Here is a 70,748-nt window from a genome sequence, read left to right as displayed (position 1 = left end):
CATCTTTATTAGTGTTTTATGTCTGCGTGGGGGGCAGGGGGGGTAAGGTAAGAACTTTAAGACAGAACCATTTTTAAGAGAAAGAAAGCCTTCTGTGTAAACCAAAAACACTCAGGTGATGTGACCAGCACTGATGAGAAGCTAAGTCCTTGAGCATATCCTCACCGGTGATGTGGTTCTCATGCTATTCATCAACCCCCCCCACCCCCTGTGTCCAGCGCCCTCTGCACGCTGTGGCTCAGGAGGAATTACCTGAAGTTTATGTCTCTTGACCAAACTTGGCCCAGGAGAAAAAGATCAAAAGCAATTGCGTGACGGCAGTTTCCTGGTGGAAAAAATGGAAGGGCTGTGTTAGGCCATTCAGAATGCTTGAATGGAGCACTATAAACCCAGTTGCTTATAAACAACAGGGATTTATTTCTTGCAGGCTGGAAGCTGGGTTTTCCAAGATCAAGGGGCTGGCAGATGTGGTGTCTGGTAAGCAGCTAGCTCCCGATTCCCAGAGTGGAGCCTTTTCACCATGACCTCACACGAGCCTCTCTTCCCATTCATGAGGGCTCCAGATTCACCGTCTAACCCCCTATGAAAGGCCCTGCTGCTTAACACCGTCATGCTGGGAGTGGGGTATACGTCGTTCAGACCTTAGCAACTTGCTCTCACGATGGCAAAATCAACACATTTCATTTTCCACACATAAGGAATAGCTAAGGAAATTAGAGGGTAACATATTTCCTTGAAGACTTGAACCTTGTGTCGCTCCCAAGTTACCTACCTAGTTTGTGTACTGCAAAGCTCTGAAGATGTGACAGGGCTTCTAAGTACAGTGAGCGGCCAGTCTGTAGAGATGTGTGTAGTTATAGCAACAAAGACCATGCTTCCCTGATTAGATGGCTTGTGGTTGTGTGTGGGTTGGGGGAGGGGCTTTTTCCTAGTAGCTTGTGTTAGATCTTCGGTAAGAACATTTCTGTTTGAGATAACTGTAAAAAGTTGTGGATTATCAAATTGCCCCGAAATTTCGTGATGTACAGGACTCTCCCCAGTTCAGCTGGGCCACCTACCGATGACAGTCACAGCTGAGCTGACTGACTGTTGATGGTTGTTTTAGAACAAGGCAGGTAAGGACAGGGGGTGGGGAGGTGGGGGATGGGAGGAAGTAGGGGAGGGGGTAGGGTGAAGTGTGATTCCCTCCCCTGAGAATCCTGCTAGCCATTTGTGGCCTCAGGATCTCTGAGTTATAGGTAGGGAAGGATTAGAGGAGGGGACGCTAGCTCCACAGCCATGGGAGAGACATCAGCCATGCTGGGTGCAGACCTTCCAATGTGGCTATTCAGGCTACCCTGCTGCCAGTGGCTCCTCCCCACTACTCCGTACGTGAAGCTAACAAAGTCTGCTTCCCCAGAGTGAGCATGGCTTAGATGGTGCCAAGGAAGGTAGACACTGTTTATATCTCCCCGAGGGAAGACATTTTTAGCAATACCACGGCTAACACGGTGCAGGATGTCCCCGAGGCTAGGGTTTTTCTGCGATTCAAACTGCTTTCTGGTCGCCTAGATATCCATTCTGAATTCTACAGTGTGCTAGGGGAAAACAACGTGCCTCCCACAGATCGCCGAGCAGCGATCATAAAGCAGTGTGTGATAAGCACTCAGCTGATATCTGAGATCATGGAGAGCCGGGGAACGCCAGCACCCTGCCCAGGACCGCCTGTGAGAAAAGACTGAAAGGCCCACTCTCTTTCTGGTGATTTTTGGAATTACTAGGACCAGAAAAGCGATTTTTTTTTAGTTAAGAACACTGAAAAAGGCTATTTGAGGTTGCCTCATGCGGAAGGACTTGAGGTGGGCTCATGTGGAAGGACAGGAGGGAGGCTCCTTGCAGCCAGGAACAAGACAAGGAAGCTTGTTCAGCTTCTCCCTGGCCTCCTCTGCTTGACCCTTGGAGGTGATTGTCCAGCCTGTCTCCTGTTAGCCTGCAGTTCAGTCTCCCAGCCCATGAGGGCGCTCTAACTCACCAGCGCACCTATGCTTGCTTAGCAAAGTCAAACAGCCTCCCCTTTGTGGCGGAAAATCAAACGAGTCTTGGTTTGGCTGAGGACATCTTCTGATCCATTTACCACCCCCAAGACCTCTCCTGTCCGGTCTTCATTTGCCAAGTTACAGAGAGAAGAGTCTCCGGTCTCCGATTCTGCCTTATTCCGCTCGGTCACGTGAAGGGGGCGCATGGGGTGGAGATGAAGGCAGGGGAGCCAGAGGCCACGTGGAGCAGGACATAACTCACTTTATCTCGGCAACGCAGGCGTTTGTGTTGAGAAGGGCATTCTTCCTCCCTAGGAAAGAACATCTGGAACATTCCTCCAAACGAGGTTCAAAACAATGACTTCAGATGAAGCAGACTCACTGGAGTAAACACAGCACAGAGGATCCCGTGAAGCTTGTGTGCGTGGACTCTGCCAGAGAGCAGACTCTGGGGCTGAAATTTCAGGTCAGCCCAGAGTTACACCCCCACTCTCTTGCAAAAGGCTCTGATCCCATGGGAGACTCCTGGGAAGGGCCCTAGGGAAGGTCTCAGTTGCTACCCAAGAGCAGAGAGGACCCCATGACAGACAGGGCACCTTCCGCCCTGTGGCCCTATTCCCTCCTCTCAGAAAGCCTGCATACTCGGCGGTCTGCCTTGCCCTGGACCAGACAAGGAAGTAAATCACGTTTGTTGATTAAAAATCAGCCTTTCTGGAATATAAATACTCCTTTCAAGTAGCCATTACTCTATCCGCAGAGCACGCAGAGTCTGCTCTGCGTCACTTTCCCATTCAAATGCAATTCTAACAGAATCCCAGCTACCCGGCAACATCTGCTCCAGATTTCTCTATGATTTATGTGACCATGTGGCCAACTGCATGTATGAATGCAGATTCTGAGAGGGTCCTTGTTCCTGGCACAAGGGAAAGTTAGGCATCCAGCTAAGCCATCCGGTTTGTTTCATGTCTTAGGACATCACACAGTCAACCAGATGTCCATATATCCAAGTTTGTTATTTCAGTCAGCGGCACATAATTGCTTCAGATGTATATGCTCCCAGGAATTAATTCTGAATAGAGTTTTCTGCGTAAGTCATCCCATGACAACTATGAGCAAGGGAGAAGCATCAGGTTCTATTAATTCCACTTGGCAGCTGGGAACTCTTGGTTATAACAAATCCAAGCAACTAGTACTCGCACATGTATGGACAAATACATCATGCATACACATACATATAAGTAATATACACATTCATACACATACACACATACATAAACATACAAGCACATATATGCAACTCACATATACTTATATACACATACATGCAAACATACATATTCACATGTACATACTAGTGCATGCACACACACAGATACACACACTCACATAAACTTGCTAACACATATATGCAATTCATACATACTTATACACACATATATGCACACAAACACAAACACACATCTTCACATGTATGCATGCAAATACTAATGCATGTACATACACAAATATACACACGCACATACATAAACATGCTAACACATATATGCAGCTCACAAATACTTACACATACATGCATGCACATACAAAGACTCATATATACTTATACACACACAGCACACATGCATACATGTATTTATTCTTCTTGGTGGATATGTTAATCTCAAACATAAAATTCGTGTCAATAAAATAAGAAAAGTGGCTCCCTGCTCTCTCGGGCTGTATCCCCATACCCACCCCTCATTCATTAGGATCTCAGTAGAGGTGTCACCTAGGAAAGGGACAGATAAGTGCCTGTTGTCACTCTCAATCATACTGAATCAGACCGGTTGCTCTCTCTGCCCTCCACACACACTACTGCACATATGAACACACACATACCAGGGCTTGAAAAGGGAGTCTGCCCTTCTGTCTTCAGCTGAGTGAGGACAATGTTCCTTCCCTTCAGAGGACACAGCATCCATGGCACCATCCTGGAAACAAAGTAGCCCTGTCCTGTAGCTGCCTCGAGCTGAGCTCCCAGCCATAGGGATTCTGTCATGTATCAAATCGCTCACACTCTAGTATGTCCTTAGAGAGGAACGTAAGTCTAAGACAAGACATTTTAATATTAGTTCTGTGCTGTCTAAAAAATTATTTTTTTTAAAGCAATGGGAGTTCTTGGAAGAATTTCAACCAGGGAACTAAAGAGAATGGAGTTGGAATTAAGACCCATACAGGAGCCAGGTGTGGTGGCTAGAGCTGCGATCCCTGTGCTCCAGGTTGGTGGCCAGAGCTGCGATCCCCATGCTCTGGAGGCAGAAGCAGGAGGACCTCAAGTTCTGAGAAAGGAAACGGAAGAAGGAACTAGGAGGGAAAGAGAAGAAATGGAAGAATGGAAAATAAAGAAGGAAAAGGGGGAGGAAACTTTTAGATTTGCGCTGGGGTTGTGAATGGAGAGTTCAGACCCAGGCTCAGCTAGCCTCTCACCGGCCCTTTGAATCAGGAAGAACTGCATTTTTTTGAGCCTCAGGTTTGTCAATAAAATGAAGATACCGATGTTCTCCTCTAGGCTCGTCGTGGGGGTTTCAATATAAATGGCTCCAATCATAAATGTGTAATGAGTGTCTGGCCCCCTTCTCTGTGTGTGAATGGGTTTCGTGGATGTGGTTGCGCAGGCTTGGAAGCAGGAAGGCCGAGGGGTTCAGCATCTTCCTGGAGAGAGATGGGTGAGCCTTGATTTAAAGAGAGAACGCTGTAGGTTACCGAGTGAGGCAGTGGGCAGGGCTGGGGACTGTCAGTGGACAGAACTGACATTAGGGTTGGGAAATTCAGGAAAGAGAGGGCATCTGGCATTGGTTCAGTGCAGAGGTCAGACACAGCAGCTACCTGAAGGTACAGCTGTCCCTGTAGCGCTCTCCCAATGGCCGTCCTTTGCTGACACCCTCTCCCTCTCTAAGTCCGATATTGGTGCAGCATACCCCAGCAGCCAACTGATTCCCGCCTGCCTCTTGCCAGTCACAGATAAGCTGGAGCCCCAGGCTTTTCAAACACTGTGTCCCTTTCTAACTCTCTACTTGGATTTTGCCTGTGCCCATTCAGGGGTGCAGGCTTTTCAAGCCTTGGCCACTGCACTAGAGAGGATCAGTCCTCTGGCAGCTAAAGGGGGCATTCGAGACCTGTACCTGGAATATGAAGTATGTGTTCAGTAAGCGGCTCAGAGCTGGTGTCCCCTGCCAAAGAAGGCTGACACAGGACTCAGAGCAGGGCAGCGGTAGGGGTGCTTGGTGAAGCAACACCTCTATTTCTGAACAATGTCTGTCATTGACACACAATAGCTTGTTTTCCCGGGGACCTCGGCCACCCAGCTGCCCGGACATAGCAGGGAAAACCAAAGGCAGTCGTTGCAGACCCTGCTAGGGCTGTGCACTGATTTTGTAATCATGTAGAGCAAACGACCTTAACCTTAGCGGGTGAACGACCCAGCGTGCTTTCCCCATAATAACCTCAGCGTTAGGAGTTGTGCGCAGAGACCAGCTTCTCGGGAAGGGTCTAGCCAGGCTAAAATCATGGCATCTGCTGTGACTGACCTCGCTGGAGCTCAGGCTCCTTCAGGATCTCTTGGATTCTTGTCAGAGTCCAGCTAGTGCTGGTGTGTGATTAAGACCTCAATCCCCCCCCCCAATCCCCATCCAGCCCTGCAGTACTCGCCATAGCAAGTTCATAGCACAGAGCCAGCAGGAGAGGGATTGGCCTGCTCTTGTTACGTCTGCAACGTTTTCCTGCTCTGTAAGGGAACTGAGGTGTGATATGGCACCTCCTATCTTTACATGACCTACGTTACGTAGTATCCCAGAGAAGGGCACCGCATAGATACAGACGCTCGGTCTCTCCTGGAATTCTGCCAACATGGTTTTCCCTTTGATTCCATTTCTGCACTTGAAAGAGAGAGGCTTGAGGCTGGAGAGATGGCTCAGTGGTTAGGAGCACTCACTGGCTGATCTCTCAGAGGTCAACTCCCAACAAGCACATGGTGGCTCTCAACCAGCCGTAACTACAGTCCCACAGGATCCCATGTTCTCTTCTGGTGTGCAGACACAAGTGCAGACGGAAATCCATACACATGAAATAATAAGTCTTTTTTAAAAAGGAAAGGAAAGAGAGAGGCTTGGGGCCAGCTGCTCTCGGCTTCCACTCTGCACTTTGGTTGTCTGTCCAGCTTCACTTTATGGTAATGGACTTGAGGTGTAAACATCCTGTCAATCAAACTACACCCCGACAATCGAGGAATCTCCGAGAAGAGTGCATGCTGAGGAGAGGAACAGCCAGGGGACAGCAGGCGGCTCTGCGTGAGGGGACAGTGTCTGGAGACTCCTTGGAACCATTGTACACATTCCGTTCTCCTGAGCAGCATGTGACTGCACTGCAGTGTACCCACAAGTCTGCTGTGGCCGAGGAAATGGGAATGAGTGCAAAGCCAGTGAGTGTGTGTGTGTGCATACATGTGTGTATTCATGTGTGTATTCATGTGTGTGTATGTATGTGTGTTTGCATGAGTATGTGTGTGTGTGCATACATGTGTGTTCCACGAGTGTGTGTATGTGTGCATGTGTGTCTATGAGTGTGTATGCCTGCATATGTGGGAGTATGTGTGATTATGTATGCATATGTGTCCATGCTTGTGTGTGTGTCCATGTGTGTGTCCATGCTTGTGTGTGTGTCCATGTGTGTGTCCATGCTTGCGTGTGTGTCCATGTGTGTATCCATGTGTGTCTACATACATATGTGGGAGTATGTGTGTGTGCATATGTATGTGTGTCCATGTTATGTGCATATGTGTGTGTCCATGTGTGTTTACATGCATGTGTGTGAATGTGTGAGATTATGTGTGTGTCTGCATGTATGTGAGTGTATCTGAATGTGTGTGCATGTGTGTCTACATGCATGCGTGCATGTGTGTGAGTGTGTGAGAGTATGTGTGTGTCTGCATGTGTGTATGTGAGAGTATCTGAGTGTGTGTCTACATGCATGTGTGCATGTGTGTGTCCGTGTGTGTGTGTGTGTGTGTGAGCTCACTTCCTTGTCTCTGCCATTACAGCTAGCTTGGTGTGGGATGCTGGCTGCTCCATCACCCTGGACCACAAAGGGTAAGACAGAAGCCAAGCAAAGCTCTATCCAAGCTACCATAGACTGGGACACGAGTCAGAAGTCTGTGTTGTTTAGAATCCCTGCGATTGGGAGCTGCTACTGTAGCTTGGCACAGATGATACAAAGAGGGCCCTCGTCACTGAACCACACTGCTACCTTCTCTCTTCCCCGGGGGATGCTCATCCTCACCGGGACTCTGGTCCAGTATCTTCTGTGAGGAAGATAGCGAGACCCAGGCTTCATGAGAGGTGAGGGTGCTGTTGCATAGCAACTCATTTATTATCCTTCAGGCACGGTTGCCTACTGGCTGCCTGTGAGAAGACGCTCTTCCCCACCCTTGGACTTCAGCCCTCCTCACAAATAAACTATTTTTGTTGAAGAACAAAAACTGTAATTAGCACATCCAGAGGAAGCTGCCAGCCAGGCAGGCTCATCTTCGCTGACTTGGACAGGCCTCGATGTCCATGTTTGAAAGCCTCGTCCCTACACACCTGCAGCGTCCCCTCCTGTCTTCCGCATCCACGCTGTCGGTTATGAGTAGCTTCGTGAATCTCGTTTTCCAAAATTCCCGTGGCGTGAGGTCTTTCCCTTTCTGATCCACATCTCAAAGGCCAGTCAGCCTTTCCCCTTCCAGACAACTCCGAAACTCTCTGTCTCTTTTCAATGTTGTCTCAATTTGCAGCTGCGCTTTGGCCTCCCTCCCCTTATAGGGGGCCCCTTCTCTGGGTTTGCTTTTTCCCCTTTGTCTCATTTTAGGGTTCTGGGGAGGTACTCCTCCCCTGAGGTCAAATACAGGCCTCTGTTTGAACTAGAACACTACTGACCGCTGGTGCACAGGGCCTGGTGGAGGACGACGAGACGGGGGCATGTGTGTACACGCGCACACGCGCACACACGCCGGTGCCTTTGGCCTGTCACACAGTCACCATACACAACGGTGCACACTGATCTGGAGACAAACACATGTCACAATCTAGAGAGGTAGCGGCTGCAGGTGAGATCCAGAGGTGGCACCCAGGGAGCGACTGCCCTCAGACAGAGCCCAATTGGGGTTATGGAAAATATACACACGAGCATGCCATGATGCCAAACGATGTTAATCTGAAGAAAGGTAAGACGCTCTAATAGGAGCTGGCCTCTAAGGAGTATTGCATATGTGCCGAGCAGTGAGCCCGCTCTGGTGAATTAGCCCCTGCCGCCTTTGCGGCCTACCAGGGGACACTAGTCTCCTACCCAGCTACGTGATAAGGAAGCGGGGGCTCAGAGGGCTTGGGTAGTTGACCTGAGGTAACACAGCAATTAAGAGAGAGCCTGGACAGGCCCCAGGCAGCTCCAATGCTTCTCCATATACCCAATACAGGACTCCATGCCCAATTCTGGCCAAATGGCTGTCCCTAGCTTGTGCCAGTGCTTGAAATGATCCCCTGTGAGAGACCCAGATTCCTTCCACCCCACCTATCTGAGACCTGCTTCCTGTTGGGATTGACTACAGGGTTTCCTCTCACAATGCAAACTGAAAAACCCCATTTGAACTCTATTGCTGCTGGCCCCAAGAGCAAGAGTGGGGGGTGGGGAGTGAGGAGGGGCAGCCCACAGATCCAGGCAGGGGCTTGCTGGAACCAGGGTGGGGGAGGGGAGCTAGAGTTTATAGTTTAGGCTGCAGGCATCCTGCCTGCCTGGATGGTCTTGCCTTCCTGAGTAGGGGGGTGGGTGGGAACTGAATTATTATTGCATCAACTCCCTTGGCGCTCTGGAGACTGTAGCTTCCCTCACTCCTTCCTCTGTGGCTCTTCTCTGTCTGTAAAATGGAAAGCAGATCCCGGGTTGACCCTGGAGGCTGTGAGCGGGCTGACACTGGAGGTGTGCGGAGCAAGAGCGCGAGAGTGGTCCAGGCCGCCATCTGTTTCTCATTGACTTCAATGGGGTGTGTTCCTCAGACAATGGAGTAGTGTGCTGGCTGCTCAGGCACAGCCCTGCCCCGTGACCCTGCAGCCTGTTGCCAGCAGGCTGGGAGAGGCCCTCCTCCACGGCGCAGCTGGCCAGGGACTGGGGAGCTGCTTCCTAGAGCGTTGGGGTGGCTTCCCCTCACCATCAGCTCTTCTTCCTAGAAAGATGGGCTTCAGCTGTTTCCCCAAGACTCCTGGTAACCTCCCTAAGTGTAATTTATGGTCAGTGAGGAAAACCAGGGGTGATCGGACATGCCCCCCCCACTACTCCCACCCCCCCACTACCCCTCCCCCCCTCACCTCAGCGTTTTAGTGTGAGTTCTGCCAGTCTTTTATAGCCTTCCTTTAAAAACATAACAGCAAGCCAATGCACAATTCTGAGTCAGGGAGACGACTAAGTGCAGCATGCCGATGACCTCAGGCTGAGTTGTTCAGTATGACAAGGTAAATGCTCGTGTTTATAGCTTTTTCATACATTAAGACGTCTCTGTTGGGAGGGCCAGAGGGACCAGGACGGGGGCAGCTGGGTGACTCCAGTTCCACAGCCAGCTCCTGTTCCGTCCACTGTACACACTGAGTGGCACGCCATGTGCTCCTGCCCTGGTTTGACAGAATACTTGCCAGTCTGGTCCCCAGTCCATAGCCACGCTCTAAGAGCTGCCTGGGCCCTGTTCACAGTCCTACTTGAACCTATTTAGCAAACCACATGATTCCTGATCGTTCTCGATTTTGCCATGAGAATCCTGAGTTTCGTTCCGTGCAGACATCCTGGACTCCGCCTCCCATGATGTCCTAGTTCTGAGTGGTGGGCATGCGCACTTGAGAGAGTAACAATCTGCCTTCTAGAATGACTGCCCTCCCTGCACCGCTGGGCACTGGAACCCTGTGTCCGCCTTTGAGCGTTTCAAGAGAGAATTTATTCATACGCTCATTGTCAATTTTCCTTATCCCTCTTTAAGTTTACTCTTCCCGTTCTACCTAGCTGACAATTACGAAACCCCTTCAAAACTGGTTTCCAATGAGGACCTTGCTAAGCATGCCCCTGTTTTGCAACAGTGTATCTCAGTTCGCCCTTTGCCCTTTTGTCTTGTGTCTGGTGCTTTTGTATTTTGTGAGCTAAAGGTTTAGATTCAGTCAGTAGGAAGCAGGCACAGTGGTGTGAACCTGGACTACTCTGGAGGCGGAAATGGAAAGAGCTAGAATTTGAACCCAGGAAAGACGTGTGGATCTTATCTCAGGCCAGAATCAGGCATCTGACCGTCATCTTTTTCATTAGACTTTCTTCTCTCACTCTCTCTCTCTCTCATTTTCGTTACTTACTTACCATCTCTACCTCAATATTAAGCAAACATTAGTACAGCTCGGTAGACATTTTACGCTCAAAGTCAAAATCATTATCTAAGTATAACTAGAATATTATTTATGTTTTGTTTCAGTCTAGGTTTTCAAACTTAAAAGAAAACCCCAACTACTACTCATGCACTTAATGGAATTCACAGATGCAAACACTGAAGTGCCTAATTCTCCTCACGCTATCGGAAAGTAACCATCTCACACCTTTAAACACTTTCAGCAGAGGTAGAACCCGGCCTGGTATCTGGTGTTCGAAGTTAAGGTATGAGCTCTAAGCTATAACAGAACTTAGAATCATGGCCATACCTCATCCTCCCAGCCTCTGCCCCAGAATCCCTGATGCCTTCTCTATTCTGCCCCACAGGAAGGAACAGAACTAGATTCTGCCTTGTGGGACCTTTAGAGATGACATGATTCTATCTGTGTTTATACTGAAGAAATTCCACAAAGCAGTAAGGAGTGTGCACCGGTGAGCGGCCCTCAAGCTGCTGGGAATACAGGGGTTGCAGGACTGTCCAGCTGTGCATTTCCGGGGCGCTTTCTTCCCTCCCTCTGATCTTGTCCAGAAAAACATACACACATTTACACACACATACACATACAAACATGTACATATACATGCACACGCATGCACACACACACCATACACATACATACTCACATGCACTTGTATACACACACATACATACACTCATGTACACATACACATTAAACTCAACCAGTAAACCGGCAACCAGAAGTCAGAAAAACGGTTCCTCTTGGATTGTATAGGCCACAGCGTCTAGGGTCGCAGAGCAAAGAAGCCAACAGCAAGGAGATCAGGGGTGAACAGGAAGTAGCAGAAAGAAGAAAAACGAAGAACATGGCTGGTCTACCACCTAGAGGGAGTGCCTGTGTGCAATTCCTCGAGGACCTTTTGGGCTGACGCTTGCTTGCGGCTGGATCGCACACCACAGTTGCTTTTTAAAGCCCAGTTAACCACAGTGTACTTGGAAGTCCCAAACAAAAGCCGTTCTAAAGGGCTGAGGATTCGGCTCCACGAGAAAGTGAATTGCCAAGCAGCATGAGGCCCTGGGTTTCCTCCCAGCCCCCAACAGGCACAGACAGAGAACCATTTACAGACTAGCACAGTAGCAGGTAATGAGTGCACAAGAATGCTTCGGTGACTGTCTCAGTCCTCCCTCAGAGGAACCCAAATCACTCAGAGGCAGTGAGGTTTGGGGGGTGTTTTGGGCTTAAGCGGAAATTTGTTACTTGAGTTTCTTGAGAACGTCGAATGATCTTGGTTTTTACATTATACTCCTGGATCTTCTTAGGTAGTTAAAATTAGGGTTACAGTTGTCGTTTAATTTTCCTGAGACGAACTCTCGATGTGTATGTAGCCTTGGCTGGCCTGGAACCCACTGTGTACGTCAGATTGGCCTCCAACTCAAAGAGATTCACCTAATTCTGCCTTCCAAGTGCGAGTAAAAGGTGTGGACAACCATACCCCTCCCCCGATTACTTTCTCAAATTGCCATATCCTGGACCCAAAGATCAGGAAAAGCAAACGAGTGCCGATGTAGTGCTATGGTGCATTTCCTCCCAGCCTAGGCATCATGTATTGAGTCTAGGCATCACTCATCTACTCCTCTCCTTCTTGCCAGGAAGGCCGAGATTAGCTCAGAGTCCTGCTGAGTGCCATACTGTGGAATTCAGTAACGTGTACACACGGAGAGCCATCACCAGTGTTTCCATCTGTCAGTCGCTGGGAAGGGATCCACATTTCACCATAGTTTAGACAGCACTGGTCATAGCTGGTGATCACCCTCACCTGTGGAGAGAAAGATCCTCTACAAGAGATGCACTGCTTGGTTTTGCTGAAGTATTCCAGCCACAGAACCGCAGAGGGAAAAACGGCAAGCATTTGGTTGTGGAATTTTCTGACACACTCTAACTGGATGTCTGGATTGGGATCCAAGACCTTCCTCCTTTATCATATTCTTCAGGCTTGCTACATCAGTAACCGGAGGAAGCCCGCTTTGAGTCCTTTACAAGTCTGGGGGCCGTAGCCTGATCCACATTCGAGCCCTCTCTGCAGAACCCAACGACATGCATGCCAGAAGCGAAGGATCGTGCCGTAATCTTAGCCGATGGAAGGCTAAGGCAAGAGAGTTGCCATGCCTTTGGGACCCTGCCGATGTTCTCTATAAAGCGCCAAAGGTTAAGTCCAAAGCCAACCAGGTGGGTGTCGTCATTTTACGATGAGTTTTCCTCCACAGTGCTATTGGTAAATTGGTCTTACAGTGTTTTTGGATGTGTTTTAATGAGAGCTCCTGTGCTACAGGTCCCCAGGGCCATTGTTTAGAAATTCACTAAATGACTCTCACCAAACACAGTGGCAAGTGCGCTCAACCAAAATTCATGGTAGCCATGTCCCAAGGATGTTTGTAGACGTAGCTTGAAGACTTTCTCCTGGGGCCTATGGGCTTCCTATGTCCCTTCCCACGCATGCTCAGACAAAGGGCTTCCTGTATCCGCCTTCCCACGCATGCTCAGACAAAGCTACTCCTTATCAGGAAAACAGAGTCAACTGTGATCCATTTGCCTATTCCGCCCACCAGAGACTCGCTACTCTGGTCTTTTTCCTTGAGGTTTGATCAGGTAAGGAGTCCATGTACCGATGCTTCACACTCCCAGAAGGCAAAACAAATGTTCGACCCTGAGGCACTGTGTGACCCACCATAATTTAGGGGCAATCCTATAAAATGATAGAAATCCCTCCAGCCAAATTCTCAGGCCCCGGAGAGCAGGCTTTACTCACCGTGGTCTCAGGCCCGCTTGGATAGCCACCTTCAAACTTACTTTATTTAGAACACTCGGAGCCATCTCAATTTGCACCCCAGTAAAATTGGGTGCCATTACTCGGTTTTGAGATTGCTTTTGCCCCAGTTGCTCAAACTCTTGCCTCTAGATGTTCTGTATCGTGGATGGGACTGGGTGGCGGCTGGGGGAGGAGCCTGAGTCTTCTCCCTCTGCCCAGCGCTTCACTTTGCTCTCACCTGCTCTCTCCAAGCCTCGTGCCTGTCGCTATTGCTCATACACTTGGCTGCAATCTTAGCTCGGCTCCTTGTTGGCTGTCTTAGTTCCTTCTCTGCTCCCTGTGGCTAAAATACTGAAAGCAACATAGCTGAGAAAAGAGTTTGTTCTGGCTCGTGGTTCAAGGGTGCAGTCTGTCACGTCCGGGAAGGCATAATGGCAGACAGAAGAAGGAGAAGGCGGCTGGTGGCTTTGCAGCCACAGGCAGGAGGCAGGCAGGGATGAGGGCAGGTGCTCAGCTCACTCCTCATTCTGCTCACGATCCAGCCAATAAGATGATGCCACGCACAGTTAAGATGGGTCTTTCTGCCACATTTAACCAAATCTAGATAATCCCCTGGGCCTAGTCAGAGGCTAGCCTCCTAGGTGATGTGTTTATAAAAAGATAAAGGGAAGGGGGATATGTTCTATGGAGGTGTGACGAAGTACGGGGAAAGGGGGTGCCTCCGTGGACCCATGTCGAGGCATCCCTTCCCCCTGAGGGACCAGCCACACGACGGAATGGTATAGAATAGAGTTTATTCAGGGCATGGGGAGGGGAGTTAAGAGGGTAGTAGGGGCAGAGAGAGAAGAGGAGGAGGAGGAGGAGGAGGGGAGAGAGGGGGGGGAGAGGCCAGCCATGAGTACATGGAGAGAGGGGCAGGGGGAAGGAAATGGGGAGAGAGAGAGTGGGGGCAGGAGGGCAAGAGCAAAACAGGAACAAGAGAGCAAGAGAGTGAGGAGGGGCAAGCGGCCCCTTTTACAGTGTCAGGCACACTTGACGGTTGCCTAGACAGAATGCTAACTCTAGGTAAATTATGAGCCTGTCCTCTTGACAGTACTAACCGGTGGCGGGGCCTCCTGAGTTTCTGTAGTAGCATTATGTTAAAAACATCCTTTTGGTTGCAAGCCCCAGAGCGTTGTTGGGTTTTTTTTGTTTTGTTTTTTTTTTTTTTTTGAAACCACCATTGTTTTCCTTCTTGCTGTAACCTTATCACCATTTACTCTCAAAGAGTGAGGGGAGGGCTCTACCAAGACCCGTTAATTCCCAGGTGGGGGGGGGGGGGATGTCTCTGGGGTCATGGTGTCTGTCAAGACCTGCTAGACAGGTGATAGAGTGGCAGGTTGGGCAGTGTATAGCTTAGGAGCCCTGTTCCTGGTACCCAAAGGTTTTAATTCAGTAACCGTCCATTAAACTACTCTATCCTTTTCCTCACTATCCTGTCCTGGGAGGACTAAAGGAAAGGTACGTTGGAGCTGGGGAGAGTGCCCAGGGGTTAAGAGCACTTTCCATTCTTACAGAGGACCCAGGTTTGGTTCTCAGCACCCACCTCAGGTGACTCATGACTGCCTGTTACCACTCCAGCGTCGGGGGATCCAATGTCCTCTATGGAGACCTGCATGTATGCGTGTATAGTGTATATGTGTATGTGTGTGTTACATATAATATCTCTTTCTCCCTCTCCCTCCTCCCCCTCCCCCTCCAACTGAGTTTCTCACTTGGCATTTTCTTGACTGCTGATCCTAAGGCACAGAAGTAGCTGTTAACTTTGTTAACTTTCTGCGTCATCGTCTTGGGTCTCATGAGGTAGACTAGGGGGCCATTAATGAAGCATTTTTGAGCATCAAAGTCATAAATATCCTTAAGGGACTTTGTGACCATAAATAATAACACACCTTAGGCAATTGAGGGAGACTAGAGTTCCCTAGAATCTCCCCGGGGAAGTACAGACAGACATATGGATACCACCAAGGCCAGGTGGTGCGTAGGCTTACTGAGAATGAGTAATGCCGGAAATCAGAAGCTTGGCTTCCGGGTCCTGACTCTGGAATGGACTTGCTGGGTGACTTCGGACAAAGTGGGGCTCTTGCTTTGTTTACAAATACTGGGATTGGTCTGGAAAGTTTCCAACGTGCCTCCCGCCCCAACATTCATCTTTGTTTTTTGGGTGTTGTGATTCAGTGAGAATGCTTCGGGAAGAGGGATCGGCTGACCCTGGGCTGACTGATCAGCTCGGGCAGCCAAAGGAACAGAAGGAGCACAGACCTCCCCAGCCCGGCCTCGGTGCCAAGGTCCATTGTTTCTTCAGCGCATCTCTTTGCCTCTTGGGATCCCTCAGAACCAGACGGCCTGTGTGCCAGTTGACCACGTAGTTTACTGAGCTGTCAGTCAGTTTATCTAGCACCGTGTGTGTGTGTGTGTGTGTGTGTGTGTGTGTGTGTGTGTGCACATTGGATGGAACAGAAGAGAAAAACCGTGTCAGGCTCCCTCTAAAGTGGAGTCTGCTCTTCCTTTCAGGACTGATTCATTGGCTAAGCTTCAGCACTTGGACATTGCCTCATTCTGGCCGTGAGACATGGGCCTTCTGTTAGGCCAAGTTTAGGCAAGAGTTCCAAGGCACAAGTGAGTAATTTCTGGTGGGATCGGGGCTTGCAGTGCTCCCTCAGCCTCACCAGCCTGGCCCGAGGCCTCCCAGGCTCTTCAGGTGGATTTTTTCCCCTTGTGTTCAGATTCTAAATCTACCCTCTGACAGGCGGCAGTGAGTCAGTGCCCTGGTAAACAGCAGGCTGGCACCCGGCTGTCTGGTGGGTCTGAACTCGGGTGTGAATTCCCTTTATGCAGTGACTTGAAGATTTAAGGTCTCCAAGGGCTTCTGAGTCCTGTGCCCTCCCTCTGGAGGAACAGGTGGGGCAGGTCATTCTCCTGACCACTCTGTGGGTAAGGGACTAGCTACAATGTATCATTTTCAGACATGTTTTGACTCCCAATCACTATAGGACCGAGAACATATTTAAAAGATTCTGAGACACCTCTGAAACCAGATATTCAGGTTAATACGAAATCCCCTCTATGGGCGTAAATAATCTAATTAGCTGTAACACACTAACAGGATTGTCACAGCCCTCAAGTGTACTCGGAGGAGTTCTACCTCACACCCCTTTCAAGACAAGCCACCTGTGTTCCTCTCTGTGATAAACCTCAGGAGAAGGCAAGAGTAGGGGGACCCCTGCATCCTCCACATCCTGAGATGCTTCAAGAGGGAAAGTACACATGTCTTAAAGGATCCTTGTCTGTGGCTCTTACCAACCTCACTGCCTTGGGCCACCCCTAAAATTGCACACAGCACCATGTGTCCTGCACAAAGGCATAGGCTGACCTACTTTCCACATTGCCGTTGCCTCTCTGTAAACTCGCAGAGCAGAAGAAGCATCGACTCACCGCTTCCGGCAGAATGGATGCTCCGTGGCCAGCTTGAATCCTGGGAAATAGGTTGCACTGATCTTGTTAGTGCAGGTACAGGTCTGAGAGGACAGGTCAGAGCTGACCACATAAACAGCCTGTGTGTTCAGTCTCTGCAACTGACAAATGTTTATTGGACAGTACTGTGTATGAGGTGGCCCCCTGTACACTGGGCGCATGGAGATAAACAAGGAATAAGATGACTGCCCACAGAGGTTTACACATAGTGGGGACACATATAGTGAACAGACCACAAAACAAACAGTACAGATATTCGGACATAACAATTTGACAGGCTGCATGGAATCTGGCTTCTTCAGAGAAAGTTATGAATAATGAGAGGGAGAAAGAGAGAGAGAGAGAGGGAGAAAGAGAGAGCGCCAGTATACTGTCCCCGATGCAGAAATAAACTTGGCACATTAAAGAAACAGTGGCTGGAGAACGCAGGGGTGGGTGGGAGTGAGGGCAGGCATGGCTGGCACGATGTTGGAGAGCAGCTGGGACCAGATCCCACATGTGACAGGAAATGCACTGGCTGTCACTGAAGGGCTCTGGGAAGGGGCGGGGTAAAACTGTTCTTGGAGGCACTTTAAGAGGAGCCCTTGGTCGCCAGGCTCTCCGTTCTTCCTGTGCGGAGATCCCTGTGCGTCCACCCACGTGCCGTATTCCAGGGAAAAGGGATGGCTTTTGCAGGCATCTGGCCTGCTCAGCTGTTTGGTTGTTTGTGCGAGCCTTCAGGGAAGAAAAATGACCTCGTAACAGAGTGGGTTCCTTGTAGAAAAAAGCCACACACTTGGCGTGGACCCACTTGTCCTCAGCCAAAGATTCTTTCAGTTGGGAGTAACAAGCACAGTACAGTTAAGGGAGGTCAAAGGGCATGTGTTGGCATTCATCGTTGCAGGGGTAAATCTCGACATAGAGTCCCGGATGCAAGGACTCTATGTCAAGATGCTCTCTGTCAATGGAGCCTCCCCCATCCCGCACTCTTTGTGTTGATTTCATTCTCTCTTGCCCTAGGAGAGTCTTTTCCCACATGGAGACACGGGGCCTTGCCTCTGGAAGCCCCACATCGTGACTGATTATTGCTGCAGTCTGAACAGGGTGCTCCAAGCCAAGGTTGAGGTGTTTATAAAAAGATAGAGGATATGCCTTGGGTTTCAGCACCAATTTTGTGTTTATAAAAGGATAAGGAGAGGGGGACTATGGTCTATGGAGGTCTGAGGAAAGGGGGCGCCTCAGCGGGCCCATGCTGAGACATCCCTTCTCCCTGAGGGACCAGCTACATGGGCATGGGGAGGAGTTAGGAGGGTAGTAGGAGAGAGAGAGAGAGAGAGAGAGAGAGAGAGAGAGAGAGAGAGAGAGAGAAGAGAAGAGAAGAGAAGAGAGAGAAGAGGAGGAGAGGAGAGAGGAGGGAGGAGAGAGAGGGGGTCATGAGCACATGGAAAGAAGCAGGGGGAGAATAGGGAGAAAAGGGACAAAGAGGGCAAAAGAGAGCAAGAGAGTGAGGGGGGCAAGCAGCCCCTTTTATAGTGTCAGGCACACTCGGCTGTTGCCAGGTAGTTGTGGGGGTGGAGCTTAGACAGAATGCTAACAAAGGCCTCAAATGAGTCCTCAGTTCTCCATCATGGGGTTCACTGCTTTGCATGGTAAACTCTATCCAAGGTCACCCAGATGTTCTGAGGAACTTCAGGGCTTTCCCCTCATGCGATTTTCCTGAGACTCTGGGATTCAACCTCAGCGGACCACCAGGAAGGCGGCCTGCTGAAAGATCTCCCCAGTAGGCCAGTGCGGTGTTTCTCCTGGACCTCGTGGACTCAGAATGGTGCTGGCATGCTAAGGAAGGCTCTCCTTAGTTCCCGCCTGTCAGGAAGAGCTCCGGCCGCATCAGCCCCAGGCTACCCATCCTGGAGGCCCAGGCATCACTCCCTGCCTGCCTTCTGAGTTCCGAGCTCTGACCTAAACTGTGCCTGGCTCCTGCAAAGGTTCCAGAACCTTGTCGCAGAAGGCCAACAGGCCGTTCCAACTCCTGATTGACGTCCCTTCCGGCTCATGACTGATGTGCTGCTGGCTTTGTGTCCTCATTCCAGATGGGTGACACTCTGAATGACTGTGCTCTGGCCCCGTCTCGCTCACGTGGATGAGGCCCACAACCACTTGTGTCTTTCTGCTAGATTGTCACTTGTCCCTCCCTCCTCCCTCTGCCACCCTCGCAGTGTGACAAGCCTTATACACGCAGACTGGCTTGCTCATTCTTGAGGAGGTGCCACTGAAAGAAACCATCTACTCAGCTGGACTTTGGAACAACTCCGAGGTTTTAGCATCAGGTTTGAGAATCAGGAACGGGGTCTGTGCACACACTCCTGAGAAGTTAGCTCCTGGTTATGGCCGCAACCTCGCCAAAGTGGCCCTTAACCCACGGGGCGCACTGGCTTGACCTCATCTCTTCTCCTTCCCCCTGGTCCTCACTGTCTGTATCTCTGATAAAATGCGAAACCTTCCAGAAACGCATGGGTCATTTTTTAAAAATTTATATTGTAATAATTTTTAATGCACTGGCTTCAATTAACTGGCTGGTTCTCTGTGTCAACTTGACACAAGCTGGAGTTATCACAGAGAAAGGAGCCTCCCTTGAGGAAATGCCTCCATGAGACCCAGCTGTAAGGCATTTTCTCAATTAGTGATCAAGGGCGAGAGGACCCAGCCCTTTGTGGGTGGTGCCATCCCTGGTCTGGTGGTCTTGGGTTCTATAAAAGAGCAAGCTGAGCAAGCCAGTAATTAACAGCCCTCCATGGCCTCTGCACCAGCTCCTGCTTCCTGTGGGGATGAACATCGATGTGGAAGTGTAAGCTGAATAAACCCTTTCCTCCCCAACTTGCTTCTTGGTCCTGATGTTTTGTGCAGGAATAGAAACCCTGACTAAGACAACTATATAGTTTGAACTAAATGTCACCCATTTCTTTTTTTTTATTTTGTGATTTGGCTGCTAAGAGTCCCAGGGTGGAGATGGAGCTCTGCATGTGTGACAAAGAGTCCCATACCCAGCCAGAGAGGAGGGGAGGACAGGGGAGGACATGGGAGGGGAGGGGAGGGGAGAAGGAGAGAGAAGAGAGGACTGAGGGAAGGGAAATGAGGAGGGAGGAAAACTTGTTTCCACACACAGAGCTCCCAGTACTGTTATAGGGTCCAATGCTGGTCAGATCAGAGAAGCTGCGCTCTGCTCTGACATCCTTCCCAGCTCACGAAGTCTCCCTCGTTCCTTTCTCTTCAGTTTCCTAACCCTGCTACGTTTTCTTCAGAAACACAGCCACCCTCGTGGCTGCCGGCCTGGAAGAAACGAGACTCCTCAGATGGGCGCATCCATAGCAAAGACCCTCGGGGCAGCGCCTCCTTGGTCTCCTCACACCACACCTGTTGAGTAGCGTTGGGTTTAAAGTACATTATTTTTTTTTTGGGGGGTTCTTTTTTTCGGAGCTGGGGACCGAACCCAGGGCCTTGCGCTTCCTAGGTAAGCGCTCTACCACTGAGCTAAATCCCCAGCCCCTAAAGTACATTATTTTAACAACGGGGTTTGTCTCGGTTGAAATCACCACCATGAAGCTTTCCTACCAGGAAACAAATGGAATTGGGCTGTGGGGAGAAAATGGTTTGCTTCCCTCTGAATCTCTGGCAAGTCCGGATTGGACTCTGTGGGTTTTTGATTGTTTGTTTGTTGTCACTGTGAGAAAGAAAGCCCACACTCACTGTCTTAGCTGACACAGCCCATTCGAGAGACCTTAGCAGCAGCCTGTGATCTCCTACCGCATTTTCTTTCCTTTGATAAATTACTTTCTAATCCACCATCGCCAACATCCTAGGAGACTCTCTTTCTCTCTCCCGTCCACGGAACCCCCCTGAACTGTAAAGGCAGAGCCGCCAGGCCTGCTCCCCACAAATATGCCTGGGAGTTTGAGAACCCAGCCCAAGGCACTTGACAAATCCTTCCGATAAGGCAGTTTGGGAGTACAAGGAGAGGATTTCGTTCTAAGCTCTGAAACATTTCTTATCTGATGATCTTTTGAGTCTGTTTTTGTGGGGGATCGGGAAGCCATGCACGCTGATGGCTAGCAGGAGGCGAATGTCTTCTTTCACACGTGCGTGCTGAACGTGTGCATTGGGGACAGCCCGTGGTTCGTGGGCAAAGGGAGGATCTGGAGATGGGTGGTCAAGGCTAACGGGGGAGGGGTTTACTCTGGGTGTTTTGTAGCCAAAAGTTTAAAAACTACATCATCAGCCCGTGGGCTTCGATACCAGAAATGAACTTGAGAAAAGCTTCCGCTGATCTCCAGCGAGATTGGGAGACTGGAGCCCTCTCTGTCACTGTGAGGGCTTTCTGTCTGCAATGCAGTATGCCTTGTTTTGCCCACAAGCGTGCACACTTGCATGTAAGTGTGCGTTAGTCTTTGCTGTCGTTTTATACAGCCGTGGTTCAGACAGTTGCTTGCTTCGTGTTCTCTGAGGAAGAGGAAGCAGAGTATTATGTAACTGAGTGGAATCTCAGAAATTAGTGCTGATATTTGGTAAGCTGTTTCCTCTTCTCAGTGTGACTAATTCATGCTTTTCTGGATAAATGTCAAAACTGCAGCTCTCATCAGAAAGTGTGCGTGTGTGTGTGTGTGCACGTGTGTGCACACATGCGCATATCCATTTGTGTGCACGTGTCCATTTGTGTGCACACCTATGTGCTTATGCATGTGGATGCCAGAGGTCAATGTCTTTATCGTTCTCCATCTTACTTTCTGATATCAATTCTCTCACTGAACCTGGAGCTCACAGATTGGATCGACTGGCTGGCCTGCAAGCTGCAGAAATGCTCCTGTCTACCCACCTGACCCCCACCAGTGATGGGGTCACAGGTGTACTTTGCCACACTCAGCATTTTACCTGCGCGCTGGGGATTTGAACTCAGATCCTCAGGCTTGCACGCCGAGCACCACCCAGGCTGAACCATCTCCTTAGCCTCCCTCGTCGACGTCTGAGCTCTCTGTTAGCTTTCTCAGAGGCTCATTTTTGAGCGAGGGAAGTTCTTAATGCAGACACGTCACCATGGCCTGGTGTCTGGAATGTGTGGGCATGTGCAAACAGGTTTCCCCGTTGGGCTCAGAAGGCCCTACTTTGGGCTGAAGTCTCTGTGGGAGATTTAGGTTTGAATGGAATGGGATCCGCCCAGCTCACTGGCAGCTTCTGTTGAGATACAGACACAGCCAAGGTTAGCAACAGTCTATAAGGTGTCTGGCTCCTGCCTGTGGCCAGCTGCACTTGCTTCAGAGATCCCAGGAGCAGCCCTCACAGTGCTAGTTATCAGCCAAATGTGACACATGGCTGCATATTCCTAAAGGTCCCCTGTGGGCCTCCCAGCAGCTCCTGCAGCCTGTTCCAAGCCTCATGCTTGGGAGGTTGGGGTTTGGGGGGCTTCTGATCACTTATAAGCTGGCCCTGTTCTGACTGGGGCCTGAGGAGCTCTAGCTGTACCCTGCCCACCCAGGAGAGGAGCAGAGGCTGACTTGCTTCTACAACTCAGAGATCTACTCTCATTGGCTACCGTGCTCCGGAGGAAAGCACCTCCCCAAACCTCTCCAGTACCTAAGAGTTGGGCCTGAGATGCTAGTTAGTGAATGGATCCTACCACCCACCTACAGCTCGCAGGTCCCAAATCCGATCTTCAAGAACTGTCTTGAACGCGATTGGTGTGGATCCGTATGTCGAGCCTGTCCGCGGCATGACCTGGCATGGCGGTGTTACTTATTGAAGGGACACGGATGCCAGTGAGGGTTGGGTGAGGTCCCCTCTCTGTGGCTGCTTCTGACGTTAAATATCTGTGTGCTGCTGCCTGGCTTTCTGTAAGGGCGGTCTGTGAGAGGGTTTCCATAATGTGGAGGAAAACAGAGGCAGACTCTCAGGCCAGATGCGAGCCTCTGTATTAAAAGGACTTTTATCATGAGTTTGTCTCGAAGCCAGAAAAAAAAAAAAAAAAAAAAAAAGCAGGCAGCGCCTGGAGTTTGGGCGATGTTTCCTTTGAGGTCTGGTGGTCAGTTTCTGCCAGTTGTGTGTTGGGGGGGAGACCCCCTCTTGCCCTGCTAAAGGGTAAGTTATTATCTAGAAGGGAGAGCCCCAGTTCTGTGTTAACTGATATGTACACGACAGGAACTTCTGTCAGGAAGGAGAGCAGTTTGCCTACCGTCAGGCTTGCCTACTCCTTTTAGAATAGTGATTTGTAAAGAGCTGCCCTCCCCACCCCCATTTAAGGCTGTGAGTTGAATTCAAGGCCTGGAGCCCTAGAAAACACTCTCTACCCTAACAGCTTTAATGAGACCGAGACCCGTTAGCTGTGAGGCTAGCAGGCCACTCCCTGGTGGCTGTCACCTCCTCTGCAAAGTGTCAAGGTCTGTCAGGCCCTGCCTGCCTTTTCCGGACTTGGCAGCCATGTTAAGTCTGCCCTCCACCTGGATGAGGCACAGGACGAGCGAAGGGTGGGGAGCCGTAGCAGCTGCTGTGTGCCCCGTCAAGCGTGGGGGGGCTTCGGGATCAGCAAAGTCAGCGGGGCTTCACTCTGCCCTCGTGGCTCCCGGTCTAGTGAGAAGGAGGCATGCAGGGAAAGAAAGGAGAGTACATAAGGGTCACGTGAGACCACGGCGTGCTCTGAAGAAGTCCCGTGGGGGCCGTTGCAAAGCGAGCAAGTTTGGTCAAGATGGGGAAGATGGAGGACCAAGGGTGGGTTGCGGGAAAGGGAGGCAGGAGTGAGTCACTCAGCTGGGTTGGAAGGTGAGGGAATGTTTGAGGGAAATCTAGGGGCGGGGAGAGCAAAGGCCACGTTGCGGGGGGAGTCTTGCCGTGGGTGGGAAAGGGCTAGAGGGCACCTGGTGCTCAGGGGCACCGAGATACAGCAGATATGTGGGGGCGTGGCTGCCTAGGCGTGTCTGGTTCGCAGCCCAGCTATGCACTGGAATCACCTGAGAGCGTCCAAACCGGAAGACATTGCCTACAGACGGACGAATGCCCGCATGCTCTCAGCCATGCATCGAAGCTAAAATATGGATCTCATGGGAATAAAGAGTAGAACCGTAGCTATCAGAAGCTGGGAGGCCCATGAGGAGAAAGGTCCGGAGAGAGTCCGGCGGGAGAGGTGACTTCTATTGTTCTAGGACGGAGATTTCCTTTAGTGTTACCTACCAACTGCGCTAGTCATATTTTCACTGTTGTGATGGAATGACCTGGTATAAGCCCCAAGGGAGGTAGGATGCATTCGGGCTCCTGTTTTTAGGGGATCTCAGTCCAGAGCCCTTGATTGGTGATTCTGAGCTCACGAAAAGGCAAAATGTAGCCTGTGGCAGTGACTGACTGGAGCATGTGACTGAGGCCATGCCTTGCCTCAGGCAGACAAGATTCAGGAGTGGAGAAGGGGCTGGAGACCAGGTATAACTTTAAAAGCTCGTCTCTTTGGGGCCTACTTCCTCCAGCTTGACCACACCTCCTAAGTCCACACCATCAACTAGGGATCAATGAGGGTGCTCAAAATCAACCCAGAACACCAACACATGCTGCGTATGTGTCCCAAGATATCATACTGCACCCAGTAAGTGTGCACAACTGCGTGTGCATCTGTTTGGTTAGGGATTCTGGTTTATAGACAGTCCAGGGCATGTCTCAGGGTGTTGGGTATCTTAAATCTCCCAACTATCGGCAACTCTGAAATGAAGACAGAACTGATCACCACATGCTTATTAAGGATTCCAAAGACAGGGTGGCTCCAGGGTGTACCAGAAATGCTACTGTTCTGGGCTGTAGACCATCGTTGAGATAGCAGGAGTCTGTGGCCCTGCAGCTGCCAAGTGCAATCTGACTCACCTAGAGGGGAAAAAATGAGAAAACCTTTGGGTATGTCTTGGATGCTGGCCTCAGCTGAGAGAGGGCTGTTTCTGTCACATGTGGTTCTAATACTCCAAGGACAAATGGGGACTCCAAAATAGTATGCTACCTCCTGAAGGGCTATAGGAAGATCTTTCAGGACACATAGGGAGACCTTACCAGAACCAATTTCTAGATCCTCCTTGGTCATCCCTCTTTGCCGGCACATCTCCCCCATTTCTGTTCTCACCTCACTGAAGGCAAGACTTCCCTGTAAGCACCACACCGTAAGCATTGTGCCGGAACTCCCACCAGAGGCAGGGAGAAAGCACAGACTCCAAGACCCATTCAAGAAGCAGGTGAAGTGTGCACCTGGTTCTGTCGAAACGGTCTCTAGTAAGACACACAGACCTGTCTTTCTCCCTGGATCTAGACTAAGGCGGGTAGTAACATGCTCATGTGAATTAAACTGAAGTCCTGCAGAGCTCACCCAAAGGCATCTGGGCCAGTGTGACAGCACAGGCTGGTGGCCCACACGTACCAAGCCCTGCAGACCAGAGGTGCTAAGCTCTCCTCCTGTGGCTTGTCCAATCCTCCCAAGAGCCTGTAGGTTCCACCATGATTTCTGATCACAGAGAACACTCACGCACAAGACAGCAATAACTTGCCCGAGTCTGGGAAGAGGTGGCCTTGAAATGGGGCAGAGATCTTTTTCATAATTAGATGAACCAAATTTACATTTCCAGTTATTTTGACAAAAAAAAATAAAGTACATATACATTCAATATAATACTCTAACGTTTTTAGGCAATGATTTAAACATATAATACAAAAATCTTTATGTATAAGCTTTAAAATGTACAAGAAGGTCAATTCTTTGAGGAGGTTTACAAACAATGTATTTGAAGGTTGCTGACTTTGAGTCAAACAGCTCTGGCTAAGACTCTTGGCTCAGTCCCTGTGCAGTGCTGGCCAAGTCCCACCTTTTCTGAGGCTCAGGCCCCCCTGGTCTGCAAAAAATGAAGACAAGTGTCTTTTCAGCAAGGTCGTCAGAAATATCAGACCAGATATCCGGAGAAGTGACCTGGCGTGTGGCCCACTCCGCTGAATGGTAAGAATCATTAATGTGGTTGGCATCTTGGAAACCTTCCTGGCATGGGAGGGGATCTATTTAAGCGAACACCCTCCCTCTTTGCTAAAAGCAATGGTTCCCGTGGAAATCTCACACGGAGTGGGAACACGATGCAGCTAGGCTCCATGTCTCTCACCGTCTTCCCTTTTCAAACTTTCTCAGAGAAAATCTCAAGACATACCTTCTCCATAGACTGTAGGTCCACAGCGATTTTCCTTCCCATCACGCAAGGTAGTGATGAATTCTGGGAATGGGGCAGGCACTCCCCCACCCTCACCGATCTGGCGATCTGGTGAAGACAACGGGCATGCCACTGGTTGCCATGGTGACAGTAGACCAACAGGGCCAATGGAAGAAGGCCAGAGAAGGGCACCTACCAGGTTATAGTCAGCCACACGAGTGTCCTGGGCAAAGAGTTGTCTAAGTTAAACTGCGGTGGGCAAGTGAAAGTCGGGCTAGATTCTGAGAACCCAAGACTCTCCTAACATTAGCTGTAGGTTCACTGGTCTTGGATTTGAAGTCACCCATTCCCCTGTCTCATTAGGCAGTGACGTGCATCTGGCAAACAGAGAGAATCTTCTGGAGTCTCGTGTTTACCGTCCTAGTTGCTAGACTATGTGGTACCACACCTAACTCACTGGTAAACATTTGTTGGTTGTTAAGTATAGAAGGAAGGGAGGCCTCTTGCAAACTCTTTAGATTTTTCTTGTTATCGTCTCTGGGCTTGTGCACCATTGCATGAAACCTAGTCTAGCCAGAGGGGGATTACTAGTATCTTACCTGCTGGGTCCAAAGGCACGGTTTCCTAGGAGGTAACATTCTGAAATGTATGTCCACATGCGGTTCCAAAATCAGGATTTATTTGGGAGAACTTGGACCGCAAGAAGAATGTATGGCCGCTGATCCCTGGACCGGGGTTCTGGGCTGGTAATGGTAAATGTAATGACGTGACTTGTCTCCGCCTGCATCTGCTGTCCCAAACCAGAGAAGAACAGAGTCCTCAGTGAGGATGAGAAGGCAGGATTGTCCATTCACACTTACTCGGTCCTAGCAAGTCAGATCTAGTCACTCAGCTGACAGCCTCAGCTTTCCTTGCTGCCTGAAAGGGACCTTTGCCCTTTGCCGACCCATCCCTTTCCCCCTTCGGGGCAGTCTTTTCAAACCCACAGAATTCTCAGACTCAGGCAAACAGCCCTATTCACCAACAAACGAAAGCCCAAGGGGACTGGGCATCATTCTTTTTAAGACCCGAAATGAAGACCTTCTGTGGCCTTCTAGAATCTTCTATTTGTGGCATATTCCTGGAAAGCCACAAGCCAGTACTCCTTGTGTTCCCAAGAGCACAAAGCTAATTCTTACACTACCAAACCATTGTAATCTCATGGTTGGCTCCAGAGGGTTGGCAGTACCATCCTGGCCACCGAACTTCCCATTCCTCTGCTGAAGAAGGTCACACTTTAAACCAATCTGTGTTTCGTTTTTTTTTTTTTTTTCCAGTTTCTGACCCTCAGTGCTGATTCTCCCTGTGGTTTATGGCAAGAGAAGTTGCTCAATGACTGAGAATCCAGAAGAGACTGTGAAACCCAGGACAGAACCCAAGCACAACAAGGGAAGCTGGGATCAGCTAACTTAGTTCAAGACTTGGAGGCACACATGAAGAGTTTGGGTCCCAGACCAAGGTGCTCAAGGCCAACCTTGCCTCAAAGAGGGAGGTCAACCACTTGAATCAAGTCAGATCCAACCACTTCCATAGGATCTCTTTCATGAAAACAGGCCTAACTGTCCCTACTAGGTCCTTTTTCACGCCTCTCTGTAGCCCCAGTCACTTGATTCTGTCTCATGCATGTGGTTGACTTTTGTAAGCATCAACAGTTGGGAATAACCCTTTCTTGCTTCCTCCCTCCTGGACCACAGGAAAGACAAACACTTCATCTATAGGAAGGACAGGGTCCTAAGTTAATGGTTTCCAGAGTGCCATTTCTACAATAAAAGGTTTCTATCCCAAATCTAGCCTCTGCTGTGACCCTTGCTTAGGACCACTTAGAAGCATTCTGTGGCCTTCTTTTGGAGGAGACATCTTGGGCTACGGTCTTCGTGGCTTGCTGTCATCTACTCTGAGGTCCTTGCCAGGTAAACATTCAACATGGGCCAATGCCTCCAGCCAAGTGAAGCCTCAGAAATAAAAACACACAGGCCATGCTGCTGGGACCAGTAGCCGCTTGCTGCTAGCTGGAGAAAGGACTCCCATTCGTTATTGTCCCAGAGCTGACACCATGCCAATCCGCACATCTGGAACCGATTAGAAAGAGAGAGCATGAAAGCCCCGGTCTCATGACTCTGCTGTCTTCCTTTCTACTTAACTCTCTGGTTAGAAGTGATAACTCGAGTCTCTAGAGTCAGAGGCTAAAGAAAAAAAAATGACTCACAATGGCACAACATCATTATTTCAGGGGGGCTGCAGTGAGCTTTGACTCTCAATAAACACGTGTGCATCATGCTGTATACTTTAATCACCATGCCAAGCCTTAGTGAACCCAGCCTCGAGATCTGTGTCCTTCCCCAACTTGGCAGACTTGGCCGAATCGTCCCCAGGGCTCAGTAGAATTTGCACTTATTGGATTTGGTCCCACAGAGAGGGCCTGGTGTTTGCAGACCACAAAGGCCTCTACTTGTTGCCCTTCCTTGCCTCCTTGAAACTGCAAGCAACCAGAAAGTTCAGCAGAATCCTGAATGGCACCAACACATGACGCCAGTTGATGCTCCCGCAGGTGACATAAAGACCCACAATTCTCGGGGCCTACTTTGGGGCTTCTTGCTTTTGGAGAAGTGCTTTTGAAAGAAGAATGAGATGATCTACCTTAGAGAAGACTAAATGAATCAAACCTCACCGTGCTGGGAACATGCCATGGGGAGGAGGGTCAAAGATGATTTGATGTAAAGAGTCAGGACGGTGTTATTTGGCCATTTGGAATTAGTGTCTTCGAATGCGACGACTCCTTGCTCTCCCGAGTCTCACAAATTATCAAGTACTAACAGGAACCAGAAAGCCAGCCGAGCAGTCGTCTCCAGTTTCTGCCCGAGGAGTTGCAGGCTACCTTGCTGACACAGCTTCCCTCTCATTCAGATGATGAATCACCTCTTCTGGGAAGAGTCTGGGACCCCTGCCCCCTTCCCCGCCCACACCAGCTGTATGGCGTGGCGTGTGGTTGGTACTTCCCTCAGGAGCTGCTTTTGCATTGAGCCTTGTATTAAGTGCTGATTTCACCGTGTGTGTGTGTGTGTGTGTGTGTGTCTGGCTCCCTATGGGCTGAGTGCCCCCCGCCAGTCATGACTCAGTGCTGTCTGGAAGCGGCGTGCAGCCCACTAACAGGCTGGCTATGGAGAGAGCTCAGACAGATGGAAGACCCCGTCAAGACCTACTTTCTGGAGTGTGTTGACTTCTGAAAACTGCCAGAACATCTCCCCCCCCCACCCCCCAAAGGGGCTGACTAATAATAGGATCGACCCAGCCCCTAATGTGGCTGCTGCACTAGAAAGGAAGTAACTTTTGTTGTTGCAAGACTTCAAGGTCCTAGATGTTAAACAATGCTACAAGTTTAGCTAATTCATATACATGAAACGTATACAACAGTAATGAAAGAAAGTATTCCAAGTTCTTACAGCTACTAGCTCAACTAATTCGCATACATGGAACAGGTATTTGATCAGTATTGCAGCAAAGTATTTAAAGTCCTTTCTTTCAGCCACACCCTCACCACCACACTTCACTTCTTATTTCGCATGGCTTTCTGGTACTCTATAGAAACTTCCTGGTTGTGAGGCCATCTCCAGACGGAGCTGCACTAGGAAAGCTAGCTCTGCCTTACCACAGTCGGACAGAGGAATTGCTTCACGTGTAGAAGGTTAAGGAGGGTTCTAGACAGTCCGGAAGGATGGAAGCAAGCAGGCTGCTGCCGGGGTTGTACTTAGGAGTCCCCGAGGGCCTGGGAGATTGCTCTATGGGTAAAGGCACTCACCGCCCCCCAGGACTGACGGCCTGAGTCCTACCTGACCCAGTAGAACTGACATGATAGGAAGAGAGAAACGACTCTTGGAAATTGTCCTCTAACCTGGACATGTACCCTGTGCCAAGCACATGTGCATATGAAAACAAGTAAGTAAACAAACAAACAAATAAAAACTAAGAGTCCCTTATAAGTTGAGGCCATAAAGCTTGGCCTGGGGCCTAGATCTCTGATATGAGGACTAGGAAATACCCCCTCCAACAGGACCCAGTATTCAGAAAGTAAAATATTAGCTGTAAGTTACCTAGGTATCCGTGTAGATGGTAGGGATGTACTTCAGACCTAAACACGAAGGCCCCCTTTGTGCTCAAATGAGTATCTGCTTCCTTGCTGCACTTCTAGGGATTGAACCCAGGACCTTACACTCGCAAGGCAAGCCCTCCGCCAACAACCCGCATCCCCAACCCGCTCAGCTGTGTTTTTTTACTTTTTGTTGAAATTCTAAATGCTTCCTCGGAGTTAGCACCTGCAACAGGATTGCCTGGAGAGAGCAGAGAGTCACAGCCAGGGGACCAGCAGTATAGGGGGCTGACTAGAGTCCCCTCTGGTGAGCCTGAGAAGCACCATCCCAGAAAGACTCGCCAAGTCATAGATAGGAAGTGTTCTTGTGTGCCAGGAGTGGAGACAGTCCCCTGGTGAGCTCTGTCATTTATTTGAGACACAGTCTCTCACTGTGTAGCCCTGCCCACCTAGAACTTGCTATGTGAGGTCTACCTCACGGGCAAGCAATACTAACTCAAAGACCTTGGCTTTGAGGTGACTCTGAACTTTGGCCCAGTGACCTCTGCACTCTGGAGAGGAGAACACTGGGCTACTACTTTCCCTGCCAAAGCTGCCTCTTCACCAGAGAGGATTTGGGAAGATGGGAGGGTTTGTCGACTGAAGCTTTAAGCAAAGAAAAAGGTAGGGTTTCAGAAGCTACATTGCTACCCTGCATGGAGAGGGATACATCTTTGAACAACTTCTTCAGGAATAGACCTGACTGGGACATTGAGGGCAAGAGGAAAAGACAAGCACACCGGGAAGCTGGGATCGGGTGGATGGGGCTCTCTGATGGAGAAACAGCAGTACCCTGGAAACTCAGTGTGTTTGTCGTCTACAGTTGAACACATAGGCAGGGTTACTGCCTACAGCCGAGATTAGAGGCAGGTTTAGCTAAGGTCTGTAGGGTCATCTCTGTAGGACAGCGGTCTTCAGGCCATAAGCATTCGGAGAGGACAGGCCGTGGTGGACATTTTCTGCATACACTGTGAACATTCACACAGTGTTGAGGCCACACAGAAGGCTTTCCATCCTCTTGAGCCTCGTGGGGAGAGAAGGGCTTTCCCGTTTTCCCAAGGATCCGATGCTATGGGTCCTTGAAAATGGGCACCTGTCACACGTTCACTCAGGATTTCACACTCTCGGGGCTTCCTCTACTCCCTACAGTCTGAGCTTGCATGGTGGTTTTGGGAGACAGCGGGCTGGGGGTGGGGGCTGCTCTCTTCATAGACTGACCTTGCTATACCAGCTTTGGGGACTCTCTAGTGAGTTCCTTTGGGTCTCCCAGCCTTCACCTCTTTGTATGAGGAGTTGTGCGGACAACAGTACTCCATCCACAGGATTCTCTCAAGGGCGGAGGGTTTCACGACTTGGGCAATCCACGGACAGGTCAGCACTCCGCGTGTGCACATGCACTTTCTGCTTCTTCCTGACATGATTCTCAGACTTGGTGTCTCTATTTAACACAGCTTTGGATCCTGTCTTCCTGGCTGGGCCTAGCACAGCCAGGCCTAGAACTTGCTGGATGAGGTCTACCTGCCTCTGAAGCCAGGCGGGGTGTACAACCTTGAATGGTGCCATCAGCAAGGTTGTCAAAAAGAAGTGTGGGCCAGAGAACTGTGTGAGTTCCTGACTTCAGAGCGCACAGCCACCTGGTGCTGTCTAGCTCTCTGGGCCATTGCCCGCCTTGGAGAAAAAGATAAACATCCAGGAAGCAGCGGAATGATGTGGCTAAGCCTGGCCTCACAAGCCAGCCAACTGCCGACCAAGGGCATCACTCTGCAAAAGTATTTGAGGTGAGGCAGTTAAAGCAACCCCAAGAATGCCCTGGGTTCTTCTTGGAGATTTCAGCTGAGCCAAATCAATGAAGCTCTCTTATGGGAAAAAAAAATCAATTTCCCTGGAAAACAAATTTGGGTTCTAACCAGCAAGTAGCATTTGGCAAACTCTCATGAAGAAAGCCAGTGTTTGGAGACGGGAAAACAGCAAGGCATTGAGCAGAGCATACCTGGGGCCTTGTGCCATTCAGGGCGAAACCTGGGAGCCTAGTGCTGTCTCAGGGCTGTGACCGCTGTGGTTTCCATGAGCCGGGAAGTCCAAAGCTGTGGCTTTGTCTCAGGAGCCAACTGTCACAAATCTGGGTCTGTCCGAGCCTCCCTAGGTGCCTTGGAAGGGGTGAGGATAGGGTGGAGGGCAGAAGATGACTTGGAGCCCAGTCTTCTGTCCCCATTCAGCGTGTAGAGGTCACTATCGACAAGAAGACCCAGAGGAAAAGCCACTTGGTGGTCACACCTTGCTGGTCATCCATGTTGGGAGCTAACCTCAACACAAGCAGAGATTTCCTAGGGTAAATCTTCCAGTATTCCTCTTGGGCCAATCATTTGACTCATCCCTTATCTTCCCTTGAAGGTTACCTATCTCCCATGAGCCCACAGGCTAGGGCTCCTAGGGAACATCACTAAGGGACCCTGTCGAAATGTGGAGTCTGACTCTGTGGGTCTTCAGAGGGCCACGTTCCTGACGCCTTCTCAGGTGGCGTAGATGCTGCTCTCCGCACGTCACACCTGGAGTGGCAAGGCTGTGGGAGAGCTCTGGAAAGTCAGCTCGCACCCAGATCTGTCGTCAGCCCATAACTGTAGCAAACAGGCCACTGCTTCTTGCCCACAGGAACGGGAGCACCGCACTGCGTGACAAAGGAAACACGCTGGTTTAACATGGAAATGCTCGTGCCGAGCGTGCCTCCCTGTCCCTTCTGGGTTGCACACGGGGCAGGCTAGAGGGGCTGAGTGTCCTCTGGACAAAGCTTTGACCATCTCCCTTGGTGCTCAAGCATCACCAGGAATGTGGGGGTGGGAGGAGCATTGTCTGAGTTGGCCCCATGCCCACCTCCTGGTCCACAAACACAGGATCCTATGCAAACAGCTCACTGGAAACCCTGGCTTGTCTTTTGCCGCTGAAGGGCCACTGTCTGCACAGCCTGAAGTTGTTTTCAAATAACTGCCGGAGAGCTCAATTGTGCCACGAAAGACAAAGCAGCCATTTTTCTAAAGTAGCTGGTAGTAAGTAAAGGTCTAGCAATTACTGTTCCAAACGAGCCTCATTTTTTTCTCTTGTTTAGATTCTCTAACGTGCAAAGAAGGAGAGAAAGGAAGGGGAAACGCTTCTCAAATGAAAGGTCTGTGTTCTGCCCTGGTGGCTCCAGGTCAAGGGGCTGGAGGGCCTCCCCTCCCGGCAACGTCACCCACCGTCTTTGAAGCAGCAGCTCCTACCGTGGGGGGTATGTTTACGTTATTGCCTTTTATGGTTCGGGGCAGTGTGGAGCTTGTGGCGGAAATTTTTTAAAAATATCTAAACAGTAACCGAGGCTTTACTGTGATCTCCTCACTGAGCTCATGGAAAAACTCGACTCATCGAATGTTAGTTTTATGGAGAGGGGAGTGAGGATGGGTGAGATCACTAACTAGCCTCGCTCAGACCCCCTCCGTCTCTCGGGAGATGGGGGTGCTGGACTGGAAGGTGGAAAGTGTGCCTCCTCCTAGACTCTTCCCCCCCCCAGTTAACAGGGCCATTTCTCCCCTCGGGGGAGGCTTTCCGGGACTGGGCCTGCACTTGACAACCTACGGGTGTTTTCTTCATCCCAGACCGCACACTCATCGAGTCCAGAGATGCGGCTTGCTTTCTAGCGGAGCAGACGCTGTTTAGATGTGCTCTGTGTGCAGCTTTTCTCTCTGTTCCTCCCTTGAGGCTTCACCCACTGGGTTATCAGCAGCATCCTTTGAGGGACCACCCTCTGCTTGTGCCTCCCCTCCAGCAAATCCCTGATGCCTCTTTGCTCCACGTCCCCCTCCTTAAAGAACGGCTTCCAGGTCTGAATCTCCACCTTTCATCCCTCCCTCAAGTCCTGGACTGGGCCGTCTGTGAACATTCCACTGAGATGAATCATGTGTACCTCAGACTCATCAAGTCCCAAGCTACTCGCCCTTCCCTGGCAAAGGACACCTGTCCCCATGCCCTTCCTATGAGAAACAGCAGTGGCAGCCACCACGGGGTCACCTTATGCGTCCCCCATGCTTGTCTCCCCCCGCTAGCACATGGTGTACTCGTCCCTTTTCTCACGGCTGGGACAAGGCTTGACAAGAAGCAGTTCTCAAGAGGAGGATTTGTCCTGGCTCATGCAGTTGAGAGAATGTTGTCCACACGTGTGGCCGGGAAGGCAGGTAGCCGCTCGCTCACATCTCACATCAGTTCGTGGGAACGTTCACAGCTCATCCAGTTCTCTTTCTTCCCTTTTCATTCAACCCAGGACTCTGTCCCGTGGCCCGACGCCGGCACCGTGCAAGACAGACCTTTAGCTCTTGGCTACTGTTTTTCCAGAAACACCATTCAGTGCTGAGCTGCACCCATGCCCCCTGGGCATTTGCCAGCCCAAGTCTGTGGGCAACCAAAATGAAGCAGCATCTGTAGCTCGAATGCTCCCTTGAGACTATTGTCTTTTAGACGTACGTCCATCCCTTCTCCTCTTCCACTTCAGAGGCTCAGGCTCCTATGTGGTCCCTTTCTGCTGCCTGCTCAGGACACCAATGGGGCCACTCGTTGGCTTCCCTAACACTGCCAGGATCCTCAGCTCGGAGCTCTCTTCTGCCCCATTCTCCACCCAGCATGCTTTGCTCAACTGGATAGCTCGGGCCCTCTCAACCCATCCTCTTGCCTTGCTAAATCCTGTTCAACCTTCAGATCTAAAAGCGGCCACTACCAAACTCAGCTTGGGCCAGGTGCCCACCCCAGACTCCTGAGGTCCCAGGTGCCCCTCTCCAAGGCCCATGTTCTCCCACTCCTGGGAGCTCATCTCTGGGGCTAGTGGTACCAGGTGAGGGGAGGGTGATTAATAGATGCTAGGGTGAGTTCTCACCTACCTACCATGTGACTGTTGGCGTATTTCGAACTCATCCAGGGCACAGCTCTTAGCTGATCTACCTCTTTGCGGCATCTACCTGGCACTCACACATCTTTACTGAAGCCAGGTGAGGGATTCCTGAATGCCAAGGTGTGAGCCCCACCCCTCCTATCTTTTGTCAGCAGGAAGATTTGCTCCTCACCTACAGTGCACCCGGCAGAGCTGATGCATCTGGACTGCAGAGGCCAGTCTGACAGGCCTAAGCTTGTGGGAGCCAGCGCAGACCCTCTGGCTTCCTGCAGTCTGGTAGGGAGGTAGGTATCTTTGGGCTCCAGACATGAACACCTAAGAGAGAGTGAAACTTGAGGACGCTTTCCTTTGGACCCGCACTTTGTGCGAAGTGGGAGGGTGTGTGTGAGCCGGCTGGGCGGTGCAGGAGGGTGCGGGTGCTTAGTTGTGGTGTGGCCTGGGAGGCGCCGGCTGCCCTTCCCCTCCCTCGGCTGCTCCCTCCCTCGGGCTACTAAACCCAGCGCGCGCTGCCCCGCCGCTCTCACTTCGCCAGCGCCGCCCGCGCCTGCTTTCATCGTGGGTCCGCGCGTGCTTCAGCTCCATGGCGCTCCTCGTGCGGCTGCTGCCCCTCGCTCTGGCACTGTCTCTGGGCTTCACCGGGACCCTGGCGGGCCCGGCCAAGTCACCCTATCAGCTGGTGCTGCAGCACAGCCGGCTCCGGGGCCGCCAGCACGGGTAAGTTCCAGCCCTTCTGTAGTGGGAGGTGCAAGCACAGGACAGGTCGCTGAGCTGCCAGTGCGCTCAGCTGGGGACATCATAGCTAGCCGAGGTGCAGGGGACAAAGGCCGAAGGAAAATCAGCCATTGCATAGAGAGACCAAACCTGCGTCGAGGGAGGGACTGTGGGTTGATGAGATGTGGGGGACACAGTGGAACGCTTTGTGGCAAAAGGGTTGGGGGACTGGCCAGTGACTACAGAGTCAGACGAAAGTGCATGAACCAGCTTAGCAGACTTTCAGTCTCCTTTCTTGACTCTGGGTAGAAGGTGGGATGGGCAGCTCTCAACCAGAATCACCATCACCCTGAGAAGGTACCCACCTGAGGGGGGAAATCCAGGCAGGTCACTGTCCAGTGATTCCAGGCGTGAGATTGGTCACACCTGGTGGCAGGACCCTAGGTGCCCACCGCTCCTGTGCACTTGGTATTGCTCTGCACCCAAACACTCAACACCCAACAGTGCTTTCGGGCCACAGATGTACAGCAGGAGGCTTCACCACCCTCCACACATGCTAAACGGATTGGGAAACCGAGTCTTGAGAGGGTACCAGCCTGCCCTGCCGTATACCCTGGGGTCAGGACTGGAATCTGTCTTAAATCGACGGCCAACTTTGTAAACATGGGTCATCGGTGCTTTGGGTATTTCTCTGAGACACTGCAGATGTGTAGGCTTTCGGAGACACAGTCTGGCCAAGGCTTTGCCCTGATGTAGAAAGAGGCTGGCCCAGTGTTTTCACACACGACCAGGTCATGATGCTTCAAACGCAGCCTGGCTTTGCTGCATTTCCAGTCTACCTGGGTGCACCAATGCCGTTTGAACTAGAGGAATCTATATGGGAGCAGTGGAGGAATGGCTTCTGAGGAGGCCCAGGTACCTGTGGTCAGGCATTCATGCCCCAGGCTATGCCCGAAACTCTAAGAGAGCGCACAGACCTGTACTCAGATCTCAGGAGAAAACAAACCACATGGCAAGTGACGGTTGTCTCTGTAGACCCTGACCAAGCTGCAGCCCCCAGCAAGTGGATATGCTCTGAACTTGGGTAAAGGATGCTAATTCTAGGGCACAGTTACCTTTCTTCTGCATGTGGCATTCAGGTGTCTTGTAGCCTCCTGGATGCTCAGTGCTTGGGGAAAAACAAGCCGCCGGGTGCAGGACTGGCCCCAGGCAGAACAGAGCCAACCCAGGCCATTCCTCAACCTCTCGCCCTCCTGGAAGGAGGCAGGCAGTGGAAAGGTCCTGGGGTCATTTTTTAACTTAGGCTGTGAGCATGAAGGGTTGAGAGGGCAGATGGGGAAAATGCAGATTCGAAACCTCAAAGCAGAACCTTGACAACTAGGGCATCTCTCATCCCTGCCCTGTTCACCTTTAGTCCCCGCTGCCTTTCTTGCATGTTGCTTTCAGTTCTGTGTCTCCTTCCTCTTAATGACCAAGGTCGCCACAGGTCACCCTGCAGCATCGTAACCCAGAGCTGCAATGCCACAGCCCAGAGGTCTCTAAAGATAGGTAAGATCTATCCTGGAGGCCAACCGCCTGCCCTCCAGAGTCCAGGACACTGATTGTCAGGAAGGCTGGAGCTTTAAGAAACTTCAGATGTGGACCAGTGAGGTGGCTCAGCCAAGGCCCTGGCTGCCAACCCCGATGACCCACATGGAATAAGTGAACCAGCCTCCCAGAAGTTGTGTGGAGCTCACTGTGGCCTGTGCTTCCAACCAAACACAAAACGAGCAAATGATTCCGATTTGCTTCTCTGAGGTATTCCCTGTGCTTTGTGCCCCGAGTTGGAAAACTTGGAAAAGTAACCTCGGTGGGCTGATGGATCAAGAGATGAGGTGCTGAGCAGGGGGGTGCATGCCTTTCATGCCAACTGCTTCTGAAGCTGGGGCAAGAGGCGGGCAATTTAAGGAGACCCCCATCTCACAGTGAATATAAGAAAGACCCTCCTTCGCCAAGGGAAATCTGGATTCCCCGGGCACACAAGCTGTGGCAAATAGTTGCAGAGTTGCATTTACTCCGACCTAACTGTCCCTGAAAAACCACAGGACCGCCTGGCCTTGCACACATGGGTGTGGTACCTTGTGCAGATGGATAACCTTGTTCCAGTTCCAGCCCTTTATTCAAAGCGAGAGCTGGAGAAAGGAGAAGTTTGGGGGAACTGCAGGGTGTCCTGCGAGGGAGGGAAATGACACTGTGCGTACCTAGTCCCCGCGCACAGGGTGTTCATCACCCTGCTCCCTTTACCTCCTCATGCCCCTGCCCCCAGACACTGCAAAGTTCCTATTTTACAGAGGAGGAAATTGACGCTTTGGATGCAAACGTAGAAAGTGGGCGGGTGGGGGTTGCTGGGTGGTCCTTTGTCTCCCAGCTGTGTCTGTGTAACAATGGGGGGTGGGCAACGCAAAACGAGAGAGAAAGTGGGCCACACTTTTGCACAACATCAAGAGAAACTGGATGGAACTTTCAAAAGTACTTGGTTTTCACATGCAAATCGAACAGCAGAGTTGCTGGGTGGGGGGGGGGTAAAAGCCCAGGAATGGCCTGCTCGTTTTTTTTTTTTTTTTAAACACATTTCAGCATAGATTTCCTGTGGACACAGCTTATCTCCACCCCCAGCTTCTGCTCCTGTCACAGGGGCAGGAGCAGTGGAAACTATACACAGGCGAGGAATGCTGGAGCCAAATCCACAGAGATTCACTGAAGAGCCGCCGGCCGCCCATGGTGAGCTGCAGGGAATTCATCCACAGTAATTATTTCCTGCTCAGTTGGACAGGAGGACTTCTGGAGTCGTACAGCAGTGAGGACGACTGGGGGCTGGAGTGCAGCCTATGGGAGCTCTCCAGGGGTTATTCAAGGACCTTGAGAGAAACATGAGGATCCTCTGGCTGCAGAGCCTCTAAGGGCCTGGTGAGACCCAGCTAAGGCCAGCTGATCCAGCCTTCACTTGTCTTCTGTCAAGATGGCTTTCCTCATATCACACCTGGTCTGCACACTGGTGTCTATTAAACAACGGCAGAGAGCAGGCGCATGCTACATGGAAAGGAAACGGGGGAGAAATAAAGGGTCAGAAGGAACGACCGCCTGATCAGTCACTCAGCTGTGGACAGGATGAGGTGGTAGCCACAGATCTTCCCAAACACCACGCTCATTATATGGGCTCTATGGACCACAGCGAGCGAGCGAGTGAGCTAGTTGAAACTGAGTCCAAATTGACCTCAAACTCACTGTGTTGCCCAGGTAAGCCTTGAACTCAGAGCAATCCTCCTGCCTCTGCGTTGCCTCTTTAAAGTGTTGGGAAACGGCCACTGAAGAGATGGCCCGCCTTTGAATGCATCCGAAGTTGTGCGAACACGGACATCTCACGAACACTCTGAGTCTGTTTCCTTTACTTTTCCGACTCACCCTTCAGTCCAAAGCCTATTGCTGTCTGCTCGGGAAGAGCCTCATCTTTGTCAACACAGCATGGCAGATGCGAAGAAGTCCCCACCATCACCATCACCATTCTGGCTGTTCCGTAGAAGAAAATGCATCCAAACAGCGTTCTCCAAGTCCAGAAAAGCCTTCTCAGCAGAAACCAAGGCAGGGTGTTTGCTTCTCTTTCCCAGAGTAATTGGAGATATTTTTAAACTCAATGGCTCTCAGCCATTTCTAAGGTGCCTATTTCTGCCCGACTCTATCCAGACCAAGAACACTTATCTTTATGGTTCTTGAGGGCAGCTGGAGAGAGGGAACATCCGAGACATATCAGTCATAGGACCTTTCTGGTACCCAGCACAAAGTAAGGTCTGTACCTGGGGGAAGTGGGGAGCAGCTCTGAGCGATGGGCCATGGGGAGTTAAGTAGGAAGGTACTCCCTGTCAGTCCTGACAGCAGCTGGCTATGCACCCTGGTTTGCAGAGTGGATACTCCCATCGCGTCGTCCCGGGAGCCAGGCAGCTGGTCTAGACACGCAGAGCATGCTTGTGGAACTGGCTGAGAAGCGCTGGCAGCCCTCCCCTCTTGACAACAGGACCTCTGACACATACTGGGATGCCAAGTCTGCTCAGGGCAGGTTCAGATAGAGGAGGCTTGGCAGGCCTCAGCAACATGGCTTGGAGTTTACCCGTGTTTGTAGCCTGTAACCTGTCCCTATACTTTTAAGGTTTTTTTTTTTCCACTTACACTTAGTACTTGTCCGTGCCAGAGAAGCCTGTGAGATGGACTTGAGGAATTTATTTGAGGAGAAGATTTTTTATGGGGAGGTTGTACAAAGACCCCGCCGAAGTTTGCCCCAAACCACCAAAATGGCCGTCTTTCCTCTCTCTAGACCTCAGTGTGGGCTAACTGCTGGCTACCTCAGTAACACTGTTGCTTTGGTTTCCAGCCCCAATGTATGTGCTGTGCAGAAGGTCATTGGCACTAACAAGAAGTACTTCACCAACTGCAAGCAGTGGTACCAGAGGAAGATCTGTGGCAAATCGACGTGAGTATCTGTTGCCACCAAAGGCCTCCATCCACCACGGGAGGCACACTCTGTGTGTGTGTGTGTGTGTGTGTGTGTGTGTGTGTGTGTGTGTGTGAGAGAGAGAGAAAGAGAGAGAGAGAGAGAGAGAGAGAGAGAGAGAGAGAGAGAGAGCGCCAAGAGCCAGCTGCCAAGGAGGCCATATTGAGTAAAAAAAAGAGCTGTCAAGGAGGTCACACACTGTGTGTGTGTGTGTGTGTGTGTGTGTGTGTGTGTGTGTGTGTGTGTGGTACCCTGGGCTGGCCAGCTCCAGAGAAGGAGGATGACTGAGGAAATGAGAAGGCGCATGGACGGACAAGTCATGGAATGCGCGTGGGGTGTGGCACTTTGCGAAGCTGTTTGACTTTTAGATTTTTAGCGCTGCTGACAAGACTTGGCAGTGTTGATTAGGGCAGTTAGGGTTGCAAGAAGCGTGCTGGGTTGAGTGTGCACGTGTGAATGGTGTGTGTGTGTGTGTGTGTGTGCATGTGTGTTTCTCTCACTAAACGATACAACTGTTCAGAGGAGCTATGTGACTCTGGGGGTGAAAAGCTGTTGGTGAACTTATCCCCAAGGTCACCCGTGTGTCAGCAAGCGCCAAAGTAAACACTTCAGAAAGCCCGGGTGCTTAGGAATTTGCACACCGGGAAGCAGCATAGCAAAGTGAGACATGAGCTCAGGCTCCAACTCAGACCTTGGCTCTACCACTTACTTGGGGATGTCTCCTCAGTTGCCTTGTGTGCAAAATGGGCCCAGCAGGACGACCTGCTCTTCTAACGAGGGGTGCATTGAGAACTATTCCTAAGGGGACTACGGTGCCTGTGCATGGTAACTACAACCCCAGAATAGCAAACGTAGACAACACATACGGAAGGAAGGGCACACCCACAGAGCCTGGTGGTCACAGTAGGCCTTGTGAGTGCCTCTCTTTGTGGAGGGAGGTGGCCTCGCTCTCACTGCCTGGCTCCCTGGTGGAAGCAGTTGAATACATGCTCTAACAGAACTCTGGGAAACCTAATGGCTTTAGCACTGACAGTCAACAGATCTCAGGCTACAGAAAAGAAACTGTGCTCTGGCAAAATCCCCTGAGCCACTTGTGGAGGGACCTGGCCTTCCTCTTTTCTGCAAAATGGGAAGATTTCCCTGAACTTACCCCAGTGTGAGAGATTTTCTAAATTGTGTTCCTCACCCTTTCAAGCAACCGTCATCTCCCACAGAGAGGAGGAAACGCTGTGTCCTCCCCCACCCCCAGCACACCTATGGAAATGAACACACAGTGTGGGGCTGGGATGGTTAGGCAGTTTTTCATCCTGGTCTCAAAGAGCAGAACAGGAGCGAGACCGGCAGCTCTCTGGGAGTCTCTTCACCGTCATGGCAGCGGCTCCCACCGGACGGTGGACAGCCCAGCCTCTGACGGTAGTGTGAGCTGGGACGCCTCCCGGGTTCAGTGAACGGAATGCTCAGCAGAAATTTTTTGCTGTTTAGGGCAAAAAGAGATGTTTCAAATTCTATACGGAAACATCCTCGCCGGACACCCAACTTTTAAAAACCAATAGCTCTCAGAACTGGTGGGTATAGTCGCACGCATGTATAATCTACTCAAACACGGGCTGCTTAATTAAACACAAAGTCGGGCCAGGCCCCATGTCATTGTTTCTTGGAAGATGGCCAAGCTACTGGGGCCAAGAAGCAGAGCTTCGTGTCAGAGCTCCTGTCAGGAAGCTGACCATGGGGTGGCACTTGCCGTTCTGCTTCAGATGGGCCTACGTCCTAGCATTTGACTGAGGAAACCTATGGTGACTTGATGGCATCTCTTGAGAGCTCCCATGTGTTGACAGTGAGCTGTCTTGGCTGATCGGCTCCTCCTACCTGCCTCCTTTCTCCGTGTGCCTCGAGGAGGCACAAGCCACAGGGGCGTGTACTGACAGATAGTAGCTGATTAAGTCCTCTCCTCTCACCTGAGTTTGGTTTTGCGAACACAGTAGGGTAGTGGGACAGCCCTCTCACCCCACTGAGTATGTGCGTATGGGGAGGGGGGCACCAGCTCCAGGAAGAGGAAAATGTGTGAGGTCGTGGGTGGGAGAAGGATGTTCATAGTGGGGTCAGTCAAGGATAAGGCCATCCAAGACTTTGAGCTCACAAGGCTAAGAGGAAAAGATACTCACATCCAACTCCTGGATGGAGCGGCTGCTTTGGGAAGCCTCAAAAAAAAAATTAAAATAAAAAAATAAATAATAGAAAAAGAAAGAGGAAGTGAGCAGAAGAAAACATGAATCGATAAAAAAAAAAACTTTATGATCCCTGATGGAACATCCTGTGCGGCCTTGGCCTCGGGAAGGTGGAGCTGGCTTGGAAGAGACCCAGGGGACAAAGAGAGGAGAAGAAAGAGATGGAGTTCATCTCTGTGGTCCTCTAGGACTAAGAGTGTCACAGGGCAGCGGTGTGCATAGGAGGGAGGTGTGGAAGGGAGCTGACTTCAGAAAACAATTAAGTGCTAGTAGGGGGTCCCCACTGGCTGGAATTAATGTCCTCCTGACTGGGTCCCTGAGGGGCCTCGCTGGATGAAGTCTGGGGCTAAAAGTGTGGTGGCTGGAGCAGAGGGATGTCTTGGCGAGACAGCATGGTCACTGGCATTTTCTCGGGAAGCTGTCAGGGGAGCTGTGTCGGAAGCGTGTGTTAGGATGAGAGCGAGTGGGTCTTCAAGGGGCCTGAGACCAGAAGGAAGTTTTGATGAACACCAAGTGTCACGTGAGGTCACCAGAGAGATGGCAACAGGCCTAGTGTGTCTGTGTGGATGGTGTCTTCTGGAGGGTAGGGTAGCCCTGCCACGCTCAGCGTTGTCCTTGGCAGTGAGGCTACTGGGTCTTCCAACAGTAGCTGTTTGGTGGCTTGCAAGGACATGGTTGGCAGAGGAGCCCTGTTGGGTGGGTTGAGTGAATTCTATCACTTAGAAAGTCACTTCAGAGCTGTAGAACACCCTGGCAACACGATAGCTAAGAAGTCAGAGAGTTGTGGATGACAGACAGCAGCCCACTCTGTGGTTTCAGGCCCAGGTTTGGCAGGGAGTCATAAAGGTTTATGTGTGGCTTAAGGGAGACTCGGGCTGCTTCTCTGCAGGCTTCGTATGGGAGGCTCGGGGGTGGAGCGGGAGGAGGGGCGGAGGTCTGTTCGGCATACATGTTGAAGCTGACACTACTGAGATGTCACAGCCGTGGCTGGAGCTGCGTCACCCTGAAGGTGGTGCAGAAGGGCCAGTGTGGAAGCTAGCACCTGGGCGCGAGAGCGGTCCATCCCAACGTCTTTACGTGGTTCCCCTGGCAACCACGGGTGAGAAGCCATTTTCTTGAGCCAAGATGAACTGGCAGGACACTCCTGTTTCTCCAGCAGCTGGCATTGCTTTGCCCTTCAGCTCCATAGCAGGAGTTCCTTGGTGCTGTTGTGTTTTATACAAAAAGAAAGAAAAAAGAGGAAGGGATATGTTTGGTAGAGAGAGTGAGGTAAGGTGCCGGGGAAGGGGGTGTCTCTGTGGGCCCATGCTGAGGCATCCCTTTCCCTTGAGGTACCAGCCACATGATGACGATGGTATAGTATAGAATAGAGTTTATTCAGGTTCAGGGCATAGGGAGGGGAGAGAGAGAGAGAGAGAGAGAGAGAGAGAGAGAGAGAGAGAGAGAGAGAGAGAGAGAGAAGAGGAGTAGAGGCTGGCTGTGAACATGTGGAGAGAAGAGGGAGAGGAATGGGGAGAGAAGGGACAGAGAGGGAAGAGGGTAAGAGAGTGAGAGAGCAAGAGAGAGAGAGGAGGGGCAGGCAGCCCCTTTTACAGTGATTCAGGCACACCCCACTATTGCCAGGTAACTGTGGGGCAGAGCCTAGAAGAAATGCTGGGGCTGGTACTGCCCCATCAACTTGGAGGTCTACTTCTTGTCGATGTCATTGTGACACAGAGACAGAAGCCACCCTTTTCCTCCTTCCCATGCATCCTTGGTCCCAGAAGACGGTTGGTCAGAGCCGTCTGCACTGTCCCCCAGACCACACCTGAGCACATTACCCGTCCCCCTCTATAACCTGCTCTAAGATAATGGAGACTGAGCAGACACCAGACGTGGGGCAGTGCCTTCTAAACCTTCCAGCTCTAGACTTTCTGTAAACCAGGAGCCCGCTCAGCTGGTGTGGAACTGTGTTCTATTGAGAACATTCATGGGGGTCGTGTACTGTATGGGGGTAACGATCCCCCAAAGGTGCCCACATCCTAGTCTGAAACCTGTAAATACATTCCCTCACATCACGGAAGTGACCGGGGTGTCAGCCTGACGTGAGTCTGATGGGATTCTAAGGGTCCCCGTCGACGGGCATGCCTGGTAGCGTTAGAGTCGGAGAGAAAGGGGGTGTGCTGTTCAAATCCAAAGCGATCGTGAAGACGCTATAGGCTCAGGAATACGACGGCCTCGAGTTGCTGAAGGGCAGCCAGGGACGGGATTATCTTATAGCTTCTGAAAGGATCGTGCCTTTGATATTAGGCCCACGAGGCCGATTTTGGACTCTAACCTTTCAGAATTGTAACAATAAATTTATAATATTTTAAGCCACCGAAGTTTTTGACAATTTTCTCGCAGCAAGCTACCTACCAGAAACTAATAACAGCCCTCACTGCTGAGTTTATAGCTATCACGACAGGATATGATCAGTGGTCTCACGTAGATGAGGTCTCTACTGATGGGGCTGTGTTTATTATATTAAATTATATAACTGAACTTCTGTTTCAACATTTCCATGGGGTGGGGGTTGGGGGGGTTACTCTGTCTGTCTGTTTCAGAAGTTCCAAACCCAGTGCTTCCTGCCTGTTTGCCAATTCAGTCCCTGTAGTCATTCTCTGACCGAGCAGTGTGGATTTTATTTTTTTAAACCCATTTGCAGATGGAAATACTGAGGCTCCAGAAGCCTGGGCATCCTACTGAGAGCCAGCCATTGAGAGGTCTGGCCACTCTGTGCTTTCCCCTGGAGAATCAAGCCTGGTAGCTAGGGCCAACAATGCCACCGGTACCCAAGGGAGCAAGCCATGCTCTAGGTGGACTGCCCCAGGTCTTTCCTTTCAGCCCAGATCTGTAGACAGGGTCCTAGAAACAAACCCTGTTGGAATCAGAGCCACCCTTGGGGGCCAGAGTCACCGTCACCTCCTGGTGGCTTACTCCAAGTCTGATAGTCATTGAGAAGACAGTGTGAGGGCCGGAGAGATGGCTCAGTGGTTAAGGGCACTGACTGCTCTTCCAGAGGTCCTGAGTTCAATTCCCAGCAACCACATGGTGGTTCACAACCATCTGTAATGGGATCTGATGCCCTCTTCTGGTGTGTCTGAAGACGGCTATAGTGTACTTATATAAATAAAAATAAATAAATTTTGAGAGAGAGAGAGAGAGAGAGAGAGAGAGAGAGAGAGAGGAGAGAGAGAGTGTGAGGCTAAGTACTTGGAACTCTCATCAGACAATGGGCCCAGGATCTGGGGGATGTGTATACTCCCATCCACACGGAAACCACCGTAAACCATGCTTCTCTAGGCTCTGACAGCTTCAGGGACAGAGGACTTTACTGGGGCATAGTTGGTTAGATGGCTGATTTTCTACTGAAGGCTTCAAGAAAACAAGTCACTCGAGGCTGGGGCGTGCCAGTATCTACATGCTATGACACCATGAGAGTCCCCTACCTCAGGAGACTAGGCTCGGTACCTGCTCCCCACTCCACCTCCTCCCGGAGTCTCCTTAGCCTCCTGCCTTCAGCCAGAGCAGCAGTCAGAGCTGGGCACTGCATTTGGGAGAGTTAATGTTTTAAGTTTCTATCAACTTAGAGGAAAACAAACTTGGGGAGACGTCAGTGAGGTTTCTCCCCGTCCGATCTGACTGAAGTCATCTGATGGATGTTGGGAAGAGCATCCCGGCACTCCATTCTTTGCCCTTATGTTAACATTATCTTCCCTCATTTCAGGGAACAAGGTAATTGGTAATTCATTCCCTCGGAGTGTGTGTGTGTGTGTGTGTGTGTGTGTGTGTGTGTGTGTGTGTGTGTGTGTGTGTGTGTTTTCCGGCCTGAGGTTTTTACATCCTGCACCATGTGTGGCCAAGCTGAAGCTGGCCTTTAATCAGAATCTAGCTGATGAGACGAGAAGCAGAAACCAGGAGCCCGGCCCTCCCTGTGAAGGGGCATTCGGTAACTTCGGGCTTGCAAGGAGAGGCACCTATAGATTCCATCCTTCTCTGCTGGGTCCTAAAGAGGTGGCACCAGACTTATGTTCTGTGCTTACGAAGCCCGTATGTTCTCCAGGAAGAACCTATGTAGAATGCAGCATTGCCTAGGGAGGGTAGGAGAGCCCACCGTGAAGACCCGCATCTTAAAAAGTCCTCATCCCCATTGCCCCTATACGCTGCTAAGTTGCCCTGTCCTGAGCCTCTTCTGACGGGATCTGTCCCTTTCTCAGCCTCCAGTTCTCCACATGCCCGGCTCTGTCCTCCTACACATTGTACACGTGTGGACACGTATGCACACATACACACACACTGGGGAGGTTTTCTTCATCTTCATTGAAATCCTGGTGGAGCCACCTAAGCTGTGCCATTGCCCTTTAGTTTTGGGGGATGGAACTCAGAAACTAATATTTGGGGGAGCAAAGTCTTTGGGGAGTGTAGCTGGGAACTCCAAACCATGGAATTAGGAAGCAGCCATGCGCACCAAGGGGCCCAGAGAAAACTTAGTGGCCAGGACAGTTTTCCTGTCCAAATGCTCCTCTAACTCCATGGGACTCCACTCCGGCACTCTGGGAAAAGGACAGAGTTGGTGCGAAGGTTTTACCTAACTCCACCACCTCCCCAACTCCAGTCGTAGAACCCTGCTATTGTTTTTACATCTATTTACATACTTATTTACTTATTTATTGTGTGTGCATGAGCGCATGGGAGTCCATGCATGTATACGTGCATTTGCATGTGTGCGTGTGCAAGTACCATGCAGGGATCAGAGGGCAGCCCGTGGGCATCTGTTCTCTCTTCCACATGAGCGTGGGGATCGAACTCAGGTCATCAGGTTTGACAGCATGTGCCTCTTGCCAAACAGGTTAGGTATTTATCAGAGAAATCCTGGAATCCTGTGTGGTGTGTGGTGTGTGGTGTGTGGTGTGTGGTGTGTGGTGTGTGTGTGTCTGTCTGTCTGTCTGTCTGTGTCTGTGGTGTGTGTGTATGTGTCTCTGTGCATGCGTGTGTGTGTGTCTGTGTGTGTTTGTGTGTGTGTATGTGTATGTGTGTTTGTGTGTGTTTGTGTGTTTATGTGTCTCTGTGTGTGTGTGTGTTTGTGTGTTTATGTGTCTCTGTGTGTGTCTGTGTGTGTGTCTGTGTCTGTGTATGGGGCGGTGGTGGAGGTTGGTCCAGGCTTGGTGGGTGGGGCTCCATAGCCTTGACTGGGATGGCAGTTGGCACTCTCTCTTTCCTTTGAGTATGTTTCTTTGCCCTTCGATCTCTCCTCAGCTGACTGGAATGATTACATTGAGGCTGAAGGAGCATCATAGACCAGCTGGTTTAATAACGTTTTACTCTGTGGGCCAGAAAACAGAGACGCAGAGAGAAGTGGGTTCCCCGGGGTACCCCTGTAGACACCAGGGGATTCCGAGGCGAGCCTCCTCAGATGGACGGCACCTCCTAACCACTCTGCCTGGGCCAGTTCCTCGGCAGGAGAGATGACACAGTGAGAGTCACCTTACAGCATTGTGGGTTGGTCAGTGTCAGCCCTGGTCACAGTCATTCCCTGTCCTTTAAGTACTGGGATTCGAGAGGAGGAGGAGCAGATGGGAGACACACTGCAGACAAGGAAGGCAGAAGGTGGAGAAGGCTGAGCACGGAAGAATGTAGCTTGTTACTCCTCCATCTTGGGCGGTGGGGGTGGGGGCGGGCTTGTCTAGACACGTGACACCCGTACCTCCCTGGTGGTCTGAGGACCTGAGGCATCCCCTGGGTAACAGACCAACCAGGCTTCATCTTCGCTTAACTAAGTTTTTCCTGAACCGATTCCAAATGCGTTCACAAGACCCAGACCCCCTTCCTGTACAGCCAGCGGCCTCTTCGGCTCACACCCCTACCCCAGCCACCTTTCTTCCCGGCTGCCTGCCTCTGTTCTGATGATGTCATCCCCACAAGAACAAGACTGCAAATCTCTTGTATGGGAGAGAGAGAGAGAGAAAGAGAGAGAGAGAGAGAGGGAGGGGGGGAGGGAGGGGGGGGGAGGGGGAGAGAGAGAGAGAGAGAGAGAGAGAGAGAGAGAGAGAGGAGAGAGGGAGGAGAGGAGGGAGGGAGGGAGGGAGGAGGGAGACTGGGTTGTTTGCATTTGGCTCTAGGCCTTGTGGGAGGGGGGGGGAAGGGGGGAGGGGGGAGGGGAGGGGAGGGAAGTGGGGAGGGAGGGAAGGGAGGCAGTGGAGGATTGTGAGCACCTGTGGACAGCCTTCAGCACAGGCTCCAGGCTCCTTTTGCTGCAAAGTTGTGTGAAACTCCTGACTTCCGGGGTACCTCAGAGTCAACTGAAACTTGTTTTGTGATGTCCACGCAGCACCCCATGAGGGGCTCCTTGGAGGAAGGAGAGCAGACAATCTTTAGTTTTCTCAGCAAATGACTTTTAAAGTGCCCTGCCCATCTCGTGTTCATCCGAATGCAGAGGATCTCGCATTGGTAGCATTGGCTGCCCCCCTGGAAGGACAATGGGGAGGCTGAAGATGAGGGAAGGTGGGGGGTTAGTTTGCAAATAACCGGTAAGATGGTTTTGAAACCAGAAACGTGTTTTTAAATAAGTTTCTGGTGTGGGTAAATAGGAGAACAGGCGTCTCCATTAAGAGGGACTCAGTTTTCATTGGAAACGTGATTTGTAAAAAAAAAAAAAACCAAGAGAACACAATGACCGCCCTGCCCAGAGTCCTCTGACTTTCGGGTTATTAAATCAAATGAACTGGAAGGAGAGAGAGAGAGAGAGAGAGAGAGAGAGAGAGAGAGAGAGAGAGAGAGAGAGAGAGAGAGAGCGCCTGCCTCTGCCTCTGTCCCTGCACAAGAACATTTTACACAGGAGGTTGGGGAGACCCAGAGACATGGTAGAGTCACAGGGGTGAGGTAAGCTCAGAGCTAGACACAACATGCGACTCCCTAGTTTCCCTCGTCCCTTTCCTGCAACACCGTCCACCAGGTTGCCCGTGCATGGTTGTTGGAGACTGGTACTGGGGCGTCCGTTTCTGATTGTGCTACTGCGTGTGTTCCCTCCTCCCGGTTTCCCCGGTTGGTTGGCTGGCGGTGTTGGCCACCGTCATGAAACCTTCGGCAGAGGCTCCCGACCACTGATCAGCACAGTCACCACGGAGCATGAGGATGCCATGCCTGTTGACTGCCTTCTGTCCTCCCGGTAGCGTTTCTGCTCAGCGGAGAGCATCGGGAAGGAAGAGTTCCCGTGTGCTGCCTGACATCTCCGTGTCTCTCTCTTTACAGAGTCATCAGCTATGAGTGCTGCCCCGGATATGAAAAGGTCCCAGGAGAGAAAGGCTGCCCCGCAGGTGAGTGAGCCTGGCGCTGCCTGTGGGTGGGTGGGATAGAAGAGCAAGAGGGGAGGAAGAAGAGAGGGGGGCAGGAGGAAGAAGAAAAAGAGGGGGGGAGGAGCCGTGCCAAAGGGAATAGATGGTAGCATGGTGGGAAGCATGGAGTTGAGCTATCCTTCCCATGTGCTCACTGGAGCTGGGAGGTGGCAGAGGATGGAAAATGAAAAAGTCCCTCTCCTGTGTTACTCTCAACCCTCGTTCAACGGTTAGAGGAAAGCCCACACTGGTCTGCCAGGCCTCTTCCCAGTGGCTGCAGGCTCTGGCCTTGTCATCAGTTCTGGCAGTGATTCTCAGAGCATCCAACAAGGCTAGCCCATTAGCCAGTTAAATTGTGGTTAGCCCTGCCAGGGCACAGACAGGATAACACGGTCTCTGGCCTCTGGAGTTGGGCCAAAGATGGCGTGAGACCTGTGAATTCTACCAGCGCCTTCGGTGCGGCAGGCAGTGAAGCAGGCTTTGTGTTTCGTTTTAGCTTTGAAGTCCAAGGTAGTTTTAAGATGACGAGGAGATGGTTATCATTACTAAGGCTGTGGTGTTGCCGAGCCAAGCAGAAGGGCAGCTGAAGTGGGATAGGACGTTGGCCTAGATTGGGGACTTAGTTCTGAGGTGACGGTTTCCGGTTATTTAAATACAAACATTAGTCTGTGTATGGTGGCACACGTCCGTTATCCCAGCTCTCAGGAAGCTGAGTCAGGAGGATCACCAGGAATCGAAAGCCAGCCTGGGGCTACATAGGGAGTCTGGCTTAGAAAGCCCTTCAGGTTGCCGTCTAAGAGGTCAGATCCTGAAAAATACACAAAGACCTAGAAGGCTCACAGCTCTTTCGCTCTAGCAAAGGGGCTTGCAGTCTCCCACCTGTTTCTGCCAACTTTATCTCAATGCACAGGAGCAAACCGCTCTCCTCTGCCGTGCTTAAAGCAACCAGACGGTTAGAAATCACCCATCAGGCTGCTCAGCAGGGAGGCATTTGGCTCCTGCAGTTCCAAGAAGCAGTTGAGCTTTGAGCATGTCTGTCAACAGATGTCTGGGTTTCCACCCCGCCCCGCTTCTCTGCAGTTGTGCCTTCTGTCATTCCTGACGAAGAATTGAGGGCAGGCGTGTGTCTGTGGTGGATTCACGCCGGTCCCTCTGTCCTTTGCCTCTGCAGCTCTTCCACTCTCCAATCTGTACGAGACCTTGGGAATTGTGGGATCGACCACCACACAGCTGTACACAGACCGCACAGAAAAGCTGAGGCCTGAGATGGAGGGACCCGGCAGCTTCACCATCTTTGCCCCTAGCAACGAGGCCTGGTCCTCCTTGCCTGCGGTGAGAGGAGCCTTCTGCCCAGGGGATTGCTGGGAACTGCCCCTCCCCACGCCACTCGTGATCACCACCACCCCGCCCCGTCCCCACAGGCCTGGGCACACAGTGGGATTCTGAAGTAACCTTCTGCCATGTTATACATTCTTACCCTTAACATACTCCCCTCACCAGGGAAAGCAAAAGCAAGCTTCCCCAGGTGCCTTCCAGTACCTCCAGCCTCCCACAGATGCTCACTAAAGGAGAGAAGGGGAATCTAGGTCCACTTCGAGCCAGGTCTCTCCCTTGAGCACAGGGTAGCTGCCTCTTAACCGCCATGTCCATTCTTTCTAGGAAGTGCTGGACTCCCTGGTGAGCAACGTCAACATTGAACTGCTCAATGCCCTCCGCTACCACATGGTGGACAGGCGGGTCCTGACAGACGAGCTCAAGCACGGCATGGCTCTCACCTCCATGTACCAGAACTCCAACATCCAGATCCATCACTATCCCAACGGGGTAGGGGCATCCCCCGTTACCCAGAACTGTCCTCTGTCCATAGTGAGCCCAACTCTGGCCCATCAGGGGTGTTCTGTCTTGTGATTTGACAAACTGTAGGCAAGCCCTGGACTCCTGGGTGTTCACTACGACCTTGCTTCTTCTCTGACAGATTGTAACCGTTAACTGTGCCCGGCTGCTGAAAGCTGACCACCATGCGACCAACGGCGTGGTGCATCTCATTGATAAGGTCATTTCCACCGTTACCAACAACATCCAGCAGATCATCGAGATCGAGGACACCTTTGAGACACTTCGGGTAAGGGACGGTTTTGAACAGAGGCCCAGGCTGGGGACACATGGCCTCCCCACTCGAAGGCGCCTGACAAGGTGTCTTCTGCAGGAGGACATGAGGATGTCCCAAGTGTAGTTACACGGAGAAGGCACTAAGAGCACCAGGCTGCACAGACCCTGAGAAAGGCCCCTGTTATAAAGCTTTCCTTTCCTTGGCTCTTCTGGATAATCTAGCAGTGTTACAGTAGAGACAGAGTCCTCTGAGCCGTGGGGCTGAACTACGAAGTCCAGCACTGTGAGGGCCTCCCACACAGAACATTGTAACAAATGGTTTATCAGCCAGCATGGGGCTTCTAAGACCACAGGTCCTCGCCTGGGGTCCCCTACCCATGTTTCCTTGGAACATAGACCTGGCAGAGAAGCTGCCTGTGTAGACTCAGGAGTGTAGGCTCTGACTCTGAAGCTGGATCCTGACTGTCCTCAGGCCAAAGGCGTATGTCCAACAACTCGAAAGGCAAGTGGTTCCTGTTGGCACTGGCCACACAGGAGGAAGTGGGCACAGGCTGCCCTGTCAGGATTTTGTCTGATTCAAGGAGGACTTCCTAACCACAAAGTACACAACTGGGAGTGAGCAGCCCCGCCCTGGAGATCTCCAACACAGAGACAAACACTCCAGCATGGGCACAGAGGGGCCTTGGCATTTGGGGAGCGCTCTTAGCTAGCTCAGGGGCCCCCAGGGAATCTGGCTTTTGAGGTACTTTTCCCTCCCTTTCTCTGGGTCTGCAAGGGAATGTTCCCCCAAAGCTGACAGTACAAACTATCATTTTCAGCACAAAGTCTTATTGGAAAGTGATAGGAGAAAAATTTCCTCTTTCTTATTCTGCTTCGGCCCCTCCCCGGTACCCATCCCCCCCCCTCCCAGCACATGCTTCTTAAACCCCATCACTCCCCAAGTCTAGGTGCCAGGGGTCAAAGTGAACAAAGTGGCTGCCATTCTTTCCAGGGAGACAGATGAGACTTGAGCAAGACAGGACAGTGATGTGAGCTTGGGGGAGTGAGAAAAAGAATGGTGGGTAGTGTAACTCAGCCCAGGAGGGATGGGCAGTGTAGCCCAGGAGGGATGGGCAGGGGAGACTTCTTTGGAAAAGATGCTTTGGGTAGAGAGGCCTGAAGGGAGAGCCCACACTACTCTGCCCCACTGCAGAGGCTCTGAGGCCGTGGGGAGTATGGAGGGAGCTTGTGGACTGGGATATTCTGCAGGCCTTACTAACCAGGAGGAGCCACTCTACTGGGGAGCAGTGAGAAGCACCTTGGCCTGTTAGGATATTGTTCTAGACGCTGTGCAGCCCTGAGCCATGTGATCTCTGCACAATCATTCGTAAGGAATCACGGCTAACCGGGAGACATGACAGTCAGGGTGACTTTCCTCTGGGGACCTGTGCCAAGAGGAGCGGCGTTTTGGTCAGGGTTTGAAGGAATAGGAGTCCGAGAAGAAAAGAAAGAGGAGGAGAGGCAAAGGGAGCTCCAGGGGTAAGGCCCAGAGCTAGGGTAGGAGTGAAGTCATCCCCACTTGAAAGGTGGCCAGATCGGCGGGAACACAGACCAGGGCCCATGGCGTCCATGGTCAGGCTTCTCTCTCACTTGGGATTCTTCTAAGTGTCTCAAGACCCGAGGGGAGGTGCAGCCAGAGTGTGCGCACCTTGCCCGGTGAGCTCAGGAAGGTTTATCCTCCCTTCCCTACACAGGCCGCCGTGGCTGCATCAGGACTCAATACCGTGCTGGAGGGTGATGGCCAGTTCACACTCTTGGCCCCAACCAACGAGGCCTTTGAGAAGATTCCTGCTGAGACCTTGAACCGGATCCTGGGTGACCCCGAGGCCCTGAGAGGTGAGCATCCTCTGCTCCTTGCTGCCTCCTTGGAGCAGCCCCTCGTGAGCACTGCCCGACGCTAATGCCACAAGTTTCAGGATGTCTGCTACAAGCCTGGTCTATGTTACTCCCGATGACCATGTCTCTGTAGGAGCCAAGCAGAACCCATGCTAGGAGTCGCCAAGCTGACCCTGGTCAAATTAAGGAAACAAAACCGGAGTAGCCAAAATGGTCGGGTGGACGTATGAAGCTTAAAGAGCTTGAAAGAATCAGGTGTCAATGGTATCCCTCAAGAGGAATTGTTATGGCGACCTTTTATATCTTCCTATGTCTGGCCAGAGGCCTCATGGGTAACCAAAAATAATAGAAATGAAGAGTCCGTTGACTTCTATTGCTGGTTCTGTCTTTCATCTCCCAAGTTAAGCATGGAAGGTAGATGAGGAGGGGGCTTAACCAGGCTGTCTTGTTTTAAGACGGGGCTCACTATACCTAGGCTAGCCTGAAGTGTACCACCATACTTGTTCCCACTGTCTGTCCATCTTCTCCTGGCCGAGTTGGGTCAGTATTGGCTTTTAGAGCCTTTCCAGCATCCCAAGGCCTCTGTCAGCCTCAGAGCTTCCTCCTAACTGTGACAGGGCAGTTTTGGTTCCCACACCCATTGAGGTGGTGAAGCTGGGACAAAGGACCTTGTCTACGTCTTGGAGAGCTGCAGTCTGGGAACCTGTGAGCTCAGGGTGGGGGTGGGGCATGTCCTTGACTGGACCTTGCTGCTTCCTCTGACAGAGGTCATGAGTGTGTGAGAGCCCCCTAGGGTGTGGGTGGGGAGGTTTCAGCTTCTGAGTGCCCTAGTATACACCTCCAAAGTAGCACCCAGACAGAGGAGTGGGCAACCTTCACTCACGCTCTAAGACAGATCCAACACGACACCTGAATCTGTTGATGGAGACCCCAATCTTCTCTCTTCAAGTCTGCAGCTATGGCAGCAGAGGGTAGGTCCCTGCTGTGAGCAAACTTGTCGTTGCATGGCGATCCTTGGGGTAGTTTATATTATTTCCTGCCTCTCTCAATGTCTGATAAAGGCCTAAGACTTTAAAGACCCACAACGGGCCTACTGGAACCTTCCCGTTCTCCCTGGCCCATTGGGAGAATTCACCTGAAGCCCAGTGCTCGTGAGCTAATGGCTTGGGTTGCTCTGTTGAGGAGAGGTTTGCATTTCAGGTGGAGGAGGCTAAGTGGCTGGCCCAGGATCCCACAGCTGGTCAGCAACCATGGGATTCAAACTTGGGGAGTCTGACCATAGAGTCCCAGTGGTTTTAGCTGGTGGTAGACAAGAAATGGGGATGTGGGCCCTGTGGTACTCCAGCAAAATCCTCAGCCCTGGGCAGGCTGGGAGCTGGCCCCTGCATCAGACCACAGCAGGCCCTAGACCTGTATCCTCTTCTGTATCCATAGACCTGCTAAACAATCATATCCTGAAGACAGCCATGTGTGCTGAGGCCATTGTGGCTGGAATGGCCATGGAGACCCTGGGGGGCACCACACTGGAGGTGGGCTGCAGTGGAGACATGCTCACTATTAACGGGAAGGCTGTCATCTCCAACAAAGACATCCTGGCCACCAACGGTGTCATCCACTTCATTGATGAGCTGCTCATCCCAGATTCAGGTAGGTAGGCCCAGGGGGCCTCTGTCCTGCCCAGCTTCCGCTCCCTTCTGGAACCCTGGTGACGGGCTAGGGGTATTCAGCAATCTTTTGGGCCACTTCCTGCTCTTGGTGTGGTGCGACACACAGCTCTGTACCTTCTGTGAACCCAAAGGCTGTGAGAAATATGAAGTCTTATACTTCCAGGGTCTAGACACTGTGTCTGGAGGTAACTGGGAAGATTTTTAAGGAACCTAAGGGAAGAGGGAGACACCACCTTAGAGCCCTTTCTGGTCTTGCATGCTGTGTTTGGGCACCAAGGGCCATTGCTGACGTCACGGCATTTGCTTTCCTTCAAGCACCCGGGGCCACTGACCCAGGGAAGGTGACAGGATGGACTTTGATTTCTGTTCAGCCCGAGAGTAGGAATCTCCCAGGAAAGAGAACAATCTCCTCCTGTGGGAGTATCTTCAGGAGCAGACATGCAGGCCATGTCGGCTCCTCCCGAGTCAAACACGTCCTGGCCAAGCCACCCTGGGGCCCGGGGACAGTGCTGCCAACTGCCGGGTGGCTGTCATCTACCTCCCTGCAGGTTAGGTTTTCTGATGACAGAGCATGCTTGGCTCCTTTGTGTTTAGAAGGCTGCCGACTACCGAGATGAAATTCCGTGTAGATATCCATCCCGCTCTGGACCGCGACACGTACGCACCACCTGTTTACCTTTTGAACACCATTTCTTCTTCCTATAGCCAAGACACTGCTCGAGCTCGCTTCGGAATCTGACGTCTCCACAGCCATCGACCTCCTCAGACAAGCTGGCCTCAGCACGCATCTCTCTGGAAAAGAACAGTTGACCTTCCTGGCCCCTCTGAATTCTGTGTTCAAAGGTAACACGGGGAAAGCGCCCTGCTGTTCTGTTGCCTCTGGGATGGCTGCCCCAACCCTACAGCCCTGCCCTGATTTACAACAGCCTTGGAACCTTCCGCCTGCCATAGTCCAGAGCAGATGTGATTCTATCCGAAACTTTGGACTCCCCGTTGTTTATCTGAAGCAGCCAAGAATGTATTGGGGGATCTTTCCCCAGAGCTCGATACTTCGCCTCTGCCAGGAGAGTGGAGCAGGCCTTGGATTTTTGTTTGCTGGGTTAACACTAGTGTATATGGGCAGGGGTCAGCGGAGGTGCTGTCATGGGGACAGCGAGAAAGACTCTCTCCTCCCTCTGAGGACAAAATGACAAACATCCTCGTAGTCAGCTGCAACTATTTTTTTTTTCTCTCTCTCTCTAGAAGATTCTGACTGTTAAAGGTTTTCTGACAGCCACCCTTACTTTCTGTCCCCATTTCCAAACCAAGGCGGGATGGGCTCTCTCCCACGTGTGTCTCTCATCACACGCCTTATCTCAGGAGCCCGTCTCTCTGGGTCTGTCCGCCCCTTCGCTTGCAGATGGTGTCCCCCGCATCGACGGCCAAATGAAGACTTTGCTTCTGAACCACATGGTCAAAGGGCAGTTGGCCTCCAAATATTTGTACTCCGGACAGACACTGGACACACTGGGTGGCAAAAAGCTTCGAGTTTTTGTTTATCGAAATGTAAGTTCTGGGTCCTGATTCACACCCCTCCTCTGGCGCGTGTGAGAGCCAGGGGCTTACGTAAGAACTGGCTTTCCATAAAGGGGAAGTGGTTTCTGGAGGATGTTGGGTGACGCTTCCTCTCTTGCAGGTTGGAGGCTGAGGCTCAACCCTAACTCAGCTGCTGAGCAGGGAGACTGTCTAGGTCTCAGCAGGAAGAGGTGGGGGGAGCGGGGAGAGAAACATGGTGTCTTTCTAGGCTTGTCCCTGTGAAGCTCAGCTCTCCTGGGTCCAAGACCTTCCCATAGCAAATAGGATAGCCAACATGGTGTTGTTCTTGGTCTGGGACTAAACAGGACCATTTGGCTAAAGATGTCCTTTGACTGATAAAACCAACCAGCCATGAGCTGATCACTGGTTAAATCAACCAGCCCACTGCCTCCAGTCTGTCTATTTGATCTCCGTCAATGGACCTCTCATGAGACTGACCTTGCCGTGGAATCCCTGTGCGATTTTTATCACAGCTTCTCTGCCCGCCCTTCCCTGAGGAAACCTCTGTGTGTGATGTTGTCCCTATTGGCTCCAAACAAGTCTGGGCCCTTCCTGAGAGGATAACCATCTCCTTTCCTTTGCCCTTCTTTTGTGTAGAGCCTCTGCATTGAAAACAGCTGCATTGCCGCCCATGACAAGAAGGGACGGTATGGGACCCTGTTCACCATGGACCGGATGCTGACACCCCCTATGGGGACTGTTATGGATGTCCTGAAGGGGGACAACCGTTTTAGGTAACCAGAGTCATCCCGGGGTCAAGCTTCTGCCAAGTGGTCATGCTGGGCCTCAGCCCTTTTACCCTACTTCCCAGAGGATGACCTAATACTAGTGACACACTGGTGGTACCATCCATGGTTGGGGTATGGAGAGGAGGAGGACCCTTAAGTTGGGAAGCAGGGCTCTTGCTAACAATACAATCCTTATACCCATAGAAAGGGGGAGGGAACATCTTAATTGCTAAAACACAAGGATATCGCTCACACCGGAAAGTCCCCAGGGGACTTAGAGCTAAGGGGCTTTAAGAACCCATCACATCTCTTTCTGCATCAACTGAAGCCACCAGGTCACTTCTCTTTCTTACCCTGATCCCTCTGCGTCCAGTGCTTCCAATGTGCTAGTTCTTCAATGAGTGTCAAGCATTTCCCTAGCACCAACTCGAGCCACCTTCCTACAGACTGGGAGACTGGATCTCTGCCTCCCAGGATCACACACTCAGCGGACACTGACTCCACCAATCTCCGGGTGGGCCATGCCAATTCTCACCTGTTTTCACCCTTCATCCCCTCTGGCCATGTGTCCTGCATGGGTCGTTAATGCCCAGTGAAGAGATGACAACGGACCTTCCTTCTGCATGGAGAAGGCCCGGGGAGCGAGCTGTCATTCTCTCTGTGTTTGTCCACAGCATGCTGGTGGCCGCCATCCAGTCTGCAGGCCTGATGGAGACCCTCAACCGGGAAGGGGTCTACACTGTTTTCGCTCCCACAAACGAAGCGTTCCAAGCCATGCCTCCGGAAGAGCTGAACAAACTCTTGGGTAAAGAGCAGGTTAAGCAGATATCCCCACTGTTCTGACAGAGCAGTGTCTCCGGGCCGTGGCAGGAGACAAGGGACAGCTCACGGAGGGACTTGGTGTTGAGGTCGTCCTGTAGACATGTGGGCAGGGTTAAGGGGACAGCGAATGGTGACCATGGTGGAAAATGGGGTGGAGCGAGGGCAGGAACCAGGTATACTTTGGACAAAGGACACGGAAAACAGTCAGAGCCATTTACAGTCATAGTAGGTTCATGGCAAAGGGGACCCTGAGTATTGCAGCCTTCCTCCCTCCCTCCCTCCCTCCCTCTCTCCCTTCCTTCCTTCCTTCTTTCCTTCCTTCCTTCCTTCCTTCCTTCCTCCCTTCCTTCCTCCCTTGGGCCAGTTGACTTTCACCCAGTTATAAGAGGGCACAGATGATACCATTTTGCTTCCTTGGGCACAGTGCCAGGCAAAAGGAAATTAGGCCAATGATAATCAGTCCGGTCCCTGAGGTGTGCTTTCCACTGGGGATCTGTGGTAATGAAACCGTTAGTTACTTGCATTAAATGTCCTCAGAGATCAAACAAACAAACAAACAAACAAACAAAAAAACAAAAAACAAAAAACAAAAAATAACTCTCCCTGGGGAACTTAGATGAGGGCAGTGGCTAAGAACATAAGTGAGCTCTGGTTGAGCTGCTGTGCCTCAGTTTCCCCCTTTAAAAGAAAAAAAGAGGTTGGCAAGCTTCCCCGGCTCACTGCGATGCAAACGGAGTGTGGCACTCAGGACAAGACACCCACGCTCCATTCACAGTGGCGATGACAGTGAAATGGGCGGGGGAGGGGGAATGGGCTTTAGCCCTGATGCATGCGGCCCCTCCTAGAAAGCTGAGCTAGGGGAGGAAGAGAGGAGCCAGGAGGAAGCTGTGTAGCCAGCCTCGGAGCAAACACGGTTTATGCATCCTTTCCAGCAGAATAGAAGGCTCAGGTTGCAGACAGCAAGGAGCTAAATTTGTGTCCTGTTTAATTTGCTTTACGGCCAAGCAAGCAAATGCCTGGGTCTGCGGTGCTGACGCAGGTTCCTGGGAAGAGGGGAGAAGTTCACGCTGAACATAAACGTCCCTTCCTCCCTCAGCCCTGTAAGAATAGAATATTCCCCAGGTGGCTTGTGCCTACTCAGATTCCATCATTTTCCGTTGTATGAGAGCAGAGGAGGGGTGTAGAGAAAGTTCCCCAAACAGCCCCCCAAGTCCCCATGGGTAGAGAAAATGGCACCCAAGAGAGGAAGGAGGACCCTGGTGTTGAAGACCTGGAGGGGGCTGGCTTCTCTTTGCACCATGCTCTGGGCTATATTTCTGTGGGAGGAGATCGTTTACCAGCTTGGGTGCAGATGCCAGAGAGTTCCTTATTATCAGAGGCTCTGTTCCTTAGCTCTCTGGAGATGTGTCGATAACCAGATGAACTCTTTAAAATGTGTCAACGTTTTCCTCCAAGTTTCATGGTCCTGGGAACAGCCGCTTAAGCCCTGGGGAAGTAAGCTTTTGGCTCGGGGTGGATCAGACACCAGGGGGTGGCTGGCAGGTTTAAGGGCCGCCTCTTGACTCTCTCAGATGCCTGCCCGAGTTGGCAGAGACGTGGATGTGGACTGGAAAGAATGTTGCGATGTGCACGCAGGAAGGTGTGTGGAGGAAGGGCGCTGTGCAGGGAATGGCCTCAGCCACTCAGCCCTGACCTCGTCATCGGCTCCGAGGCTCCTCCGGGAGCACAGCTGTTCAATCTTTCAAGTTCTCCCTCAGGGGAATTGCTATCTTCAGCCGAAAATGCACTTGAGGGCATAATGTGTAAATATTTCACTACTGTGTTATAGTCAGCAGGAGCCCACGTCAAATGATGAAGGGTCCCAGATGCTGATGCTGGAAAGGTCCCTGGCTCTCCAGGCAAATATTTAGCTCAGGGAAACATGACTCATATGCAGAGAGGAGTATGGATTAACCCCTTCTTAGCCGTCACGGAGCCCTGCTTAACCCAGCCGCCCCCGCTGGCTACAGGGCCAAGTCACAGCCTTGGACATCGGTTCACCGTTAAGCAGATGATAGGTCCTTGGCTGTACACACAGTAGGTACTCAGTGAGCGCTTCTGCTTGTTCAGCAAGTCACCCTGTTCTGGAGAAACCTCACGGGGGCCAGAGAGGTGGCTCAGAGGTTAAGAGCACTGATTGATCTTCCATATACCCTCACCAGTCACAGCCCTTGTGCTTAACCGGTGTCCTCTCCTTCCACAATCTTACAGCAAATGCCAAGGAACTTACCAACATCCTGAAGTACCACATTGGGGATGAGATCCTGGTTAGCGGAGGCATTGGGGCCCTGGTGCGACTGAAGTCTCTCCAAGGGGACAAACTGGAAGTCAGCTCGGTGAGTGGCGTGGACTGTGTAGGAACCCTTTAGAAAGTGGGGAGTAGTTCCTCCAGGTATCTCCAGAGAGCAGTCCCCTAGCTACACCCTCACCCCCACCCCAGCTCCAGTCCCAAAGCCAGGCACTCACTGAGCTGTTGCTTGGGCTGCATCTTGAGAGGTCCTCTCATTCTGAGGCTGCTCTGGGAGCATCTCTCACTGGGAGCCGCTTAGCCTTAGAGCTGTGTTCAGAGGGTTCCAATCTGGAAAGAGACAGACTGGCTCAGCAGGGCCCCGTGTGGGTAGGAGCTGACTGGTTCTCTGTTCCTTTCTGTGAGCTTTGCTGGCCCCTGCTCACCAGTTCGAAGGGGAGCATGGGAAGACATATGGTGGGGGTGGGGGCTGGAAGGACCTGTTTAACTTAAGGGCTGCTTCTCAGGTGTTAAGATATTGTCTGTCACAGGCACACCGGCTGTTCAAGAAAGCATTCATCCTGAGGGCTCCTTCCCTATATAGCTCCAAGGGGTGTTATGGTCTCTCTTGCACCCTGAGGGCTCCTTCTCACCTAGGTAGCTTTCCTTGAAGCTTCTCTTGCACCTCAGCTCTTATTTCTGCTAAGAGACATTCTCCCTCCTTGCTCCCCATTGTGAGGGTAAGAATCCTGCTCAGTGCACTGTGCCGGGCCTAGGTAAGGCGGGGGAAGTCTGAGGAGGGCAAGGGTAGCTGCTCACCAGAGAAGCCCTCCGCTGCATGGGTGCATGGCCAGCGGATGCCCACTCTGCCCAGTGGGCTCTGCGTTTAACCACAGTTGTCTCTTCTCACAGAAAAACAATGCGGTGAGTGTCAATAAGGAACCTGTTGCTGAAACCGACATCATGGCCACAAACGGTGTGGTGTATGCCATCAACACTGTTCTGCAACCGCCAGGTGAGGCCCTACTATGCGGTCCTAACTGAATGGTGCCCATGAGTGTGTCTCCTGGGTCTCTGACTGAAAAGTGAATCAGGAGAACTATGGTTTTAGGATGATAGGCTACAGAATTTGAGGCCTATTTCCTTTTTTTTTTCTTTTCTTTTTTTTCGGAGCTGGGGACCAAACCCAGGGCCTTGCGCTCGCTAGGCAAGCGCTCTACTGCTGAGCCAAATCCCCAACCCCGAGGCCTATTTCTTACTGAGTTCCTACCGTCTTACCCCAACTCTGACATTACCCAGTATGAATATTTGTGTGGATGTTGGTGGCAGAAAAGGCCCAGATGTTATGTGGGTACATGGGGATACCGGTGGCAGACAGTGCATGGCTGTGTGTCCATCAGGATGCTGGCGGCAGACCGTGAGTTTTCTCTTTTCTCTCTAGCCAACCGGCCACAAGAACGGGGAGACGAGTTGGCAGACTCTGCCCTCGAAATCTTCAAGCAGGCGTCAGCCTATTCCAGGGTATGTGTTCCCCACCACCACCAGTGAGCCACAGCTGAGGAGGGCAGCCCTGGGATCGACCTCCCCCATGGGGGCAGCTAACCCGTGTGTTAGCCACCTGGCTGTCGGGCCTCCGAATTCGTCTTCGGTTTCCAAGGCTAACCTATCTTCTGCAGTGTGTGGTTACTTTGGCGTGTGTGGAGTTGGGTCAGGCGAAGCCCGTTAGGACTTACTAAAGCTTTGGTCTCTAGAGAAGAGGTTTCAGGGTAGAGCCCTGATCCCGGAGGCTGGAGCCCTCACATGGGCAGTCTGCTTTTGAACAGAGATCTCCAGAAGGGCTGAACTCGTATCTTGGGAGACGCTTCAGCTGACAGCTGACACTCCAGCTCTAAGCTCTGGTCTCAGTGGAGACGCTTAGCTTGGGGTCCCCCAGGGATGTCTACCTTCTATATCAGTGCCCGTTTGAGAGGAGGCTTGTACAGTCAAGGGCTACTACCTGAGGGGGTTCTTTGGAGCCTGTGGGTTCAAGTTTTCCCCTTCTCTACCTCAGCCTTTGTTTTGAGTGAGGCCAGTGCAGTGTAAAGCCCCTCTATATGCAGGTTCTGTGACAAGAGGTACTAAGAAACCTGACGCCTTAGGCAGGCGTAGCAAGGGGGAAAAAAAAAACAAAAGCGAAGGAAATCCTGACTTGTTCTTGTGTTTATTTGTTCCTTAGAGAGACCAGAGTTCTGTGCGACTTGGTAAGTGTCTGACTTTACAGTCCCATCTGGGCTAGTGTGTCCCCATCTGTCCCCAGCTGACCCATGCCTGCAATCTGCTGTGTGCAGATCAAAACACGGTGCACAGTAAAGCAAGCCTGGCCTCCAGGTCAGAGTAGCAGGGTCAACTGGGGTCAGACATGGAAAATCTAGTTTCCCTCTCGGTAGCACGGTAATAGTAGAGTCAGGACAGCCTCTCAGGGCCGGTGTGACTATGGGCTCAGGGAGCCTGGGAAGACTGTACGGGGCTTGGCAGGCACCCACACGGAGGATAACACTCCAGGCAGTAAGATGAGAAATTCTACAAGCCCCAAATCCCCTGCTGTGTGCATGAACAGGGGAGCAGGGCAGAGGAAGGCCATTTGACTTCTGCCCATGGGATTCGGAAGCTGGGCCTGATGGTACCCGATTGGAACTCCCCGGTGGTCTGAGGCAGGAGGATTACAAGTCAAAGGCCTAGATAGGCTTCGGAATGGGTTCAAAGGTGTCTGATCAGTTTAGTGAGACCTTGTCTCATAAATAAGTGGAAAGGGGACGTGGCTATCATCTTGGCCCAGCGTGCATGCCGCTCTGGGTTCGTTTCCCTGGTACTGAGACAAAAAGACTTAAATAAGAGCCCCAGACACACAAGGGGACACCTGTGCCTCACTGGCTTTCCCTCGTCTCCTTTTTTTTTTTTTTTTTTCAGCCCTGTCTATCAGCGGTTACTGGAGAGGATGAAGCGGAGAGGATGAAGCATTAGCAAGAAGGACCACAGAGGAGTGCCCTGCAAGCAGCTTCCTGCCAGTTTCTCTCAGTCTGCCAAAGAGACCATTGAATGTTTCGGAAACCAAATATCACACTTCAACATACATGGGCTACACCACATTGAGATCTGAGCCTTGGATGGGGGGGGGGTTAAGGGGAGAGAGGTCCGTTTTAGCTTTCGATCCCTCCAAACACGGTTGTTCACCCACTGAACACACAGATCTGGCGGTCGTATCTTGGCGCTGACTACCAGAAAGGACCTTTCCAAAGCATGGAATTCACCGACGGTGCCAAGGCCCTGGGAAAAGGGAGCTCCGGCCTCTTGGAGCTTACAAATGTGAACCAAGCAGTCCATCATCCAGGAAAGCCCTGGCACCATCCTGTAAAGCTCTTGTACCGCTGGAGAAATGGCATCACTATAAGCTATGAGTTGAACTGTTTCTGTCCATTATGTCTTGTGTCCACACGTGGTTTGAATGCTTCTACGTGGCCCTGCCCAGGTAGAAAGGAAAGGGTGTGGTGAACATGTAGAATTCAGATTCCCCTGAGTGTGATGGAGCCACGGCGCATTTGTAATAATAAAACCAAAGAAACAAACACCTGTGTGCTAGCTGCATACCAGGGATGGGTTCCACTCCTCGGCGCCCACCTGCAAGCTGCGCCATCCCCCAAATCTTCCCAAGATCCATTCATCACCCCGAGGGTGGTTATTGAAATAGTTCCAGCAAATGGCCCCTGGATGCCCACACAGCTTATGACGGTGTGAACTTAAGCCCTTGGTTGGACATGGTTTCACCTAGTCCCGAGTCCTCCATTTTCACATCACCCAACACTGTGCCCTCGTATTACCCTGAAGCTCCTTCTTCCAAGAATGAGATGTCATCTTGGGTTGACCTTTTGACAGCTTAGTCTTGCCAACACAGACTGTCACACAAGGGAGGAGAGGGACACTCAAGGAAGGGAGGATATTGGTAACAACAACAACCAAAAAAAAAGAAAGAAAAGAAAAGGAAGGAAGGAAGGAAAGAAAGAAAGAAAGAAAGAAAGAAAGAAAGAAAGAAAGGAAGGAAGAAGGAAAGAAGGAAAGAAAGAAAAGAAAATACCCAAGCAGGCTGGAGCCCGGCTCCCAGCTCCCAGAGACCAACACCAGACAAGAAAGCTAGTCTCCCAGGCTCTACCTCCTGGCCTAAGTTGTATGCAAATCTCTCTCCGCTCCCTCAACCTATGGCATCTAAACTGTGCTCAGCAGTCTGGGGTCAGTGCTGTATGGCTGTGGTAGTGACATAAAGTCAAAGGCCGTCTAGGGGGGTTGGGGATTTAGCTCAGTGGTAGAGCGCTTGCCTAGCAAGCGCAAGGCCCTGGGTTCGGTCCCCAGCTCCGAAAAAAGAAAAAGAAAAAAAAGGCCGTCTAGGTAACAGGTGGTGTGACTTGCTTCCTGGGTATTTGTGGATACGAGGGTGAGGTAAGACATGGTCCATAGAGTTCTCTACAGTCTTCCATCCTCATCATGCCTTCTAGGATGCCCACGGTCCTTGGATCCTTCCCTTGGGTCTTTCCTGAAGGCAGTCATCTCCTCTGGAGAAAGGGATCCCGCTCTACTCCATGGATGCAACACACACATACACACACACACACACATACACACACACATATACCACACATACATACACATACATACACACACATACACATACACACACATACACATATACACATACACACACACATACACACATACACATATACACACACATACACATACACATACATACACACATACACACACACACACACACACACACACACACACACACACACGGTTAAAGCCTAGTACAGTCACTTCTGGGACTAGGGTGATGGGTGAGGCAGAAAGGTTCCTTACACAGCTTTGAGTCTAGAGGAAGATAGATATTGTATCGGTTCATTAAAATCGATCATCCAGGGGGATGGATAGGTGGCTCTGCTTAGAAGGGCGTGGCTGATCTTAGAGCCTGAGCTGGGTTCCCAGCACCTATGCTCTGCAGTACACAACCACCCAGAACTCCATCCCCAGGGGTTCCTATGCCCTCTTCTGTCCTCTATGGGCACATAGGCCCCCATGTACACGCACATGATTAAAATAAATCCCCCTTTCAGAAAAACCACCCACTCATTCCTCGTGTGCACAGGTGACTTTTGAGGGTCGCACACACTCATCTTAGGTCGGGGGTAGCAGATGTGCCTTGGTTGTCACAAACCTTCCCTGTGAGCGGAAAAAGAGAATGGTCACTCAGCTAATGGCACTAGTGGTGACAAACAGAAAGACAGAAGTTGAAGCTCAGCACTGTACCTCTGTGTCCAGTGACAAAGGAACCTGAGGACGTGGGGGATGGGGCGAGGGGAGGAAGTGATAGCATAGAACAGACACTACATCCAGAAGTGGAGCTGAGATGACCGACCACAGAATGAAGGCTGGGCCTCGGGGCTCGGGAAGACAGTGTGTGGAGAGGTGGCAGCTTCATGTGGCTTTCCCATAGCTCAGGCCTGGCGCCTGGGCAGTCCCCTGGTCTGCCCTGTGATGTCCATGCTCATGTTGGATGCTGGGCCGCTGTGCTTCACCCAGAGCACACACAGTACCCAAGACCCCAGCAGAACAAAAACGGATGAATGATTTCCCTAACCCTTAAGACCCCTTAAATTTTAAATAAAGCTCTGTGCTGGAGACGGTCACAGTCTAGAGCGCCGGCGCTCTTGTAGAGGACCTAGTTTGGGTTTCTAGCTCCTGCGTGGTGGCTCACAACCATCTGTGATTCGAGTTCCGTGGGGAATCTGGTGTCCTCTTCTGATCTCCACGGGCACCAGGAACATAAACATACATAAATGCAGGCAAAAAAAAGTCTTTTAAAAATATTAAAAAACAAAAACAAAAACAAAAACAAAAAACTCCCACAGGAGGATTCCATAAAAATACTAATCGCCAACCTGGGTTTAAGGCTTCCCCCACCACACACACACACACCTTTTCCACAGCTTTGCCTCAGTCCTTTCAATGAGGACTTCCACTCTTCTCCAACTCTCCCTGGGGGCTTCCTATGGCTCAAAACCAGGGGCAGCCTCCCCTCCCAGCCTCTCCTCCCAGCCTCTCCTCCCAGCCTCTCCTCCCAACTCCCCTCCCAGCCTCCCTTCCCAGCTTCCCTTCCCAGCCTCCCCTCCCACCTCCCCTCCCAACCTCCCCTCCCAGCCTCCCCCCCCAGCCTCCCTTCCCAGCCTCCCAGCCTCCCTTCCAGCCTTCTGTGGGGGTCTTACATGCTGCCCTTTCAGCCTGCCGTCCACATGCTGGTTCTCCCAAAGGCTCGGACTCAGCTTTAATGTGTGCTGCCACCTGGAGGCCTCCTGCGGCCCAGAAGTCTGCCTCTGGGGCTTTCCTGGGGTTGCGCCCCATCCAAGACCAAGAGCAGCCCAAACAGGTTAGAGGTTGCCCAGGCCTCACTTGAGTCCTGTCTCCTGAGCCTTAGTCCAGGGAGGATAGAGGACGAAGCGGAAGGTGGCCCTACCTCTTGTTGCTGGCTTCTGGGAGCACAGAAAGTCATGTAAAGGTCTTCACCATCTGGGGCCAAAACGTCCCATGGTCAGGGCCTGCCTAAAGCTGGCTTTGTTGGCTGAAGAGGGTCCACAGTGCTGAGCTGAAGACTTGAACGCATTCGCTTCCTTCCGCAAGGCTGCGTATAGGGAGCCGCGATGGGGATTTTCGCCTACGGCTACGGAAATGGAAGACAAGAAGTGGACACCAGTATCCCACATTGCCTCAGGTAGGAGCTAGCTCCAAAGCCCACAATGTGGACTTCTCTGCTCTCCCTGCCTATTGCACCAGAGCCAAATGAGGTTTGGGAGTCAGCCCTGAGCAAGCGGGACACAGGCAAAAGGGAATCCACTCTCCTGAGAGCACCCTTCCCCGCAGGCTAGGTCTCTGCTACACAAGCTTGACTGACCGTAATTTGCTGCCACACCAATGTGGGTCTGGGATTGGTGAGCAGCCGCAGCAATGGTACCTAGCATCAGGCCGATGCCATGGGAGACGGAGGGAGGCACCTCTGTGCTGGCGCGGTAATCCAGCACTGGCTTTGAGGAACCGCATGGAGCAGTGTGCTCAGGGGCCTTTCGGAGCCAGGAAAGAAGGCCCTGGAATGAAGGATGGGCCCAGTGCCCCACCCGCAGATGTCAAACGGGGCCAATTCAGGCCATCCGTGCCTGGCAAGGGCAGAAAGTTGCTCACTCCAGAGAGCCAATATAAAGACCAAATTGGGAGGGGCCTTGGGATCACACACACACACACACACACACACACACACACACACACACACACAGGAGGACATGCACATACCAGTGCACACATGCACACACGCATGCACACACTCACCTCTCACACCCACGCCAAGAGACCTGAGACAGAACTTCAGACCCGAACAACTGCACCAGTCACTGAAAGTGTAAGTGACCGTTCGGTCACCGTCATGGAGTAGAAGTGAACAAAAGAAAGCAGGTCCCCTAGGTCCATGGTAAGGAGCCTATCAACACTCCACAGAAGGAAGGGGAAGCATCCCACGACTGCCACCTGGGATTCAGCACTGCTCCCTCCTGCCCCCACCTCCAGCCGCACATGTTCCTGAGAGGGGCTGTGTATATGAGAGGCAAGGGTTAACAGAAAGTGGGATTCCATGGTGCACTTCTCAGTGATACCACTCTTTTTTAAGTCATCCCTCTCCCTGGTCTTGTAAGGGATACCCCAACATCCCCCCTGCTGGGCCCTGGGGTGATTTGACTTTCTAACCCTGTGGAGGGAGTGGTTACCTACTTAAAGGGTTTCCGCACACTCCCAGAACCCTCCCTGTCTTGGCTCCCACCCTCACCCCTGAGTTTAATTTGCAGGAAGTTCTGAGATTGGGGAGTCACAGAGAGGGAGGACTTCTGATTAAATACCCTCACTTGGGCAGAAATGAGGTTTTGCACGAACAGCCGGGAAACCCCTCTTCCTTCTAGTCAGAGGTGACTGTGGTTCCCCAGAGCCTCTTGAGATGAGCATTGAACTAGCTGAGGTTTAAGGAAACCACGTGGGTAGGGCAGCATCCCTGAGCTTTCTGGATGTAGGATGAGGGCAAAGCAGCTATTGTCCCGGTGGGGAAGGAGAGAGATGCTGGGTAAATCCCCTTGGTGTTGAGATGACAGTTGTGTGCCTCCGTTCTCAGGTTAAGTGTGTTTCGCATTGGCTTGAATTGCTTCGACCCTGCCGCTGTACACAGCGGGCATGCACAAACACAAGCGAGCAGCTCATCGAGACCCCCCATCTTCGCCTGCAGCAGGAAAGAGAACCTACCCTCAGAGGAGGTCATGGTGTACCCACAGTAGTAAGGGAACCTGAGAGACCCTGTAGAGCCCAGCAACACAGAAGACCTGGTCTGAAAACTCAGGACTCTTTACACATACACCGATGGGAAATTCTGGACGACCAGGTGACGTGAGGTCATGTTGTTAAGTGGCTTGTCTGTCCCATACTTGAGAATGTTCTTCCACCGGAGAGTACATTTATCAATAGCCAACTGCCTTTCGTGGAGATCACAGAATTTATGCCAGCGAATGATTTAAAGTAATATCTTATTTGTTATCTTTCTGAACCAGATGTCCGACTTCAGAAAAATATTTGGGGGGCTGGGAAAATGACATGGAAAACATTGATCCTCACTTCAAAATAAGAGCACTGGAGGCTTAGCATAGTGGAAGCAAAACAGACCTATTTCATGTCTGCGGAAGCCAGGGCAAGGGGCAAAAATGGCTGTTACCATGATTAGGTTCAAAATAGAGGTTTTTGTATGTCTCTAACTGCCCCTCAAATTCCTCATTTGACTGAATTCTTTAGAGAGGTATATAAATATGATCTTTCCCTCCTGTCTAGCATAGTCCCCACCCCAAGTTCTCCATCCTTCTGGCTCAAGCTCCTACTCCCTTTTCTGCTACAAGAGTTGAAATTATGTAGCAGATGGTCTGTAACTTTTCAACCCTAAGATAAATTACAATGTATCCCGGCTGGCAGGCACCAGAGCTAGCTGAGGAAGACAGCAGCCAGGTACCTCCTGCTTATCTGTAATAATTCATCGCTGAGCTCTCAGTGCTCTCCTACTGAAAACAGACCACAGTGAGCTCCTTTTTACAATAGCTCAGTGGGTAAAGCACTTGCTAGCCAGTCATGAGGACCTGAGTTCGAGTCCCCAGAGCCCTGATGAAAGTTGTGACACAGGTGTCTGGAACCCTGGAGCTCCAAGAGTCGGAGCAGATGGAAGGATGATGACATCCCATGCTTACATGATGGTTAACCTGTCACATGCAGCAGGAAAACAAAGACAGACAAACAAAAAAACACAGAACCCTTGTTCTGACCAGGTGGAAGGTGAGAACCGCCCCCAAGGCTGCTCTCTGACTTCAGCACACGTCCTGTGGCCTATGTGCCACATTCAAATAGGAATGTGTGCACACACGAGCATATAGGTCATGTGGGGGCGGGGCAGGAATACTTATTGAAATACATACAATAGTATCCATTGTTTGTCCTTTCACCTGGCTTCCATGTGAGCTTGTTCTTCTGCTGTGGGAGACACAAGAGTCTCAGGGAGTTGATTCCACCTTGAATTATTTCTTTATGCCATCGAGTCCTCAGCAGCTCCCTGTCCTTGGCCATCTTACCTCTCACTAGCAGCCTGTCTCCTCATCCCTTTGATCTGCATAGCTGTGGGGACATCTATAGCACACCACTGAAATTGGTGTTAATTTCATATCTTTTAAAACATCGTATAGAGTTGGATCTCGTTGGAGCTCTTCCTTTTTGAAGATAAGTTTTGTTTTGTTTTGTTGTTGTTTTTGCTCTC

The 70,748-nt window shown here is 51.4% G+C and overlaps 1 protein-coding gene across 1 annotated transcript; it reads left to right on the top strand.

Annotated features, from left to right (window-relative positions):
- The first annotated feature begins 35,488 nt into the window (after positions 1 to 35,488).
- Positions 35,489 to 63,044, top strand: Tgfbi (transforming growth factor beta induced). Its single transcript, XM_032885020.1, has 15 exons — positions 35,489 to 35,712; positions 40,112 to 40,210; positions 49,726 to 49,790; positions 50,980 to 51,140; positions 51,468 to 51,632; positions 51,784 to 51,930; positions 53,651 to 53,792; positions 55,227 to 55,439; positions 56,165 to 56,302; positions 56,859 to 57,004; positions 57,632 to 57,768; positions 58,437 to 58,567; positions 60,835 to 60,959; positions 61,763 to 61,865; positions 62,292 to 63,044. The coding sequence occupies exons 1-15, from the start codon at positions 35,579 to 35,581 to the stop codon at positions 62,396 to 62,398; spliced, it is 2,013 nt and encodes a 670-aa protein (XP_032740911.1). The 5' UTR covers positions 35,489 to 35,578; the 3' UTR covers positions 62,399 to 63,044.
- The last annotated feature ends 7,704 nt before the right edge of the window (positions 63,045 to 70,748 follow it).

Source organism: Rattus rattus, chromosome 14 (genome assembly GCF_011064425.1).
Source record: "Rattus rattus isolate New Zealand chromosome 14, Rrattus_CSIRO_v1, whole genome shotgun sequence".
NCBI classification, from domain to species: Eukaryota; Metazoa; Chordata; class Mammalia; order Rodentia; family Muridae; genus Rattus; species Rattus rattus.
This window is presented reverse-complemented; position numbering and strand designations above follow the sequence as displayed.

What these genes read in the sequence shown, in the direction of transcription:
- Tgfbi (XM_032885020.1), top strand. Translation starts at nt 35,579, where the DNA reads ATGGCGCTCCTCGTGCGGCTGCTGCCCCTCGCTCTGGCACTGTCTCTG. An exon ending in ACACCTTTGAGACACTTCGG is followed by an intron (nt 51,931 to 53,650) that starts GTAAGGGACGGT and finishes TTCCCTACACAG; the next exon opens with GCCGCCGTGGCTGCATCAGG. An exon ending in ACAAACTGGAAGTCAGCTCG is followed by an intron (nt 60,960 to 61,762) that starts GTGAGTGGCGTG and finishes CTCTTCTCACAG; the next exon opens with AAAAACAATGCGGTGAGTGT.